The sequence below is a fragment of the Pagrus pagrus genome (genome assembly GCF_965226575.1).
Source record: "Pagrus pagrus genome assembly, chromosome: 9".
NCBI lineage: Eukaryota > Metazoa > Chordata > Actinopteri > Spariformes > Sparidae > Pagrus > Pagrus pagrus.
In genome coordinates this window covers 4390621-4442111 of record NC_140193.1, presented here as the reverse complement: position 1 = coordinate 4442111, position 51491 = coordinate 4390621, and the positions used below count along the sequence as shown (strand labels likewise).

The 51491-nt window shown below is 47.6% G+C and overlaps 1 protein-coding gene across 1 annotated transcript; it reads right to left on the bottom strand.

Annotated features, from left to right (window-relative positions):
* Nucleotides 1–10306: 10306 nt before the first annotated feature.
* Nucleotides 10307–28875, bottom strand: pgap1 (post-GPI attachment to proteins inositol deacylase 1). The gene is made up of 26 exons (XM_084361165.1): nucleotides 28617–28875; nucleotides 26763–26916; nucleotides 24674–24849; nucleotides 23924–24095; nucleotides 23632–23792; nucleotides 23300–23352; nucleotides 23149–23215; nucleotides 22880–22985; nucleotides 22600–22658; nucleotides 22373–22456; nucleotides 22125–22174; nucleotides 21974–22025; nucleotides 21818–21895; nucleotides 21028–21103; nucleotides 20868–20941; nucleotides 20731–20782; nucleotides 20586–20652; nucleotides 20405–20510; nucleotides 20256–20294; nucleotides 19835–20019; nucleotides 19348–19578; nucleotides 19122–19257; nucleotides 18698–18748; nucleotides 18376–18587; nucleotides 17005–17109; nucleotides 10307–16911 (listed from the first exon to the last, which is right to left on the bottom strand). The coding sequence occupies exons 1-26, from the start codon at nucleotides 28776–28778 to the stop codon at nucleotides 16773–16775; spliced, it is 2847 nt and encodes a 948-aa protein (XP_084217291.1). The 5' UTR covers nucleotides 28779–28875; the 3' UTR covers nucleotides 10307–16772.
* Nucleotides 28876–51491: the final 22616 nt, after the last annotated feature.

Here is a 51491-nt window from a genome sequence, read left to right as displayed (position 1 = left end):
GTTGCTGTAACAAAGCGTTTCTTCTTCCTGGAAGAGGAGGGCAGAGAGGACTTCCAGGTATTTGGGACAATAACAAACGATGCCTTTCTGTGTGACAGGTGTGTTTTATGAAAGCAGAGGCTGAAGAAGTCATGACTGACAGGCTCCATCGCAGCATTACGGCTCCACACGTCCTGTCACACCTCATACCAAGATCTGCCAACACATCAAAATATTGATTCATGTCACTTTCAGGGACGTTACAAAGGCTTACATTCATTTCCTGGAGACTTATCCTAACCTAACCCTCACCTTAAAGGTCCTACTTGTAAGAAAAGTTGATTTTTGAGTCTTTTTTCACACACAGATTCTGTGATATCGCCTCTACACCGCCTCTGTTTGTTCACACTGAAGTAAGCAGCCAAAAGAGGCGGCGCTGTTCACATCATAACGCTGAGTTCCACCTGTAAATCTCTGTAAACGTCTCCGCCGGCTGTTTATTATCATATGGAGCTCGTTATAAAGGGTCGTGATTGAGATCCTGACCCATCACGCGTCCTGGAAAGTGACAAAGAAGTTTTCTGCTCTAAATTTCATCACATAATCACCATCAGTGAATAGCGGACGCTGTCTGGCTCTCACTCACGGAGTGGGATGCTGTTTTCCAGGGGAGGTCTGATCATTAAGGTGATTTTTCCTCATTGATTTTGGTGATTTTTGTTCTATATAAGCTGCCAAAGACGGTAACTGCAACAACACAATAGTAGAAGGTGACGAAGACATTGTGAGTTAAAGATTTTTGCTCAAAATCAGCGCAAGATCCCCGCCTTGAAAGGCAGTTTGGGCTGGCGACCGACACGACTATCTGTACTCACGCGTGCACGACGTTTCCTCTGGTTCTCAATCAGATCCAATCAGGATTTCCTCCCCTCCTCTAACCTCTCGTCCAAATGTGGTCCCTTCTCTCTGGCTGGAAACAAAACAAAGATGGCGATTGACTGTGATGCCAAACTGGACCACAAACGGGTCAAGATGTTGATGGGAGTCACAGGTCGCAGCTGCTGTGATCCCACTGATAAATGTGTTTCCTGTATGCGTTGAGAAAATTCTCGTCCTTCTTCAGGTGAGTTAACGCTTTAAAAATCCTCCGGGATCAGCTGGAAACTGCTTCGTCACAGAGCTGAAAGTGTGCCGCTCGTTTTTAGTCTCAACCCTTTTTGTTTGTACTGTGAGATGCTGTGACGTCAGTACAGGGATTCCTCCTCCTCCTCCTCCTCCTCCTCCTCCTCACCTTCCCTTTCTCTCTTCCCCTTTCTGGCTGTGTGTGTGTGTGTGTGTGTGTGTGCGTGTGTGTGTGTGTGTGTGTGTGTGTGTGTGTGTGTGTGTGTGTGTGTGTCAGTGTCAGCACAGGCACCCCTTTGTGCCCCCGTGGAGGTGACTGCTGCACTTTACAGCCTGACAGAACGGGCACCTTGGGGAGCTGGCACTCACACAAACACTAACACACACACACACAAAGAAACACACACACACACACACACACACACACACTGGCACTGAGGTCTTACTGAGCCTCACTGACACATAAAGTTAACAACAAAAACACACAACCAGCACAAAGAAGCATTAAAAACACACTCTGACTCAGAAGATGAAAACACTTTCTTCTTCTTCTTCTTCTTCTTCTTCTTCTTCACCAGCTACGTCCTCCCTGAACACCAGCAGCGTTACGAAGGTGGGGGAAGGCTGAAGATCTCCACCTGACGACGGCTCACTGCAGCGTCGTGAGTCATTCGGAGAGGACAGAGGCCACAGGGCTGCAGCCACGGCGTTCCCACTTCACCAGAAAGAGTGCAGCCACGTCTCGCTCGGGGTATTTCTCCTAACACATCGCCCTGGGTGTACATGTCTGGGATGAGTCACTGCTCGGGAGGTATCCCCCAATGACGGGCCTCGCCGAGTCCAAAATGGCATTTACGCTGGAAGACTGATTGATATCGGCCTCTCTGAGTTTAGAGCGCTGACCTTTCTATAAACGGGAGTGTGGGCTGTGTATGGATTCATAAAAGGCATAAAAACTGTACACTGACACGAGCTAAAGCGTACGGACGGACTCCTCTTTCTCCTCAGTCGTATCTGGAGCAGTGACTGAGCGGTCAGTCATTATAAATTTAGATTGTGCAGCGAGCACACGTCGTACAAACCCACACTCTGGTATATTAAGCTCAAACGGAGACGGCAAAGTTTCCAAAAATAGCAAATGAAGATGAATTTGGGGGGAAATGTAAATCAAATGATGGATTAAAACATCGACAGCTGCGCCTGAACTTTCTCCAGAGACTGAAACTTTAACAGCAGGGGTCTGGGACTCTGCCCAGGGAAAATAAAAAACTAATTAGGGATCCTACATGTTTTACACAAAGATCTATATCATATTTATTTAAAGGTGCATTATGTGAGAATTGGCCACCAGTGGAATTATTAATTAGAACAAATAGCGGGCAGCATATCAACAGAGTTAGCACTAAACGCTGCTAACAGTAGCTAGTTAGCTCAGGTAGCAATGGAGCTGGTGGTCCGGACTGTGAGCTCAGAGCATGATTGAAGTGTAGATGCCACTAGCATGGATTTGGACAAACCAGGGTTAGCTGGTTAGCATGCTAGCTCCAGTGGATATCTCTTCAACGTGATGCTTCACGTTCTGTTGATAATTTTAGTTAATGTTTTTATGTTTCCAACTAAAATCTTGCATATTGCACTTTTAAATATATATTTTTTTCTCTAGAAACATCTGATGGGCCGATTTGAACTTTACTGTCGGCTACGTTTTCCCACTTGATGGGATCGTGCAGCCATAAAAACAAAATATTTCACTCATTATTAAAGGAACAGTTCACCCAATATTGAAAATTCAGTCACTGTCTCCTCACCCTCATGCTGATGCAAAGTCAGGTGAAGTTTCGTAGTCCACAAAGCATTTCTGGAGCTTCACAGCAAAACAGAGTCGCAGCGTTCTCCTAAACAACTGAAGTAGATGGAGACTTGTTTTAAAGCGTTAAAAATCCAGGCAGAGGGCTGCAGGGTCTCTGCAGATACGAGACACTAACACGCCTTTTCGTGGCTACGTCTGCTAAGCGTGATGTGCACAGATGACACAAAATAAAAATAATCCGTTATTTCCCTCAAATGCATCAAACTAAAGTAACAAGCCCGTTTTGAAAATGTGAGGAGGAGAAAGTTCAGATATTTGTGTTCAGATGTTGAGAGGAGAAGTCAAAAGTTGTCAGAACCGTACAGATACCTGAAACATCTACTTGAGTACAGTAACAGAGTATTTATACTTTTATTTATCTGCTCCATCTCTGCTTCCCATAATGAGGATGAGTGGATAATGACTGAATTTTCATTTTTGGGGTGAACTGTTCCTGAAAGACTCATCGGTCACATCTGGAGCAACGACTGAGCGGTCAGTCATTATAAATTTAGATTGTGCAGCGAGCACACATCGAACAAACCCACACTGAAGAGGAGACCGCGAAGTCTCTAAAAATAGGCTGAAATTGGGGGAATGTAAATCAAATAAAGCAGAAAATATCTAGAATGTGTTCATTTTGCTACAACACCCAGCTACACAGCAGACAGTCAGTCAGTCAGACAGTCAGTCAGACAGTCAGTAAGTCAGTCAGTGTGGAATAAAACGATTCTACCAACCTTAAAACGACCTGAGGGGACGCCGGGGTGATAAGGGGTTAATGATGGATTAATAATAATGACCTCTGCACGGAGCAGACGGTGACATCACTGCTCCCTCTGTCCCGTTTTAACTCCTGACTCATTGGCTGATTCAGTTTCTAATAAACGCTTCGCAGCCTGTAAAGTCGGAGGGACCTCTCAAAGTCACCTGAGTCAATCAGGCCTCTGAGCTGATAATTAGACTCTTTCTCACATCATTACAGTAAAATTACAGTCTAGTAACACACTCCACAACTCCCTTTAAAGCAGAGTGAATGAATGAAGGGTGAATTAACTGATGTTTTATTATACTACAATGTGGATATAATTTCTTAATTTCAGTTTTGATAGCAAATAATTTTGATAAGTTACTTTAAGGAATATGAATGTTTTTTTAGAAAGGTTTTTAAAGGTCTTTTTCGGTTTCATCGTTTATATCTGGGTTATAATAAAACAGGTTTACATGATTTAATGCTCAAAAAATCTTTTTTTTCTCGCTCTGTTTTAGCTCCTGTCTCTTTAAGATCCCCCCCCCCCCCCCTCCCCCTGAATACCCAGTCTTCTCTGATTGGTCAGCTCACACACACCTGAGCCAGCACCGCTAACAACAACAACCGAGCAGCTGCGCTAAATCAACTCTTACATGCCAAACTAGCTGTAGGCATAAATTACACAAATGTGTGACATGGTGACACAGTGTGATGTCACAAAGTCACAGAATTAAAGCCCCGCCTCCAGTCAGTTTGTCATCCAGTCTAACAGTCTGCTTTGTTTCTCTAACAGAACGGAGGTGTGGTTAACAGTCATATGTAGTTATTACCATCGCAACCAGACTATCAACAACACGAGCATGGATTAGCGATAGCATCGATATTAGCATGGAGCAGCAGCATGAACATTGACAGCTGTCGTCAAACAGAAGCTCTTCTTGTGTCCTGAGGAGCTGCAGAGTTTGTTCAGGGTCAAACTGCAACATGTGCCGTACATTTACAGCCAGCAGATGACTTCTCTGACGAACTTTCCTCTCTGCTCAGCTCAGTTGGTGAACAGTGGTTCAGGAAAGGACTCAGAAAAATATGAAATATCATAAAAATACCAGAAGACACTGGAGGGGGGCTTTAAAGGCAGGACTACTGACGAGGTGTTCAGGAGCAGGGTTTTCTGTGGGAGAGGGGAGCTGCTGTTGACCTTTTCAAGATCTCTTACATGCACAAGAACATATATATATATATATGTAACACACTGAAGGAAAGGAAACAGATAAAAAGCATAATGTGTCTCCTTTAAAGGTGCGAATAGAGAAAATATATGATATTTTTTTGTCAGATCTTTCTGGGACTTGACTGTTCGTGTTATTAAACACACCTGCACTTATTATGACGAGTCAAACTGTCTGCTGTGGTCCAGGCTGTCACTCCTCACACGTGTTTCAAGTGAGTAAGTTAAGATCAGCTGCTGGACTCTAAGAGGTGTTACTTCTGTAGAGAGGAGGTCTCATCAGGTAAACTACATGAGAACACCTGTGTGAGACGCAGGAGCTTCAAACAGTCACAATTATTACTGAGATCTGTTAATTGCTCAGCAGTCGAACACATCAAGTCACCGTCAGGTCGACTGGAGGACGTCTGCTCTTCATGTCAGGAGACACTGATGGATTCTTACTGTGACACTTCACTCTGATCACTGCAGGCTGAGACCAGGTGAAGGCAGCGGTGCATATGATGGTGGAGTCATTTCATCTTCTAACAGATTTCCTTTAAAGCTGCAATATGTACGAGTTTATTGCTGCAGAGATAGCTCTTGAAGTTAGCACGCTAACCAGGTAGCCCAGGCTCTGATCCACTAGCTCCTGTGCTAGCAGTGTAAACACACACTCCCAAGCACCCGGTCCAGACCGCTAGCTGCTTTTAAAACAAGTTCTGAGCTCCTCCAGAAATGTTTTGGAGACGACGAACCTCACCCGACTTTTCATCGGCATGAGGGTGAAGATAAAGTGTTCATTTTTTTTATTTTTGAGCAGACTGTGCCTTTAATTCAGGAGGCTAGCCAGTAGAGTCTTTAAACTGACGAGTTGATCGAACTTTCTTTATAATCGATTAATCGTCAAACTTTTCGCAGGTTCCAGCTTCTTAAATGTGAAGATTTGTTGATTTCTTTGTCGTGTTTGACATTAAATGAAGAGTTTTTGTGTTTTTGACTGTTGGCTGGACACAAGCAGCAGCTTACTTCAGACTCTGGGAGGATTTTTCCCAATTTTCTTGCATTTTGTATCGTGAAGATCAATCGTATAAAGACGGCTGAGCACAGGAGGAGAATATTTTGGATTCCCTGATTTCTCTCTCACCCTCCAATCCTACAAAAGCTCCTACACCTGTACTCATTCATGTTTGGGTGAACTTCTCCTTTAGTTGAGGGGTCTCGCAAGTAGAGCTGCAGCTACTAGTCTTTAAACTGATGAGCTGATCAAACAATCTTTATAATCGATTAATCCTTTCAGTCATTTTTCGAGCAAAATATCAATCTTTCTGCAGGTCCCAGCTTCTTAAATGTGAAGATCTGTGACAGTCAATAAAGATTATTTGGGTTTCTGACTGCTGGTTGGACAAAAGGAGCCACTTGAAGACGTCGCTTTGGGCTCTGGGAGCATTTTTCACAATTTTCTTGCATTTCATATCCTGAAAACCCCTCACTGAGCCCAGGAGGAGGATACTTTGGATTCCCTGATGTCTCTCTCACCCTCCAAACCTTTAAAAGCTCCTCCACCTGCACTCATCATCAGATATCCGGTCACAGCTGCAGAACCGGGCTGTCAGAACCAAACAGTCTCAGGTTGTGTCGAATTCTGTCAAGTGAGGAAATCTGTTTTATTTGTGATGATCTGCACGAACAAGAATCCAACTAAACCCTCTCTCTGCTGCTCCCAGTCGGGCTCAGGTGACACGTTTTCTGTTCATGGCTCATATTTTTTGAGAAAGCTCTGCACGCTTGCACAAAAAAAGAAAAGAAGTAGCAGATCTCAGAGACACTGCGGGATCTTCTGATTGCATTAGAGCAGCAGCCGATATGACTGATGAGCGCAGGGTGCTGCTGAGTGTAAACACAGAGGCCGTGCACGCTCCGAGCGGCGGGGACGTGAAGGTAACCCCCCGCTCGTGGCTCAAATCACGTCAGCAAAATCACGTTACATAACAGTTTGTCTCCAACTTTAATCATTCCGAGTCGACCTGCCGAGGCCGCGCACGTGAGCGAGCAGGCCACAGGGACCCGCACAGGCGGATTGTGCAGGTGTCATCGCGCGCTATTGGATTACTGTGGGAATTCCCTACGTCATTTTATTTCTATGCGTCCCTTTTCTCTCTCTCTCTCTCTCTCTCTCTCCACAAGACGCGCGCATGAAAATCGATCAATCACAACACAGCGCAGAAAACAGCACCAGAGGCTCAACACGACCCGCAGGACCCGCAGGACACGCTCCTGCTGCTGCTGCTGCCGCTGCTGCTGCTGCTGCGGTGCTTTAATGACAGATTCTTCCAGCAGCATCATCATCATCTTCATCATCATCATGAGCGCACCTACGCTGCGCTCCCCCGGCAGGTCCAGGCGGTGCGCTCGGCTTACCTTTGGCGCAGAGGTGGAGACGGTGACAGCGCTGCCTCCTGCTCCCGCTCCCGCTCCCGCTCCTGATCCCGGTCCGGGGGTATATCACCGCTTTAGGTCGTTATCCCTGCAGTCCAAATGAGGAGAGACGGGCGGGGTGCCTCGCTGCTTCTCTCCCCCCTCCCCTCCCCTCTCAGATCCACAGCCGGGGCAGATTTGGGCTCGGAGTCACGTATCGAGACGGTATCCCTCTGCAGAGAGGCACCTCGGCCCTCTTTCGGCAGCAGCGTCCAGAGGTGTGTGCGCAGAGACTCCTCCACCAGCACCAGCAGCACCTCCTTCCTCTCTTCTTTCCTCTCTTCTTCCCTCCTTCCTTCCTTCCCTGCACTGCTGCTGCTGCTGCTGCTGCTTCAGGCGTGCAGCTCACACACAGACATCCTTATTTCTGCCTCTCCTGCATCGCAATGCGCTGCAGTCAGAGCCGACGTCCTCCCACCAGCAGCAGATGCACAAAATGTGAGTGAGTGTGCAGAGCGCTGCAAAAAAAAGGAAAAGAAACAGAAGAGGAGGAGAGGAAGAAGAAGAAGAAGAAGAAGAAGAAGAAGAAGAAGAGGAAGAAGAAGAAGAAGAAGAAGAAGAAGCCCCGCCGGAGGATGGCGTAATGTTTGGTGATGTGCAGCGGAGAGACTCTCCTGTGCTGCTGGAGGGGTTTAATCAGCGGACTGAGGAGGCTGAGATGATCACATATAACACACACACACACACACACACACACACTGCTGCATATTAATGTGGGAAACAGAGTGGGCGGTGACACAAGAGACAGAGAGAGAGAGAGAGAGAGTCAACCTGTAGAACCACTGCACAGATACTCTATAAAGTAATCTATTACATTTCAGGTGTAGATTCTGCACTCTGTACTCGATAAGTCGATTAATCGATCAGTCGATTGGAAGAAAATGAATCATTCAGGTGTTTCTCAAGCAAAAAGGTGAATTCTTAAAGGGACAGTTCACACAAAAATATAAACTCATTATTCAGTCAGAAGTTGCAGCGTTCTGATAAACAGCTGATTTGTTTTATAAACAACATAAAACTGTTTTGATTATTGACCAAATGAATTGATAATGAAAGTAATTGTTAGTCGCAGCTCACCTTCATCCAAAGACTCTTCATTTACTGTCATGAATGACAAAGAAAAGCAGAATATCCTCACATTTAAGGAAGATGTTTAATAATCCTTTTATCATCTCCTCCCTGTTGATGGAAAGTCAGGTGAAGTTTCCACAAAACATTTCTGGAGCTTCACAGTAAAACAGCATCGCAGCGTTCTCCTCAACAACTGAAGTATCTGGAGACAAACACTGACCAAACACACTGTGTACAAAGGGTCGATCGATTATCAGAACCAATATTCAGCATTTGTCCTCATAATTATTAATGTATAAAATTTGATTGCCAATGAAATAAATCTAAATATGCTCCATACTGCTCTAGATATGTAATCTACAAATACTCAAGTAAAGTACCTCAAAACTGTACTTCAGTACAGTAACTGAGTAAATCTACTCAGTTACATTCCATCATTGATTACGGCCCATTAGTAAATATGTTTCTGGGGATTCCCACTCAGCTCCTGAACGATGAATCTGCATTAAAGCAAAACATGAGGAAAGTGTAGAAACACGTTCATTCAGCTGTGTTGACTCTTCACTGTGTCACTGTGTGTGTCTGTGTGTGTCACTGTGTGTCAGTGTGTGTGCTGCTGCAGCCTGAACACAGGTAGCTGTCAGCAGGGAAACACTGACCTCTGCTGGACACTCAGAGAAGGTGCAGCTGCAGCCTGAGTTAAGTTAGTTAATGAGAAAAATAGTTGGTATATTGTATAATTTAAGTATGTGTGTACGTATTGTGCTTAATTTAAAGTATATTTAAAATGCACTTTGAAAAAATCTACTTCAAAATAGAAGTCAGTAAGTTCAACTTCAGTGTACGCCACTAAAAGTAAATATACTAATTCTGGAAGTCTTAAAGTGAACTTCTTCACAAAATTACAAATACTTTTACTCGTAATCACGTGTACTTTAAGAAAGCAAACTAACAGTGTATTACAAAGTACTTCTCTTCATTATACGTGTGTTTAAGTAGACTTAAAAACTGCGGGTTAAAGTTGCCTCTGCTGACTTTTTCCTTATTAACTTGTCAAACACCTGAGCTCATTAGTTTTATTTCTACAGCCTCGACTAACACCGGCCGTCTAAACATCTAAACTGGCCTTTAGTGACGTCTTAAAGCTGCAGGGAGCATTTTATGACCAGCAGGAGGCAGAAAGACGACAAACAAGTTAACAGCACTGATGTCTTCATGTGGAGGTTTCTGTCTGCTCACCTGTCGAACATACGACCAGTAACCACTGAACCTCTCAGCCGAGGTTTGGTTTGATGAAAAGCTCTCTGCAAACTAAATATCACACTTTCCCACCAGTTATTGGTCACTTTTAGCTCTCGGAGTAGCTGTATTCCTTTAAATCGTTTTAGTTTAGAGGGTTCGCCTGTTCTCTAGTCCTCCTTTATATTATTTCAAGACGCTGTTTCAGCTGTGATAGAGGCAACAAGAACAAATACTCGTGATTAGACATCAGGATAATTTCCAGCCATGTCTTTGGCAACAAAACTGGACACTTTTGACGAGATGTCGGGACATTTTCAAGTTGTTTGTGGCAACAAAACTGGACACTTGGACGTCAGGATGTTATCCAGACGTGATTATAGCAACAAAATCGAATGTTCCTGCTGAGATGTCAGGACATTATGAATCTGATATTTTTAATCAGACATCAGGACATTTCCAGCTGTATTTGGGGCAAAAAAACGATATATTGAGACATTTTCCAGACGTGTTTGTGCAAATAAAACTGCATATTTTTGACAACACGACGGGACATTTTCCAGCAGCACATTCATCACAACTTTAAAATAATAAAAGAAAAACCAACAACGTTTATTTTTCTTGGTTTTATTGCAACAACAATGGTGCCAAAAAATTGCACAGTTTGCCCATTTACAATGACATCAGATAATAAAAACGTGAGAAATATAAAAACATCAAAGCAATCCATTTTGACACGGGAACGCTGAAAACCTGAGGAGAAAACACTCGTCCACACTCGAGCCTCACCACACAATAGAAATGAAAGAAACTAGCGTCAGACGTGGTTCTTGTTTTCTTTCACCTGCCCGGTTCTGTTCATTGACAAAAGCTCTAACTAGTTCTGCACGACACGGACCAGCTAGCAGGAGGTTACAGGTTTTAAAGTCACTCTAGGCAGAAGCAGAATAAAGAAACTGATACGGTTACCAGACTTTGAAGCACTTATAGACAGTTGAGACATTTAATGTGATTTTTACTTCCCTACCACCGATCAACACTGGAACAGATCCGGTTTCATCACTAAACGAACCGATAAGAAGATTTTCACAGCCATCTTTCAATCAAAACCACCGACATTAAAAAACACTCAGGTTGTGATAACTTTTCAACGATGACCGGCTTTGTTTATGAATTTTATAATTTCATTGAGGTCAATGTTGGTTTTCATTTCTGTTCCCTCTGCTGTGTTTTGTAGGACAGTTAATGCCAGACGTCTGCGCTCCGGACATCAGAACCAGCGGTCGATCAATCAGAAAAGCAGCTGAAGCGTTTTTGCAGCTGCACCTCGTTTTAAAAAAACGTTTTTCATTTAAAGTGATCAATTCAAGCAGACGCAGCAGACGATCAGTTTCTCTGAGTGTGCTTTGATTTGAATGTTAAACAGCTCGTAAAACAGGGAGAGTGATAAAAAGGAGAGAAATCTGTGATGAGCTGTGGATTTGATCATCGTATCTGCTGCACGTGCACATTTGATTGACAAGATAATTAAAAAACATGATGCCAGAAACAGTCAGAGATGTAATCAACAGAGAGAAAATCCCTCTGATGACATGCAGGATGTTACAAAACTGTCATTTAAAGGGAAACTCCACCAATTTTACACATTGAAGTGTGTTTACAGATCAGACAGAGTAGCATCAGGTCTTCTGTGGCTCGCATGTAATCTGATAAATTCCCTCCAGTGATGTCACTCAGTGGTTAAATTGCATTGTGGGTAATGTAGGCACCAGGTTTTTAAAAGGAAGAAGAACGTGTGGAATAAAAAAGATGATATCTCTTATTCTGCTGTATCCATCTTTTGTTTTTGAACTCTACATAACGAATGAAGTGCAATGCGCCTACATTACCCACAATGCAACTTAGCTGCTAAGTGACATCACGGGACGGATTTTTGATCAGATTACAAAAGACGAACAAAAGACTTCATACGACTTTTACTACGCAGTCAAACTCCCCAAGACCTGTAAACACTTTACTGAGTTACCTTCAACTGTCTGAATCATTTCTGACACATGATGTGAAGATCCCCTCGTCTGAACTCAAACTTTGTAGTCAGTTATAAAATAAATGAATACTGTCGATGGTGGAGACATTTTTCACTGCTGCACATCAACAGGCGAGCAGCAGGACCACAGTCTGTTACACCGGTTTTAAAATGGCAGTGTTCAAAGATCAAGAATTTATTAAATACAGAACTTAAACTGGACGTTTCCAAGGAACGTCTCAGACAAAGAAATATGTTTAAGCTGATTTATGTCTTCCTGTAAAATATCCCAATTCAGACAAAACACACAAAACGTCGCCTCGTTCCAAAAAACATCACCTCGTCTGAGAAAACGTCACATTTTCCCCTCAAAGTGTGAAAGAAAAACCATCGTGTGTAACTCTGCAACTACGACACGATCACAGTGAACACCGATATAAACCACGCTTACATTTATATAAAAAACAAAACTCTCCTTCGTCTAATTTGTTCTACAAAGTCGAGTGAACGCCACCACTTCACGACGAGGCGGACGATGTGCATCTCAAAGCGCTAGAAAACTGCACCAGACAGAAAGCTGATCACTTACACCACACACACACACGCACACACACACACACACACACACACACACACACACACACACACACACACACGCACACAAGGAATAACAGCGGGCGTCTCTGCAGAAGATGTTAACGTGTGTTTGTGGAGTGATTTGGTCCCTAATGATCTTTAGTATCTCGTTATAATAAAGTCACGCAAACTAAAAAACAAACGACGGTGTTGAATAAATATTCTTGTGAGTACAGGAACAGTGAAGGACGCTCACATTCACCGCGGGCCCTTCGTCATTTAGCCGACACTCTGCTGCCGAGGACCGAATGGTTTTCAAACTGACAGGCGGAGGAAGCAGAAAGGCACAGCAGCTGCTTCTCTGACGTGAGGATGTGACAGAGCGATAAGACACATTTAAACACAAAGAGGCAGAAAATATACAAAAAAATTAGAAATTTTAAATGTAAATCTGGTTCAGCTGGAAGATTTTAGCAACAGAAAATATAGATCTCTTGTCTCTAGTTGATTGTTTCATTATTAGTGATTCATAAAACACATTTGTGAAACTAACCAGCTTAAAAAAATGATAATAATAATTGGCAACAAAATCTGAGGTGAAAACAACTCAGCACACTCGAACACACACACACACACACACACACACACACACACAGGAAACAGGTTTCATCACAATAATCATCATCATGACGGTTTGAAGCGATCGTGGCAGAGTTTTCCATCCGGTTTCCTCCATTTATATCCAAAAGCTTCATGATATCAAATATTACATTGTGTTTTATAAACAGGATAAAGTCTGGTCGTATTCTGTATTTCTCTTTCTGCCAACAGTGTTTAAGTTACGGGTTTGGTGAGCGTTCAACGAGACGACGTCACTAACGAGACTGTTGGCTGCGAAGTGTTTATAATGACGTATTTTCACGGTCTGATATTTTAGTTTGATGACAAACTGAGACTTTATTGACTTTAAATTATATTTTAAATAGATAAACATCACATGTGATTCATGACACAATTCAAACAGGACCAATAAATTGTTTGTCTCTCCACATATTTTTTCTGAAGGTCCCATGAGGTCCACCAGGAGGGATGTGACTTCACCTCTCTACAGAGCTGTGAAGGCATTTTCCTTCACACATTGTAGTTTCTTTTGACTCAGCCCCACAAACACCATTGTTCTACCAACAATAGTCACAAGAGCACTAAATTCTGATTCATCTGCATCTGAAAATATTCCCTAACAAATGTTGGTCAAGTTTGAGTAACATCTGTTAAAACTACAGTGCCCAGATGTTTCAGGAAATTGTTTCACCTTTTAAAAAAAATAAAGTTAGTATTTGGGAGCAGATTTGAAAGTCTTCAGCAGGAACCACTGAGCTCAGGGCTGAATACAATCGACGGGGAGAGGAAGTCAAAATAACACATCGTTGGCTTTTGTTGACAGAAAGAAAAATATAGAAGACGAACTCCAGTCTCGTCCTCAAGTCGTTTTAAAAAGGTTCAAATCTGGAAAACACGAGACGTGTTCTTATATATTAAGAAAAAATAAACATTCAAAAGGTCACAATATGTTTTTGTTGTTCTAACTTCAGTACTTGCTGCTCTGCTCCATGTAGGGCTGACTTTAATTTGATTAAGGACACGTGATCAGTTTTAAATTAAAATATACTTAAAACAAACTAAATTAAGACAAAAGGTGACGAGCTGCTCGGTCGTAAATATTTACCTGTACACCCGCCGTCAGCGTAGCTAACCGTGCTTCCCCCCCGAAACAGCAGCAGTGCAAAGAAAGAAAATTATAATCACAATACGGGGTTTAAAATATCCGTTAAGAGCTTAAAGCTTGAATCTTTAATCGTACTGTAAATGTGTATCAGCTGTAATACTGAACAGACGTCCCGTAATCCTTCACTGAACATAAATCCGAGGCTTACAGAAAGTAAATAATCTGCTTTTAAACATCACCGAGAACAACGTACAGCGTCTGTGTCAAAGTACCAACAACAACAAGTGATTATAGTCGTTATGAGTCCAGAACATAAAGAACTGAGTGATTATTTATGATTCAGCTCATCGTCAGATGTTAATTTTGTCAGTTTAGCATATTTATCCCAATCACCTCATTAACTTCTGCTGTAATCCTCTTTAACCAGTTTACACCTGAACGTGAGCCTCATGGTAAATTCTGCATAATGTTCACTTCAACAGCATCAGTTCTGTTTGTATGAACAAGTTTCTTCTGCTTTCCTTTTATAAATCATAAATCCGGTTTAAGTCACTATAAATTTGCTTCTACTTTGCTGTTCTCGCAGTCAAAATCAAGCTACAGTCACTGAAACCAAATTTCAAATTAAAAGCCGAGAAGGAAAAGGAAGGATTACGCTCTCTAACCCACCGGGAGGCTTTTAATTTGAAACATCTGTGCAGGAAGTTTCATGAACAGTTTCACACAGAACAGCAAAGTAGGAAAAAAATCAGAAATGATGAGCGAGCGTAGTATTTCTGTAAAAAAGAGAAACTCGGCAGACCGTTGATGATAACATGACTGTGTTAGTACTGATGGGAGCGGTAACGTGTGTTGAGTCAGACGAGTTGTGATCAGAGGAAAGTGTCGACATGTTTCCTTTGCTGCTTTTCTCTTTGACTTCTTGGCTCGTTTAATTCAAGTACGAGAATATTTAAACTGTTATTTCCGACCACGCGACTATTAGATGCTTATTTGAGACCAGCCCCTCGGCCTGCTGCTCATTTAACAGTCACTGTCGCCTTAGTGAGCGGATGAGAGGGTGAGTATATGTCACAAGGCGATGCAGGAAAGAGAAAGACGAAAAGAGATTTATGTGTCACCTTTAAATGAACGCTGCTCTCAGCCTGAACACACTATAGAAATTGTTTGGCTACAAGACTATGATGGATCAGAGTTTTCTCATTCCTTCATTTGCCGTCTGTCATCGTTCTGTATCGAACACAACATTTACACCTGGTGTTAAAATGTTACCTGTATCTGGAGACGTTATCCGGATAATAGAGGATCCAGTCTGGCTTGTGAATGAACCCCTGGTGTTTTTAGTGTGTTCTCATTATTCTCAATGAGATCTGATTTCTGTCCTCCAGAGCAAAAACCTGTGTGAGTTATTTGAGCTGGTGGTTAATCAGCTCCAGACTCCCTTAAAAAAAATCACAGTTTTAAGAGTTGTTGAGTTTTGGGAAAAATGTATAAACTTTTTGAAATGTTCTCCAAACAAATTCTTATTTATTCGTCCCATTTTGTAAATTCAGCAAATGTAATGCATCAAGTTTTTCCTTTCTTTGTATAAAAATAGTGTCAGTTTGTGAAAGTGAACTAAATAACATGTAAGAAATGCTTTTATCTTGATTTAATAGTGTTTTCTTTCTGTGATTGACGATACAAAGGGTATTATCTGCCTACTGGGGCTATAGTTTGATAAAAATCTGTTTAACAGAACTGTTCAAGTGTGAATTATATTATAATTTTAAACAAAACAATGAGGAATCTAAACAGGCAGAATATAACATTGACGGGTGTAAAATGTGCAAGAGAAAATCGGGTTAAAAGTTATTCTACGTCTATTTTAGTTGGAAAATATATTTCAGTATTTAACAGTTGTTCCAGACTTTGTGCGTCTCCTCTTCTGTCTGCCATTTTGAATTTATGATGCCATGTCATACAAGATACAAGGATGATAATCAACTGGAGTTGTGGATAAGGCTTCGGTGGTGGGGACATAAAAATGGCTTCCAAGTATCTGACAACTGTAGAGGACACCATGAATAAAAGGGCAAATCATGAATATGTGTTTTTCCTTAATTCCTTATCTGGATAACGTGTCCGATCGCATTTTAACACCAGGTGTAAACAGGTGTTTGAGTGATTAAGGGGAGGATGTAAACATGATTCCTTTGGGTTTCTCCGATGGGATGAAAGCCACTGGTCGTGTGGCTGCGACAGTCAACAGTAAAGACGACACACAGCTTTACGTCATCGCTAAGCAGTAGGCAGTGTAGGAGTTTACAGCGCAGTGACCACAGTGAACAATGCCACTGAAGACACTGGAAAACAACAGAAATAAGAACAGTAACACCCTGTTGTGAACCTCTAGTATCAGTAGCTTCACTGGTTGTGGAGTTGTCGCTCCTTGAAGGCAGAGCTATAGATATACAGAGTAAGGCAAACTTGGTTTCAGGTCGATCCTTCGGAGCCATATTTGCACCAAATGTTCCAAGGCCGTTACATCCTCTCTCTTTTAAAACGTAGTGTAACCACCATGGAGCTTTTAGTGCTAACATCGAGCAGACAGTTCCCCAAAGCTATGTATGTCTATGGCTCTGCTCCATGGCAGCTGGACCCGAGGACGTCTCCTCGAGACGGATCAACCAGCTTCAGAGAGTAAAGCTTCATCTAGAGAAAAGGCTTGTTATGGTGGAGATGTGGACTGAGACCAGTCAGGTACCGTCAGAGCAGACAACACAAGGCCAGGGGGACGAGCGCCGCCAACAGGAAGTAGGTGACTCTGTAGAGGTGGAGTGGAGAGAAGGTCACCATGGCGACGGCCAAGGGGAGAGGGAGGCAGGTAGTCAGATGCAGGAGTTTACTGGAGGAGATGAAGAGGAGGTTAAAGCAGAGTTCCCAGAAAATATAGTTATGAAATGAGTCAGTCTCTGTGTCGGTGATGACGTGTTCTCACCTGTGGCTGAGTGTTAAAGTGTTGCAGTTTATAAGCAGCGTGTACACGACAATTACAGGCACAATGTGTGGCCAACAAGGGTCTGGATCCAACTGGGTGGAGTACCTGCAGACGACCAAACACAAGTTAAACAGGCGTGCTCAAAACGTTTACCACTGCACTAACTAATGTATTTTAATAGGGGTGGGCAAAGCTTCGATCACGGTACATGTATATATAATTTCATATCATGGTAACATTATATATTTGACCTCATAATGTCAAAACTACAATTTTTTTCACATTCTGTTTATAATTTTAGTCCATTTTTTTACGTTTTCAACTAATTTCTTACATTTTGCCCCTTTAATCTTCCACACAAACAAAATCAACTGCCTCACATGACATAAAACCTGAAGTGAAAACAAAAGACTCAAACGTAAAACCAACATCTTTCAAAATGTAAACTTCAGTCAGTGTAAAATACAAAATCACACAATGTTGGTGCTTTACAGCCACAAACTGTCATCACCTGAGGATGTGCTGAGCAGTCCTGCTGCCTGTATCACGTTGCCTGGCACCGAGGCAGCTGGACTATCGAGATCACGTGAGAATCCAGCTCAGATTTGCCACATTATAAATAGCAGAGACACATTTCTACTGTCATGTCACCCAACCCTGTGTTTCAGCATTTGTCATTCTGGGATCAAACCATCCTGGAAACATAATCTTCTTGATATGATATCGATTTCAGACAGATATATTATGCAGATGACCATGAATTAAACTTAAAATTAAGGAATTAGTCTGTTTTCAGTTCTGTTTCATAAACAGATCAGAGGTCATGATCAGACAGAGCAACACTGGAGCTGTATTCATGAACAGTTTAAGGATCCATTAATGGAGCTGTCTGTGTTAAATGTGCCAACTTGTATCTGGAGGACTTTGAGAAGACTTTGGTACGTTATACTTGATATTTGACAACATACATACACTTTAAAATTGAGGCTGTTGTAAGGAGAAGAAGAAGAGTGCTGCTCTGTTTTTGTCATAGATGACATAAAAATAAATTATAGATTAAAAAGTCAGTCGTTGTTCCTTCATCTCCACAGCCTCTGCGCTGCACCGTGGGGATCACAGCGTGCTCTCTTAGCTGATTAGAGCTGCAGCCTGTCGGGATGAAAACATCTCAGGTCTAACTGGAAAATTGACCCAGACTCCATTTGCATAATTGGTCTGAACAAATCAGGTACTTAACTGCTGCTGCGGCCGCTCTGTTTATGTACATGTAGACATATTTCTTAACAGACGCATGGCACTGATTAGCATTCTTAATAAACACAGCCGTGCAGGTGCTTTCACTCTCACACGCTCTTTGCTTAAATACTGTACCTCAGGTTGCGCATCCAGTGGATGAGTGACGGTGCGATGAGCATGAGAGGAAGCGTGAGGAGCGCTGACAGGCAGAGGTGCAGCTGTAAGTCGTCCCTCACCTCTTGCAGAGCGCACTCAGACAGCAGGGGGGCGCCGTTACATTCTTTAGGCTTGCTTAAGGACTCAGCGTCGACTTTGCCGTTCTCAGTGTCTTTGTGCTTCCCCGGTGCCTGAAAGGATGACGGAAAACTTGAAGTGATTTCAGCTTGAATTTGAGAAGAATCAAACTGTAATGTTGTGAAAGATGCTGATTGGAGAAGACTAAAACTGAAAATCTTACCAGATTCAGCATGTGACTCAAAGATCGTTCTGTCATTTGTAGCCTTAGTACCTGAACATGCAAACAAACACAGTGTGAAGGGATCGAACAGACTCAGTTACTTAATTAGTGATGCTACTCTGTAAAATGACTGGAAAGGGCTTCATTCATTCATTCAAAAAAGTCAGTTTTTTATGATACCAGCTCTTTAAACACAAATATTTTCTGGTTTCTTTCTTCCACTATGACAGAAAACTGAATATCTTTGGTCTCTTCTTCAAAACAAGACATTTGAAGACGTCATCTTGGGCTTTTCGCAACGCTGATTGCCCTTTTCTAGACCAAACATCTAATCGAATAATCGAGAAAATAATCTACAGATAAATCTACACTGAAAATAATCATTAAGCTCTATTTATGTGTATTAGTACGTCCTTAAACTCACCCTGTAAAGGTGAAGCAGGAAGGCTACAAACATTGACAGCGCTCCACACGACGTCCCGCCGATAACAGTCAGACACAGAGTGATGAGGAGCTGCGTCCGCGGTCGCAGAGTGCCACAGTCTCTAGAGACGGACGGTCTGAAGACAAAACAGAAAATAAGAGTCAGAACATTATATTTAAAGGAAGCTTCACATCACATACCTCGATGTTTAACTGTTCAGCCTTACCTGTGCAGTGGAGCTAAAATGAGTGAGACCAGTCGCATCATGAGACGTAGGAGAGCGCTGCCCCAGTATGCAACAGCTGCCCCGAAGATGTAAAGCAGAGGGGACAGGAAGTGGGGCCACTCTTCAGCTGGGACCAAGTCCTCGTTAAATGTTGCATCAGGGGTGGTCGGAGGGAGGGAATCCATGAGGGGGAGGCAAAGAACCGACCAGACCTCCTGAAACCAGCTACAGCTGAGGGAGGGAGGAGGAAGAGGAGGATTAGAAAATTGTATGGTTTTTCAGGATATTCGGATATTTTTATCAACTGTTATAAAAAAAACGGCTGTTTTTTCTTCTTACACAGATTCAGGTGTAATAACTTGATGAAGGCTTTGAGATGCAACTAAAAGCTCTTAATAGTCAAAAAGAGTTGACATAGTTACAATTATTTCTCATCAAACTGCTGTTTCCAAGATCAAGAATGAATTTCCAGGTTTTCGAAGCGTACCTTAGTAAGATGTGCAGAATATAAACGGGCAGATTGACTTTATGCGGCTGCAGGCCTTTGCCCACCACCTGGCTCATGTCTGCAGCTCGCCTCGTCTTCAAGATGGTGGACAGCTGCCCCCCGCAGGCCAGGAGGAGGGTTACAGCTGTGTACACCGGCACCATGGGACCGCAGAACCTCAGGATCTGTCAGAGAAGATAACATAAGATAAGACGGATCTTTATTTATCCTAAAGGAAAATCTTGCGCCAGACTTTGCTCAAAATAAAGGTAACATAGGAATACATTTTAAAAATAAATACGACACAGTATTAGATAGATTAATAGATACATTCAGTATCAAGTAAACTGGAACAAAACTTTTCTTTTAAGTTTCCTTTTGAGGGAATGTTGGAGGAAAAAACAGGATAAGAAAGTCGTACCTGTCCGAGCACTCTGGGTAATGAAGTCCTTACTGACACCTGAAGTTAAAAATCAGAAGACATCAGAACATTTTATCTATTTAACGTCACATTTTAACCTCCTTATTGATGATTAAAAAAAAAACACATTTGTCATAATGAATTCATACCTTATACTGGCAGTTGGGGGCAGTGTGGAGCTGAAGGAGGACACCTGAGCTGTTGTCTGGACGACTTGTGTGGAGCATCCCTGAGATCTCAGTCACTGACGGCACACTGTGGACGGAGGACAGAAACAGTGAGCGTGACACGTGAAAGTGCCAGAATAAGAAACAACGGACCAGAACTCACCTGACTGTGGTTAAAGAATCCTCTCGAAACCACGGCACATTTATTCTGTACACGTTGGGAAGTCTGTCTGCAGAAAGAAAGAGATTATTATTATACTTTAAACATGCGCACACGAGCCTGACTGTGTATCACAAGACAAACTTACCTTTGTGAACTTTACACTGGCTTGCAACAGTAATCCTGAAAGCCTGATAGACCTGAAGACACAGAGCAGCTCAGATGTTAGAGACGGAACAGGATCAGAGGTACTGAGTGAAACCTGGTGAAGTCATGAGAGCTAACCTGGTGAAAGTGCTGCAGCTTGATGGTGTGAAGAAGCCCAGACGAGTTGACAGTAACATCGCTGACAGTCAAACCTGAAAAACAACAGTCGCTGTGAAGGAATCTGTTTTTACTTCTTCTAGATTTTAAAGATAAAAGTGTCAACAGGAAGACAACTCACCGAAGGACAAGACATGCGGCACCGGGACAGACAGAGTCTGAGATTCTTGTCTCTGCCACTCGCACTCCACCGTGAACTGTTGACCAGATTAACATTTTAATGCCAACTCTATAATTAACATGATTGATAAAGTGAGATTAATCTTTTCCTCGGCTTCTTTGTCCGTCTGCTCTTTGCTGGGTTGTCTCAAAGACTTTTTTAAGCAGTTTCATTTCTGATAACACGAGCACTGGTTGGGCTTTAATCGCCATCAAATCTGGATGATGTTCCTCTTAGAATGAAGTGTAATAACTTTTCAAGATTTGAATTTGTTATTACATTAGTTTATAACCAAATACACACAAAACTACAGACATTCCCGTCATCCTCAGCTGTACTTTGCACATTAAAAGATACATAGTGAAGTTATAAAGTACATTTTTTACATAACCTCCTTCACATCAGCATGTCAGCCAGAAAAATCAATATAACAGCGTACACCAGGATGCTGGGATAGACACTACTTCGTTAAAAAAATACAATAAACAACAATGCATGTAGCTGCATCTGATTCACTCACTGAAGCAACATGTGAAATGTGTGGTTTGCTCCTTGTTGTTGTTAATGTAATTTGTAAATCAAGTTATGTCAATCCAAGGATCCTGCTGTATGTTGGAATATTGATTGTTTCTGGTCGACTGTGCACCCAGGAGAGCAGCACTGCTGTGCAGAGGCAAGACCAGCAAAACAGACAGACAGAAAACAGAAAGAGGAGGAGAGAAGAGTCTCATCATCAGAGAGTCTCAGCTACCTGTTTGCCGTTGAGGTTGGAGGCCGAAACCACCAGATGAGTCACTGAAGACAAATCACTGAGACTGAGAATCAGGACCTGAGGAGAACAGACAGCTGTGATCAGCCTACAGCAGCTCGGACTGGACTGGACCGCGTCTCTTTAGAGGATAATTACCTTGTACGGAGGCAGAAGCTCGGTTCCCATGGACAGATCCACCGCATGCACACTGGGAAATTCAAGGAGCATGAATGAAGAGTAAAAAACTGTTTTATCATCTAAAATGATCACGGAAAAACCAGGAAAACTAAACAGGAGGTGGTCTTACCATGAAGAACCGTTCCTGTGCGTGCAGCCGTAGACCCAGCTGGTCATCTCCTGTTGGACATAACAATAAATCAGTATCACCTTTTTCTTCAAGTCAAGAATACTCTGGTTTCTGCTTTACTGAATATGTGGCTTTTCATACTTACGTGTGAGCTGCCATTTCATTCTACTACATTCACAAATATAAATCTATATGAATCATTCATGAATTACAGATATGCGTGGTGATTCAGAAGTCTGGAAACTCACCAGGTTGTTGCTCCGGCAGTAGAAATGGCTGTAAGCTTTCCTGCGACTTGACAGGGCAAACAGGAAGTATTTGACCTGTCCTTCCTGTGGATGGAGAGCAACACTGAGGATAACTGGTACATTTATATTTCTGTCTGTATCAGGGTTGTTTTTCTTCATAAATCACTGATGCGTTTATTGACTGTATGTACGGAGCTCCTTTATTATATTGGGACAAAGTCTGGTACCTTTGGTGTGCTGTAGGCCAGACGCAGCGTGTTCACTTCACTCCAAGCTTCAGGAAAATCTGGAGAACAAAAGGAACAAGAGAAAACACAAGAAGCATGTGAGTGATTTGAGAATATCAATTTGGGCTTCAGGTGGACAGTTTTCACCATTTTCTGACATTTTATAGACCAAAAAGCTAATGAATTAATTAAGAGAACAATCGAGAATATCATTAACTGTTGCAGCCCTAAATCTCTGTGTATATTTCAGCCTCTCTGTGGTGAGCTGTTTCTCTCTCACCTAAGATGGAGATGGAGGTGTCTTGCGTGTCTCCCACCATCCTGACAGGGTGTCTGATGAAGTGATGGTTCAGTACTGACAGTTTCTTCTCTGGGTTTTCTGTGAACTAATAAAAACACACTGCTTAGCTTGAAAACAGATGACATGTGTTTGCAGATGTAATATTTCACGAGGTCGTCCCCCGAGGCTCTAGTGCAATAACATCTTTCTTCTACCTTCATATTTCTTCACAGAAAAGATTAATTTTAAAACACGTTTGTTGTTCTGACCTGTCTGGTTTCAGGATTAATGAGGTCGAAGAACGCCCTGACAGTCGCAAGAACAAGCTCTTTGCACCTGGAACACAAACACACTTCATCTTAGTAACCTGCATGATATTTAAATACAATATTCGACTGAAACATAAAGCCGTGTTCTCACCAAACGATGGACAGATGGTCAGTCGACACCCAGGTCCTGGGAACTGCAGTTGCCTTGAACATAGAAACATAATGTGAAGAGCAGTGCAGGATCAAACACACTTTACAGAATCCTTCAGCACCAAATATCTAAGAACTTAAAGTACCGTCTACCGAGAAACCAACAGAGCAAAAAAATACAACTTTAAGAAACTTTAGACCGAGTCCTGTGAGTAGAAATGAAGGTGAAGTTCCTCAGTTCTTAAAAAACCTTCCTGGAGAAGTTCCTGCAGTGGTGGAGGGGCTCAATAACTCGGTCAAGTGCCTCTTAACCAGTTCACAAACAACACTTACCACCAGTGACAACTTATTGGGGTCTCCTGGAGGACAAGACAGGGACGTCAGGCCGGAGCGGACCTGGTAGTCACGGTAACCACCCCCAACAGACAGCACTGTGACGTTCCTGAACTTGTTGGCCTGGTTCTGCCACTTCTGTCTCACTGCAGCGTAGAAATCTACACAGAGCAAAGATTTCACATTTACCCGAATCTATATTTTACATTACAGATATGACACTGGAAAGTTATTTCTATATTTCTGTATACAAACAAGTACCAATAAAATCGAGTGTGGGAGTTCCCCTTACCCAGCAGGTACGGGTCCAGGGCCAGCACTGGAGCCAGGTGAGGGGAGGCCTGGGTGATGATGAGGCTGACCAGGTTGGTGTTGAAGCGGGGCAGAGTGTAGAGCGCCCGGGCCACCACTCCACCCATCGAGTGACCGACAACCACCACACTCTGAGGAGGCGTCTTCAGGTGCTGGAGGGAGGAGAAACAGAAGAAAAGAGAGTGTTAAACCTCTCAAAGCATTATACGTATATCCATGTCTCTGTTTTTGAGTCTGTTGTGTTTGATCCTTCAATGAATTAAGTCTGCAGGGTTTTTGTGACTGATGCAACAGCTCCTGCAAATTATTTGACAAAATTGGAGCTTTGTTAGTCGTCTCATGCTGCTTTTACTGCTAAAAAAAGCTGGCATTCATCCTAAACCACCTCTGTAGCTGTGTTTGCAACTGCATATTTAACAGGTTTAATCCATGTTGTGTATTGACAATTATCCCTGCAGGTTGACAGACATAAATATTTAATAGACACTACAGTATTTACTGTTAACTGTGTATTATCTGAGCATTTTAGGAATTTTAGTTTACTCTGCTGTTGCTGTGTCAACTTCTTTTACGACAGCATAGTGTACAAGCCAGAGGGATTACTTAAATGTAGAGGTGTTGAAATGTGTTTGATGTGTATCCCCCGCACTGTAACACAACTCCACCAGCAACATCCGTCATCTGGTATAAGTAACCCTGTCTGAGGAGCGGATGATATTTGAGGCCTGACCTTGTAGAGCCTCAGGATGGCCTTAATGCTCTCGTGCAGGAAGTGCGTCTGCCGGAACAAACTGCCGCCGTACAGGGCCACCAGCTCCTCGTTGAAGTCCACGGTGAACACGTTGAAGTGGAGACCTCCCTCCATGTTTTCGGCCTTCCTCAAGGCCACGGAGCCCAGAGAGCGAGCTGCGAGAAGAGGGTGAAATCATAGAGATGTGGAGTCAATGCGGGTCCTAATCTAATCACCAACATATGCTCAGTTTTAATATCTATTAATGCACAGCTCATGTGTGAAAATCATGTTTTTATAATTTGAATTATTGATCAGAGTCATCTAATGAATCTCACTTTGCTGCTAAAAAAATCATTTCATTTACATCGACTGTAACATTTTCCTGTATGAGAGAAACACGGCAGCAACAGTCTGATCTAATCTGACGCCAGTGCTTCATCAAGCTGATAAAAATACATCAGCTCCAAGAGTCTAAATGTAGGACAAGAAATGTTGAGGAATAGTGAACACGGACCATCATCGCAAACATCACAGCGTTACTGTAAATGTGTTTGTATTCAGAAGAGTAAAAGTGTGGGTGTTTTCCTCCTACACACCACTGATAACAAGAACAGACAGCTAGAAGGATCTGATGAAGGATCTGTGTCATTCAGAGCATCACTGAGTTATTAGTGAGAGAGAATATCAGGTCAGCAGAAGGTTCCAGGTGTTAGGATGTCTTCTTCTTAGTGTCAACAACATGTAGCTTACATTTTTTTAAAGAGGCGATGCCATTTCCTGAAACATTTGGGTATGAGGAATGTACGATATTCTCCTTTTTTGACTGCTGTCACTTGTGTCACTGGCTCGTGACATCCCTGCCATCACTTTGCAATGTAGGAAAAGATGCTTTAATCCATTATTAGTCCCAATATGGGGAAATTTACAGCAAAGGTGATGAAAGTACTCAGAATGGGACGATATAAATATTTCATTTTCTGGCCCAAATAATCGTGATTTATGATATTATCATTATAATCATCAAAATATGCTTAAGACACTTAAATTTTTTAATTTTAAATCTTAGGATTGTTCATTATCGAGCTGCACAGCTTTTTCAAGTCACTCGTGAGGATATTCACGATTTTCCCGATAATGAAAATTCACCCTGATACACTTACACTAAGTGATTTTGTTGTAATTTGTCTTACATTGTCCGATCCTTAGTAAGTACTGAAACATTGTTAGCCTTTCCTGAGCACAAAAGTGGAAATAAATAACAACAAAAAGAAAATAAACAACACCAAAAAGAAAAACCAACAGTATCGGATATCAGCAAAATTGCTGTTTTAAACATCAGTACTAGTTTTGGCCCAGTATTTCACAATCAGGACATCCCTACTGGACAATGCAGCTCTTAGCTAATGTTACTTAATCAGGTGGAAATACTGATTTGTTGGGGACTATTTTCAGCTGAGGATTAACACAAATGTGGTGCTTTAGTGAGTATTTATAGCAGCAGGACGGTGTACGTGGGATTGAGTCAAGATAAACAAGAGAGTGTGTTCACGATAATGAAGGAACATGAAGAAGATGATATATCAAGCTGTGGATACACACACAGTTCTGGTTGTGGTTTTGGTCTTTTAATGGGATTTGTTAACAATAAGAGATAAAGAATGTCAACAGCCTTTTCTCATAAGTAGATAGTGGATAACTCTGGGTATACGTGTGAAGAACCTTTTCACAACAAGCAAAAATACACAACAAAAAACAAACAAACTGTGGAAACTTGATTCTCCTCCAACATATTCTGTCTTAAAATAACCAAAGCTTGTCTGCAATACTGTGAAGGACGATCCAGTCTGCCTGCAGCTCAGGTAGAGACTAATCAACAAAAAGCATGAAGCCACACATTAACGTCCTCAAACAACCTCAGTACATCCACTTAATGGAAAAAGCCAGTTCCTCCTGCTCGTGCAGCTGAGTGACTTTAACGCTCACTTGCCTCGTTTTCTCTCGTTTGCTGGTTGCTGAGTTAAATGCTAACACTGAAACCCATCTCTTAACAATCTTTATCAACCCTCCGTTAATGATGCGCTCTTACCTTGTTTATAACTGCCTGCATTCCCAGGCAGGAAGAGCACAGGGGCACCGGTGAGTTTGAGCGCTCTGGTCTCCTGAGCGTACAGACCTTCTCCGTACAGGTAGAGGCCGTACGCTGGGTAGAGTCTGGCCACGCGACGAGGAAGAGCCACGCGCTGTCAACACAACACAAACAACACAACACATTAATCCATGTCAGAGGAGGTCAAGTCCCAAAATCGTTTAAACAGTCTCACTAGAAAGCAAAATAAAGAAACTGCAGCAGTGAGAAAGTTACTGTACAGCCGGCAGACAACACCTCCACCTCACCTGTACTATTATTTATATGCATGAAGTAATAAGAAGTTAAATGTCTGGTACAGCTGACGGTTAATGTATCTCCTAAAGTGTATAAAAGGCAGCTGAACATGTTCTGTAAGTGTAAGATTACATAGTATTGGGTAGTATTGATTAATGCTGAAAAATTGGTTGAGTGGGAGAAATGTATCAGAAACAATTTTCTTAAATCGATGAATAATTTCTAGTAAAGAAAGCCGCTGTTTTTTTTTTTTACTGTTGATTTGTTTGTTTGTTTGTCAGCAGAATTTAAAATTAAAAACTGACTACATTTCCGTGAAACAGGAGGATGGAGGATGGGTCTCTGTCCCTTTGGCTTGGATTGGAATAAAGAAACGGATCCAGGATGTTTTTTTCCTCACTTCCACAGCTGTGATACGACTTTTCCCCTCGTGTCCCGTTCTGCTTGTAAAAAAACGTCCACACCAGAGACAACGTGTGTGGCTCATGTCTACATTGCGTGGCTCTACACAGGTGCAGCAGTTCGGCGTTATGAGCGAGACAACAGCGTGTTTGTTGTTGTTTTTCTCTGTTTTTACTGGCTGCTCATAAAACAACTATAAAAGGTGCATACCACCACCTACTGTGTGTAGCTGCTGCACGTGCTAAGTCAACAAAAGCGATTTGGCTTTTGTATTATCAGCTGTAATTTTTTTATCTGCCGATGACCTATAATGTAAATGTGTCATTATCGGGCCATTCCAGTCCACTTTGCTAAAACCTTTTATATTAAAGGAGAGACGATTGAGCTGCATCACGGTATAATAACTATTGATTACCATGATTTCACATTATGATTTGTCACACTAATCTATCAAATCTGACTTTTTCCTCCCCTTGCTTTAACTATTTAACCCTTTGAAGACCATATTTTCTCTCTCATCTGCCCTCCAGCTGTGGCTCAATAGATCCTGTCCATTAACAACACAAACAAAGCAGATGTTTTCTTCAGATCCACGGGGCTCTTTCTATCCTTCCTCTTATATATCACAACAGAAAGGGCTGTCTGCTGTATGGTCGATGCCCATACAATTATGTTGCCTCCAGCTGTGCTCCACTTCTGGACAGATGAGCACATTAAAGCAGGAGGAGGACGACCTACATTACATTACAATACCAACATTTTTATGTTTTCACCTGACCTGTAGCCTCTGAACAACACATGAAGCTGATCTGCTGAGAGGATTCAAGGATTCATAAGCTGATTTATGGTTTTACAACCTGGCTAATTTTGGCTAATCTGATCCCTCAGCGTGTAGGCACACCTCCCCGACACACAGGTGAGTCTGTGTGTTAGCATGAATCTGACGTTAGCTGTTAGGTGTCAGGAAACAGCTTCAAGAAAAGGGGGATAATTAATGTTTCCTGGTCAGGTTTAGACAAAATGTGCTTCGCGGTGTTGAAAACGATTTAGCAGGATACAGTAACGTTAGCATGTGCTAACCAACACGGTACGCTACCAGCTAGTTTGTGGTAATAGTACGAGGTGTTGGGTGAAATAATTAGCCGTGCTACTCACTCGGTACTCCGGGTATTCAAACATGTAGGTCATACTGCATCTGTTCTCCTCGAAGCCAGTCAGCAACTCCCGCAGGCCGACCGCCAGCAGCCCCACGGCGAACACGTAAAAGGCCACAGCGGCGAGTTTCATGGTTCGGTTCGGACTCTGTGTTTCGGACATCACGGCAGTTTCATGTCCATGTTGCGGTGCTCATCCCGTGCGTCCCGCAGACTCCACACAGGTTGTCTCTCACTCTCACCGGCTGCTGGAGCCTCCTCACAACAGGAACCACTCACTCCACAAACACCGCTGATTGGCAGAGCTCTCGGCCAATGGGAGGAGGGACCGTTAGGAAACGGACCAATGGGAGAGCAGGAATAGAGTGACATAGCAATATATTAGGAAATGCTAATTTTAGCTGCTTTTGCTAACTTTGATTTGTTTTTTATTGTATTTTCTCCTCTTTTTACTTTTATTATTATTATTATCAGTATTAAATCTTGATGACTTTCATTAATTTTATTTTGTGTATTATATTATTATCATATATAAACAAGTCAGTGACAAAAAAAGCAATAGGAATAGCAAGAGAAAACATATAGAAGATGTAATGTATATATATTTTATAATATATATATGGGTCAGTGACGAATAAGGGTTTGCATTATGAGCAATTCAAAAATGTTTTAAGAAATTGTTGTAAAAGCTTGCATCAGGTTTGCTAAAATGTATATTTTGTGTTTATGTGGGTTTCATGTAATTTGAAAAAGCATTTGAACTTTTTTTTTTTTACGAAAGGTAAGACTGAAAATGTCAAAAGTATTAAATAAATATTTCTTTCCACCTAGAGTGTATGCAAGTGTAATTATGAAAACAGTAACTTAATTTTAAAATATCACATGAAAATAGATTTTATTAGGATTACTTTAAATTAAAAATGGGGGCGTTTTTGTAACATAGAGCAGGACAAATGCTATAAACACTTCTAAATTATATTTGACAAATTATGTATAAACTGTTAAAAAATATGTTAATACATTGCAATAGATGATTACATCTTATTCCACATGAATTTTCCTGTATATTATAATATTTTTATATTTTTGAAAAATACTGGTTACACCAATTGACACAAACCAGTTACACCACCTGACTATATTGATTCTACAGTCAAAGGCCATTTTTTGTTTGTTGAAGAAACTGGCACTAAAAATCAAGCATGACAGTGAACAAGGTCAATTGAACTTTTTTTATTTCATTTTTTTTTTCTTATTTTCAATGAAGAAGAAACTGACCTCAGGGCAGAATTCATGTTTTTCTGTTTTAAGGCAACGAAGTTGGACAAAAGGGAGTCAACTGTCTCCTCTGGTCTCAGGGCAGAATTTGTTTGGTAGGATTTTCCTCATGGCTTTTCAGTCTCATCTGATCCCAGGGCAGAAACCATTGTTTCCCACAATTTTGTCTGAGGGCAGGTGAATCCCTCCTGGTCTCAGGGCAGAAGTTGTCTGAGGGCAGGTGAATCTCTCCTGGTCTCAGGGCAGAAGTTGTCTGAGGGCAGGTGAATCTCTGGTCTCAGGGCAGGTGAATCCCTCCTGGTCTCAGGGCAGAAGTTGTCTGAGGGCAGGTGAATCCCTCCTGGTCTCAGGGCAGAAGTTGTCTGAGGGCAGGTGAATATCTGGTCTCAGGGCAGGTGAATCCCTCCTGGTCTCAGGGCAGAAGTTGTCTGAGGGCAGGTGAATCCCTCCTGGTCTCAGGGCAGAAGTTGTCTGAGGGCAGGTGAATCTCTCCTGGTCTCAGGGCAGAAGTTGTCTGAGGGCAGGTGAATCCCTCCTGGTCTCAGGGCAGAAGTTGTTTGAGGGCAGGTGAGTCCCTCCTGGTCTCAGGGCAGAAGTTGTCTGAGGGCAGGTGAATCTGGTCTCAGAGCAGAAGTTGTCTGAGGGCAGGTGAATCCCTCCTGGTCTCAGGGCAGAAGTTGTCTGAGGGCAGGTGAATCTCTCCTGGTCTCAGGGCAGAAGTTGTCTGAGGGCAGGTGAATCTCTGGTCTCAGGGCAGGTGAATCCCTCCTGGTCTCAGGGCAGAAGTTGTCTGAGGGCAGGTGAATCCCTCCTGGTCTCAGGGCAGAAGTTGTCTGAGGGCAGGTGAATCCCTTCTGGTCTCAGGGCAGAAGTTGTCTGAGGGCAGGTGAATCCCTCCTGGTCTCAGGGCAGAAGTTGTCTGAGGGCAGAAGTTGTCTGAGGGCAGGTGAATCTCTCCTGGTCTCAGGGCAGAAGTTGTCTGAGGGCAGGTGAATCTCTGGTCTCAGGGCAGGTGAATCCCTCCTGGTCTCAGGGCAGAAGTTGTCAAAGGGCAGGTGAATCCCTCCTGGTCTCAGGGCAGAAGTTGTCTGAGGGCAGGTGAATATCTGGTCTCAGGGCAGGTGAATCCCTCCTGGTCTCAGGGCAGAAGTTGTCTGAGAGCAGGTGAATCCCTCCTGGTCTCAGGGCAGAAGTTGTCTGAAGGCAGGTGAATCTCTCCTGGTCTCAGGGCAGAAGTTGTCTGAGGGCAGGTGAATCTGGTCTCAGGGCAGAAGTTGTCTGAGGGCAGGTGAATCTCTTGTCCCAGGGCAGAAGTTGTCTGAGGGCAGGTGAATCCCTCCTGGTCTCAGGGCAGAAGTTGTCTGAGGGCAGGTGAATCCCTCCTGGTCTCAGGGCAGAAGTTGTCTGAGGGCAGGTGAATCTCTTGTCCCAGGGCAGAAGTTGTCTGAGGGCAGGTGAATCTCTCCTGGTCTCAGAGCAGGTGAATCTCTCCTGGTCTCAGGGCAGAAGTTGTCTGAGGGCAGGTGAATCCCTCCTGGTCTCAGGGCAGAAGTTGTCTGAGGGCAGGTGAATCCCCCCTGGTCTCAGAGTGGGTGAATCCTTCCTGGTCTCAGGGCAGAAGTTGTCTGAGGGCAGGTGAATCTCTCCTGGTCTCAGGGCAGAAGTTGTCTGAGGGCAGGTGAATCTCTCCTGGTCTCAGGGCAGAAGTTGTCTGAGGGCAGGTGAATCTCTGGTCTCAGGGCAGGTGAATCCCTCCTGGTCTCAGGGCAGAAGTTGTCAAAGGGCAGGTGAATCCCTCCTGGTCTCAGGGCAGAAGTTGTCTGAGGGCAGGTGAATATCTGGTCTCAGGGCAGGTGAATCCCTCCTGGTCTCAGGGCAGAAGTTGTCTGAGGGCAGGTGAATCCCTCCTGGTCTCAGGGCAGAAGTTGTCTGAGGGCAGGTGAATCTCTCCTGGTCTCAGGGCAGAAGTTGTCTGAGGGCAGGTGAATCTGGTCTCAGGGCAGAAGTTGTCTGAGGGCAAGTGAATCTCTTGTCCCAGGGCAGAAGTTGTCTGAGTGCAGGTGAATCCCTCCTGGTCTCAGGGCAGAAGTTGTTTGAGGGCAGGTGAATCCCTCCTGGTCTCAGGGCAGAAGTTGTCTGAGGGCAGGTGAATCTGGTCTCAGAGCAGAAGTTGTCTGAGGTCAGGTGAATCCCTCCTGGTCTCAGGGCAGAAGTTGTCTGAGGGCAGGTGAATCTGGTATCAGAGCAGAAGTTGTCTGAGGTCAGGTGAATCTCTCCTGGTCTCAGGGCAGAAGTTGTCTGAGGGCAGGTGAATCTGGTCTCAGGGCAGAAGTTGTCTGAGGGCAGGTGAATCTCTTGTCCCAGGGCAGAAGTTGTCTGAGGGCAGGTGAATCCCTCCTGGTCTCAGGGCAGAAGTTGTCTGAGGGCAGGTGAATCCCTCCTGGTCTCAGGGCAGAAGTTGTCTGAGGGCAGGTGAATCCCTCCTGGTCTCAGGGCAGAAGTTGTCTGAGGGCAGGTGAATCTCTTGTCCCAGGGCAGAAGTTGTCTGAGGGCAGGTGAATCTCTCCTGGTCTCAGAGCAGGTGAATCTCTCCTGGTCTCAGGGCAGAAGTTGTCTGAGGGCAGGTGAATCCCTCCTGGTCTCAGGGCAGAAGTTGTCTGAGGGCAGGTGAATCCCCCCTGGTCTCAGAGTGGGTGAATCCTTCCTGGTCTCAGGGCAGAAGTTGTCTGAGGGCAGGTGAATCTCTCCTGGTCTCAGGGCAGAAGTTGTCTGAGGGCAGGTGAATCTCTCCTGGTCTCAGGGCAGAAGTTGTCTGAGGGCAGGTGAATCTCTGGTCTCAGGGCAGGTGAATCCCTCCTGGTCTCAGGGCAGAAGTTGTCAAAGGGCAGGTGAATCCCTCCTGGTCTCAGGGCAGAAGTTGTCTGAGGGCAGGTGAATATCTGGTCTCAGGGCAGGTGAATCCCTCCTGGTCTCAGGGCAGAAGTTGTCTGAGGGCAGGTGAATCCCTCCTGGTCTCAGGGCAGAAGTTGTCTGAGGGCAGGTGAATCTCTCCTGGTCTCAGGGCAGAAGTTGTCTGAGGGCAGGTGAATCTGGTCTCAGGGCAGAAGTTGTCTGAGGGCAAGTGAATCTCTTGTCCCAGGGCAGAAGTTGTCTGAGGGCAGGTGAATCCCTCCTGGTCTCAGGGCAGAAGTTGTTTGAGGGCAGGTGAATCCCTCCTGGTCTCAGGGCAGAAGTTGTCTGAGGGCAGGTGAATCTGGTCTCAGAGCAGAAGTTGTCTGAGGTCAGGTGAATCCCTCCTGGTCTCAGGGCAGAAGTTGTCTGAGGGCAGGTGAATCCCTCCTGGTCTCAGGGCAGAAGTTGTCTGAAGGCAGGTGAATCTCTCCTGGTCTCAGGGCAGAAGTTGTCTGAGGGCAGGTGAATCTGGTCTCAGGGCAGAAGTTGTCTGAGGGCAGGTGAATCTCTTGTCCCAGGGCAGAAGTTGTCTGAGGGCAGGTGAATCCCTCCTGGTCTCAGGGCAGAAGTTGTCTGAGGGCAGGTGAATCCCTCCTGGTCTCAGGGCAGAAGTTGTCTGAGGGCAGGTGAATCTCTTGTCCCAGGGCAGAAATTGTCTGAGGGCAGGTGAATCTCTCCTGGTCTCAGAGCAGGTGAATCTCTCCTGGTCTCAGGGCAGAAGTTGTCTGAGGGCAGGTGAATCCCTCCTGGTCTCAGGGCAGAAGTTGTCTGAGGGCAGGTGAATCCCCCCTGGTCTCAGAGTGGGTGAATCCTTCCTGGTCTCAGGGCAGAAGTTGTCTGAGGGCAGGTGAATCTCTCCTGGTCTCAGGGCAGAAGTTGTCTGAGGGCAGGTGAATCTCTCCTGGTCTCAGGGCAGAAGTTGTCTGAGGGCAGGTGAATCTCTGGTCTCAGGGCAGGTGAATCCCTCCTGGTCTCAGGGCAGAAGTTGTCAAAGGGCAGGTGAATCCCTCCTGGTCTCAGGGCAGAAGTTGTCTGAGGGCAGGTGAATCCCTCCTGGTCTCAGGGCAGAAGTTGTCTGAGGGCAGGTGAATCTCTCCTGGTCTCAGGGCAGAAGTTGTCTGAGGGCAGGTGAATCTGGTCTCAGGGCAGAAGTTGTCTGAGGGCAAGTGAATCTCTTGTCCCAGGGCAGAAGTTGTCTGAGGGCAGGTGAATCCCTCCTGGTCTCAGGGCAGAAGTTGTTTGAGGGCAGGTGAATCCCTCCTGGTCTCAGGGCAGAAGTTGTCTGAGGGCAGGTGAATCTGGTCTCAGAGCAGAAGTTGTCTGAGGGCAGGTGAATCCCTCCTGGTCTCAGGGCAGAAGTTGTCTGAGGGCAGGTGAATCTCTCCTGGTCTCAGGGCAGAAGTTGTCTGAGGGCAGGTGAATCTCTGGTCTCAGGGCAGGTGAATCCCTCCTGGTCTCAGGGCAGAAGTTGTCTGAGGGCAGGTGAATCCCTCCTGGTCTCAGGGCAGAAGTTGTCTGAGGGCAGGTGAATATCTGGTCTCAGGGCAGGTGAATCCCTCCTGGTCTCAGGGCAGAAGTTGTCTGAGGGCAGGTGAATCCCTCCTGGTCTCAGGGCAGAAGTCATATTTTCCTGTTTTAAGGCAACGTAGTTGGACAAAAGGGAGTCAACTGTCTCCTCTGGTCTCAGGGCAGAAGTTGTCTGAGGGCAGGTGAATCCCTCCTGGTCTCAGGGCAGAAGTTGTCTGAGGGCAGGTGAATCCCCCCTGGTCTCAGAGTGGGTGAATCCTTCCTGGTCTCAGGGCAGAAGTTGTCTGAGGGCAGGTGAATCTCTCCTGGTCTCAGGGCAGAAGTTGTCTGAGGGCAGGTGAATCTCTCCTGGTCTCAGGGGAGAAGTTGTCTGAGGGCAGGTGAATCTCTGGTCTCAGGGCAGGTGAATCCCTCCTGGTCTCAGGGCAGAAGTTGTCAAAGGGCAGGTGAATCCCTCCTGGTCTCAGGGCAGAAGTTGTCTGAGGGCAGGTGAATATCTGGTCTCAGGGCAGGTGAATCCCTCCTGGTCTCAGGGCAGAAGTTGTCTGAGGGCAGGTGAATCCCTCCTGGTCTCAGGGCAGAAGTTGTCTGAGGGCAGGTGAATCTCTCCTGGTCTCAGGGCAGAAGTTGTCTGAGGGCAGGTGAATCTGGTCTCAGGGCAGAAGTTGTCTGAGGGCAAGTGAATCTCTTGTCCCAGGGCAGAAGTTGTCTGAGGGCAGGTGAATCCCTCCTGGTCTCAGGGCAGAAGTTGTTTGAGGGCAGGTGAATCCCTCCTGGTCTCAGGGCAGAAGTTGTCTGAGGGCAGGTGAATCTGGTCTCAGAGCAGAAGTTGTCTGAGGGCAGGTGAATCCCTCCTGGTCTCAGGGCAGAAGTTGTCTGAGGGCAGGTGAATCTCTCCTGGTCTCAGGGCAGAAGTTGTCTGAGGGCAGGTGAATCTCTGGTCTCAGGGCAGGTGAATCCCTCCTGGTCTCAGGGCAGAAGTTGTCTGAGGGCAGGTGAATCCCTCCTGGTCTCAGGGCAGAAGTTGTCTGAGGGCAGGTGAATATCTGGTCTCAGGGCAGGTGAATCCCTCCTGGTCTCAGGGCAGAAGTTGTCTGAGGGCAGGTGAATCCCTCCTGGTCTCAGGGCAGAAGTCATATTTTCCTGTTTTAAGGCAACGTAGTTGGACAAAAGGGAGTCAACTGTCTCCTCTGGTCTCAGGGCAGAAGTTGTCTGAGGGCAGGTGAATCCCTCCTGGTCTCAGGGCAGAAGTCATATTTTCCTGGTTTAAGGCAACGTAGTTGGACAAAAGGGAGTCAACTGTCTCTCCTGGTCTCAGGGCAGAAGTTGTCTGAGGGCAGGTGAATCCCTCCTGGTCTCAGGGCAGAAGTTGTTTGAGGGCAGGTGAATCCCTCCTGGTCTCAGGGCAGAAGTTGTCTGAGGGCAGGTGAATCTGGTCTCAGAGCAGAAGTTGTCTGAGGGCAGGTGAATCCCTCCTGGTCTCAGGGCAGAAGTTGTCTGAGGGCAGGTGAATCTCTCCTGGTCTCAGGGCAGAAGTTGTCTGAGGGCAGGTGAATCTCTGGTCTCAGGGCAGGTGAATCCCTCCTGGTCTCAGGGCAGAAGTTGTCTGAGGGCAGGTGAATCTCTCCTGGTCTCAGGGCAGAAGTTGTCTGAGGGCAGGTGAATCCCTTCTGGTATCAGGGCAGAAGTTGTCTGAGGGCAGGTGAATCCCTCCTGGTCTCAGGGCAGAAGTTGTCTGAGGGCAGAAGTTGTCTGAGGGCAGGTGAATCCCTCCTGGTCTCAGGGCAGAAGTTGTCTGAGGGCAGGTGAATCCCTTCTGGTCTCAGGGCAGAAGTTGTCTGAGGGCAGGTGAATCTCTCCTGGTCTCAGAGCAGAAGTTGTCTGAGGGCAGGTGAATCTCTCCTGGTCTCAGGGCAGAAGTTGTCTGAGGGCAGGTGAATCTCTGGTCTCAGGGCAGGTGAATCCCTCCTGGTCTCAGGGCAGAAGTTGTGTGAAGGCAGGTGAATCTCTCCTGGTCTCAGGGCAGAAGTTGTCTGAGGGCAGGTGAATCCCTCCTGGTCTCAGGGCAGAAGTTGTCTGAGAGCAGGTGAGTCTTTCCTGGTCTCAGGGCAGAAGTTGTCTGAGGGCAGGTGAATCTCTCCTGGTCTCAGGGCAGAAGTTGTCTGAGGGCAGGTTAATCTCTGGTCTCAGGGCAGGTGAATCCCTCCTGGTCTCAGGGCAGAAGTTGTCTGAAGGCAGGTGAATCTCTCCTGGTCTCAGGGCAGAAGTTGTCTGAGGGCAGGTGAATCCCTTCTGGTCTCAGGGCAGAAGTTGTCTGAGGGCAGGTGAATCCCTCCTGGTCTCAGGGCAGAAGTTGTCTGAGGGCAGGTGAATCCCTCCTGGTCTCAGAGCAGGTGAATCCTTCCTGGTCTCAGGGCAGAAGTTGTCTGAGGGCAGGTGAATCTCTCCTGGTCTCAGGGCAGAAGTTGTCTGAGGGCAGGTGAATCTCTCCTGGTCTCAGGGCAGAAGTTGTCTGAGGGCAGAAGTTGTCTGAGGGCAGGTGAATCCCTCCTGGTCTCAGGGCAGAAGTTGTCTGAGGGCAAGTGAATCCCTTCTGGTCTCAGGGCAGAAGTTGTCTGAGGGCAGGTGAATCCCTCCTGGTCTCAGGGCAGAAGTTGTCTGAGGGCAGAAATTGTCTGAGGGCAGGTGAATCCGTCCTGGTCTCAGGGCAGAAGTTGTCTGAGAGCAGGTGAATCTTTCCTGGTCTCAGGGCAGAAGTTGTCTGAGGGCAGGTGAATCTCTCCTGGTCTCAGAGCAGAAGTTGTCTGAGGGCAGGTGAATCTCTCCTGGTCTCAGGGCAGAAGTTGTCTGAGGGCAGGTGAATCTCTGGTCTCAGGGCAGGTGAATCCCTCCTGGTCTCAGGGCAGAAGTTGTCTGAAGGCAGGTGAATCTCTCCTGGTCTCAGGGCAGAAGTTGTCTGAGGGCAGGTGAATCCCTTCTGGTCTCAGGGCAGAAGTTGTCTGAGGGCAGGTGAATCCCTCCTGGTCTCAGGGCAGAAGTTGTCTGAGAGCAGGTGAGTCTTTCCTGGTCTCAGGGCAGAAGTTGTCTGAGGGCAGGTGAATCTCTCCTGGTCTCAGGGCAGAAGTTGTTTGAGGGCAGGTGAATCTCTGGTCTCAGGGCAGGTGAATCCCTCCTGGTCTCAGGGCAGAAGTTGTCTGAAGGCAGGTGAATCTCTCCTGGTCTCAGGGCAGAAGTTGTCTGAGGGCAGGTGAATATCTGGTCTCAGGGCAGGTGAATCCCTCCTGGTCTCAGGGCAGAAGTTGTCTGAGGGCAGGTGAATCTCTCCTGGTCTCAGGGCAGAAGTTGTCTGAGGGCAGGTGAATCCCTCCTGGTCTCAGGGCAGAAGTTGTCTGAGGGCAGGTGAATCCCCCCTGGTCTCAGAGTGGGTGAATCCTTCCTGGTCTCAGGGCAGAAGTTGTCTGAGGGCAGGTGAATCTCTCCTGGTCTCAGGGCAGAAGTTGTCTGAGGGCAGGTGAATCTCTCCTGGTCTCAGGGCAGAAGTTGTCTGAGGGCAGGTGAATCCCTCCTGGTCTCAGGGCAGAAGTTGTCGAAGGGCAGGTGAATCCCTCCTGGTCTCAGGGCAGAAGTTGTCTGAGGGCAGGTGAATCCCTCCTGGTCTCAGGGCAGAAGTTGTCTGAGGGCAGGTGAATCTCTCCTGGTCTCAGGGCAGAAGTTGTCTGAGGGCAGGTGAATCTGGTCTCAGGGCAGAAGTTGTCTGAGGGCAGGTGAATCTCTTGTCCCAGGGCAGAAGTTGTCTGAGGGTAGGTGAATCTCTCCTGGTCTCAGAGCAGAAGTTGTCTGAGGGCAGGTGAATCCCTTCTGGTCTCAGGGCAGAAGTTGTCTGAGGGCAGGTGAATCTCTCCTGGTCTCAGGGCAGAAGTTGTCTGAGGGCAGGTGAATCTCTGGTCTCAGGGCAGGTGAATCCCTCCTGGTCTCAGGGCAGAAGTTGTCTGAAGGCAGGTGAATCTCTCCTGGTCTCAGGGCAGAAGTTGTCTGAGGGCAGGTGAATCCCTCCTGGTCTCAGGGCAGAAGTTGTCTGAGGGCAGGTGAATCCCTCCTGGTCTCAGGGCAGAAGTTGTCTGAGGGCAGGTGAATCTCTCCTGGTCTCAGGGCAGAAGTTGTCTGAGGGCAGAAGTTGTCTGAGGGCAGGTGAATCCCTCCTGGTCTCAGGGCAGAAGTTGTCTGAGGGCAGAAATTGTCTGAGGGCAGGTGAATCCGTCCTGGTCTCAGGGCAGAAGTTGTCTGAGAGCAGGTGAATCTTTCCTGGTCTCAGGGCAGAAGTTGTCTGAGGGCAGGTGAATCTCTCCTGGTCTCAGGGCAGAAGTTGTCTGAGGGCAGGTGAATCTCTGGTCTCAGGGCAGGTGAATCCCTCCTGGTCTCAGGGCAGAAGTTGTCGAAGGGCAGGTGAATCCCTCCTGGTCTCAGGGCAGAAGTTGTCTGAGGGCAGGTGAATCCCTCCTGGTCTCAGGGCAGAAGTTGTCTGAGGGCAGGTGAATCTCTCCTGGTCTCAGGGCAGAAGTTGTCTGAGGGCAGGTGAATCTGGTCTCAGGGCAGAAGTTGTCTGAGGGCAGGTGAATCTCTTGTCCCAGGGCAGAAGTTGTCTGAGGGTAGGTGAATCTCTCCTGGTCTCAGAGCAGAAGTTGTCTGAGGGCAGGTGAATCCCTTCGGGTCTCAGGGCAGAAGTTGTCTGAGGGCAGGTGAATCCCTCCTGGTCTCAGGGCAGAAGTTGTCTGAGAGCAGGTGATCTTTCCTGGTCTCAGGGCAGAAGTTGTCTGAGGGCAGGTGAATCTCTCCTGGTCTCAGGGCAGAAGTTGTCTGAGGGCAGGTGAATCTCTGGTCTCAGGGCAGGTGAATCCCTCCTGGTCTCAGGGCAGAAGTTGTCTGAAGGCAGGTGAATCTCTCCTGGTCTCAGGGCAGAAGTTGTCTGAGGGCAGGTGAATCCCTCCTGGTCTCAGGGCAGAAGTTGTCTGAGGGCAGGTGAATCTGGTCTCAGGGCAGAAGTTGTCTGAGGGCAAGTGAATCTCTTGTCCCAGGGCAGAAGTTGTCTGAGGGCAGGTGAATCCCTCCTGGTCTCAGGGCAGAAGTTGTTTGAGGGCAGGTGAATCCCTCCTGGTCTCAGGGCAGAAGTTGTCTGAGGGCAGGTGAATCTGGTCTCAGAGCAGAAGTTGTCTGAGGGCAGGTGAATCCCTCCTGGTCTCAGGGCAGAAGTTGTCTGAGGGCAGGTGAATCTCTCCTGGTCTCAGGGCAGAAGTTGTCTGAGGGCAGGTGAATCTCTGGTCTCAGGGCAGGTGAATCCCTCCTGGTCTCAGGGCAGAAGTTGTCTGAGGGCAGGTGAATCCCTCCTGGTCTCAGGGCAGAAGTTGTCTGAGGGCAGGTGAATATCTGGTCTCAGGGCAGGTGAATCCCTCCTGGTCTCAGGGCAGAAGTTGTCTGAGGGCAGGTGAATCCCTCCTGGTCTCAGGGCAGAAGTCATATTTTCCTGTTTTAAGGCAACGTAGTTGGACAAAAGGGAGTCAACTGTCTCCTCTGGTCTCAGGGCAGAAGTTGTCTGAGGGCAGGTGAATCCCTCCTGGTCTCAGGGCAGAAGTCATATTTTCCTGGTTTAAGGCAACGTAGTTGGACAAAAGGGAGTCAACTGTCTCTCCTGGTCTCAGGGCAGAAGTTGTCTGAGGGCAGGTGAATCCCTCCTGGTCTCAGGGCAGAAGTTGTTTGAGGGCAGGTGAATCCCTCCTGGTCTCAGGGCAGAAGTTGTCTGAGGGCAGGTGAATCTGGTCTCAGAGCAGAAGTTGTCTGAGGGCAGGTGAATCCCTCCTGGTCTCAGGGCAGAAGTTGTCTGAGGGCAGGTGAATCTCTCCTGGTCTCAGGGCAGAAGTTGTCTGAGGGCAGGTGAATCTCTGGTCTCAGGGCAGGTGAATCCCTCCTGGTCTCAGGGCAGAAGTTGTCTGAGGGCAGGTGAATCTCTCCTGGTCTCAGGGCAGAAGTTGTCTGAGGGCAGGTGAATCCCTTCTGGTATCAGGGCAGAAGTTGTCTGAGGGCAGGTGAATCCCTCCTGGTCTCAGGGCAGAAGTTGTCTGAGGGCAGAAGTTGTCTGAGGGCAGGTGAATCCCTCCTGGTCTCAGGGCAGAAGTTGTCTGAGGGCAGGTGAATCCCTTCTGGTCTCAGGGCAGAAGTTGTCTGAGGGCAGGTGAATCCCTCCTGGTCTCAGGGCAGAAGTTGTCTGAGGGCAGAAATTGTCTGAGGGCAGGTGAATCCGTCCTGGTCTCAGGGCAGAAGTTGTCTGAGAGCAGGTGAATCTTTCCTGGTCTCAGGGCAGAAGTTGTCTGAGGGCAGGTGAATCTCTCCTGGTCTCAGGGCAGAAGTTGTCTGAGGGCAGGTGAATCCCTCCTGGTCTCAGGGCAGAAGTTGTCTGAGGGCAGGTGAATCTCTCCTGGTCTCAGGGCAGAAGTTGTCTGAGGGCAGGTGAATCTCTGGTCTCAGGGCAGGTGAATCCCTCCTGGTCTCAGGGCAGAAGTTGTCTGAGGGCAGGTGAATCCCTCCTGGTCTCAGGGCAGAAGTTGTCTGAGGGCAGGTGAATATCTGGTCTCAGGGCAGGTGAATCCCTCCTGGTCTCAGGGCAGAAGTTGTCTGAGGGCAGGTGAATCTGGTCTCAGAGCAGAAGTTGTCTGAGGGCAGGTGAATCCCTCCTGGTCTCAGGGCAGAAGTTGTCTGAGGGCAGGTGAATCTCTCCTGGTCTCAGGGCAGAAGTTGTCTGAGGGCAGGTGAATCTCTGGTCTCAGGGCAGGTGAATCCCTCCTGGTCTCAGGGCAGAAGTTGTCTGAGGGCAGGTGAATCCCTCCTGGTCTCAGGGCAGAAGTTGTCTGAGGGCAGGTGAATATCTGGTCTCAGGGCAGGTGAATCCCTCCTGGTCTCAGGGCAGAAGTTGTCTGAGGGCAGGTGAATCCCTCCTGGTCTCAGGGCAGAAGTCATATTTTCCTGTTTTAAGGCAACGTAGTTGGACAAAAGGGAGTCAACTGTCTCCTCTGGTCTCAGGGCAGAAGTTGTCTGAGGGCAGGTGAATCCCTCCTGGTCTCAGGGCAGAAGTCATATTTTCCTGGTTTAAGGCAACGTAGTTGGACAAAAGGGAGTCAACTGTCTCTCCTGGTCTCAGGGCAGAAGTTGTCTGAGGGCAGGTGAATCCCTCCTGGTCTCAGGGCAGAAGTTGTTTGAGGGCAGGTGAATCCCTCCTGGTCTCAGGGCAGAAGTTGTCTGAGGGCAGGTGAATCTGGTCTCAGAGCAGAAGTTGTCTGAGGGCAGGTGAATCCCTCCTGGTCTCAGGGCAGAAGTTGTCTGAGGGCAGGTGAATCTCTCCTGGTCTCAGGGCAGAAGTTGTCTGAGGGCAGGTGAATCTCTGGTCTCAGGGCAGGTGAATCCCTCCTGGTCTCAGGGCAGAAGTTGTCTGAGGGCAGGTGAATCTCTCCTGGTCTCAGGGCAGAAGTTGTCTGAGGGCAGGTGAATCCCTTCTGGTATCAGGGCAGAAGTTGTCTGAGGGCAGGTGAATCCCTCCTGGTCTCAGGGCAGAAGTTGTCTGAGGGCAGAAGTTGTCTGAGGGCAGGTGAATCCCTCCTGGTCTCAGGGCAGAAGTTGTCTGAGGGCAGGTGAATCCCTTCTGGTCTCAGGGCAGAAGTTGTCTGAGGGCAGGTGAATCCCTCCTGGTCTCAGGGCAGAAGTTGTCTGAGGGCAGAAATTGTCTGAGAGCAGGTGAATCCGTCCTGGTCTCAGGGCAGAAGTTGTCTGAGAGCAGGTGAATCTTTCCTGGTCTCAGGGCAGAAGTTGTCTGAGGGCAGGTGAATCTCTCCTGGTCTCAGAGCAGAAGTTGTCTGAGGGCAGGTGAATCTCTCCTGGTCTCAGGGCAGAAGTTGTCTGAGGGCAGGTGAATCTCTGGTCTCAGGGCAGGTGAATCCCTCCTGGTCTCAGGGCAGAAGTTGTGTGAAGGCAGGTGAATCTCTCCTGGTCTCAGGGCAGAAGTTGTCTGAGGGCAGGTGAATCCCTCCTGGTCTCAGGGCAGAAGTTGTCTGAGAGCAGGTGAGTCTTTCCTGGTCTCAGGGCAGAAGTTGTCTGAGGGCAGGTGAATCTCTCCTGGTCTCAGGGCAGAAGTTGTCTGAGGGCAGGTTAATCTCTGGTCTCAGGGCAGGTGAATCCCTCCTGGTCTCAGGGCAGAAGTTGTCTGAAGGCAGGTGAATCTCTCCTGGTCTCAGGGCAGAAGTTGTCTGAGGGCAGGTGAATCCCTTCTGGTCTCAGGGCAGAAGTTGTCTGAGGGCAGGTGAATCCCTCCTGGTCTCAGGGCAGAAGTTGTCTGAGGGCAGGTGAATCCCTCCTGGTCTCAGAGCAGGTGAATCCTTCCTGGTCTCAGGGCAGAAGTTGTCTGAGGGCAGGTGAATCTCTCCTGGTCTCAGGGCAGAAGTTGTCTGAGGGCAGGTGAATCTCTCCTGGTCTCAGGGCAGAAGTTGTCTGAGGGCAGAAGTTGTCTGAGGGCAGGTGAATCCCTCCTGGTCTCAGGGCAGAAGTTGTCTGAGGGCAAGTGAATCCCTTCTGGTCTCAGGGCAGAAGTTGTCTGAGGGCAGGTGAATCCCTCCTGGTCTCAGGGCAGAAGTTGTCTGAGGGCAGAAATTGTCTGAGGGCAGGTGAATCCGTCCTGGTCTCAGGGCAGAAGTTGTCTGAGAGCAGGTGAATCTTTCCTGGTCTCAGGGCAGAAGTTGTCTGAGGGCAGGTGAATCTCTCCTGGTCTCAGAGCAGAAGTTGTCTGAGGGCAGGTGAATCTCTCCTGGTCTCAGGGCAGAAGTTGTCTGAGGGCAGGTGAATCTCTGGTCTCAGGGCAGGTGAATCCCTCCTGGTCTCAGGGCAGAAGTTGTCTGAAGGCAGGTGAATCTCTCCTGGTCTCAGGGCAGAAGTTGTCTGAGGGCAGGTGAATCCCTTCTGGTCTCAGGGCAGAAGTTGTCTGAGGGCAGGTGAATCCCTCCTGGTCTCAGGGCAGAAGTTGTCTGAGAGCAGGTGAGTCTTTCCTGGTCTCAGGGCAGAAGTTGTCTGAGGGCAGGTGAATCTCTCCTGGTCTCAGGGCAGAAGTTGTTTGAGGGCAGGTGAATCTCTGGTCTCAGGGCAGGTGAATCCCTCCTGGTCTCAGGGCAGAAGTTGTCTGAAGGCAGGTGAATCTCTCCTGGTCTCAGGGCAGAAGTTGTCTGAGGGCAGGTGAATCCCTTCTGGTCTCAGGGCAGAAGTTGTCTGAGGGCAGGTGAATATCTGGTCTCAGGGCAGGTGAATCCCTCCTGGTCTCAGGGCAGAAGTTGTCTGAGGGCAGGTGAATCTCTCCTGGTCTCAGGGCAGAAGTTGTCTGAGGGCAGGTGAATCCCTCCTGGTCTCAGGGCAGAAGTTGTCTGAGGGCAGGTGAATCTCTCCTGGTCTCAGGGCAGAAGTTGTCTGAGGGCAGGTGAATCTGGTCTCAGGGCAGAAGTTGTCTGAGGGCAGGTGAATCTCTTGTCCCAGGGCAGAAGTTGTCTGAGGGTAGGTGAATCTCTCCTGGTCTCAGAGCAGAAGTTGTCTGAGGGCAGGTGAATCCCTTCTGGTCTCAGGGCAGAAGTTGTCTGAGGGCAGGTGAATCTCTCCTGGTCTCAGGGCAGAAGTTGTCTGAGGGCAGGTGAATCTCTGGTCTCAGGGCAGGTGAATCCCTCCTGGTCTCAGGGCAGAAGTTGTCTGAAGGCAGGTGAATCTCTCCTGGTCTCAGGGCAGAAGTTGTCTGAGGGCAGGTGAATCCCTCCTGGTCTCAGGGCAGAAGTTGTCTGAGGGCAGGTGAATCCCTCCTGGTCTCAGGGCAGAAGTTGTCTGAGGGCAGGTGAATCTCTCCTGGTCTCAGGGCAGAAGTTGTCTGAGGGCAGGTGAATCTCTCCTGGTCTCAGGGCAGAAGTTGTCTGAGGGCAGGTGAATCTGGTCTCAGGGCAGAAGTTGTCTGAGGGCAGGTGAATCTCTTGTCCCAGGGCAGAAGTTGTCTGAGGGTAGGTGAATCTCTCCTGGTCTCAGAGCAGAAGTTGTCTGAGGGCAGGTGAATCCCTTCGGGTCTCAGGGCAGAAGTTGTCTGAGGGCAGGTGAATCCCTCCTGGTCTCAGGGCAGAAGTTGTCTGAGAGCAGGTGATCTTTCCTGGTCTCAGGGCAGAAGTTGTCTGAGGGCAGGTGAATCTCTCCTGGTCTCAGGGCAGAAGTTGTCTGAGGGCAGGTGAATCTCTGGTCTCAGGGCAGGTGAATCCCTCCTGGTCTCAGGGCAGAAGTTGTCTGAAGGCAGGTGAATCTCTCCTGGTCTCAGGGCAGAAGTTGTCTGAGGGCAGGTGAATCCCTCCTGGTCTCAGGGCAGAAGTTGTCTGAGGGCAGGTGAATCTGGTCTCAGGGCAGAAGTTGTCTGAGGGCAAGTGAATCTCTTGTCCCAGGGCAGAAGTTGTCTGAGGGCAGGTGAATCCCTCCTGGTCTCAGGGCAGAAGTTGTTTGAGGGCAGGTGAATCCCTCCTGGTCTCAGGGCAGAAGTTGTCTGAGGGCAGGTGAATCTGGTCTCAGAGCAGAAGTTGTCTGAGGGCAGGTGAATCCCTCCTGGTCTCAGGGCAGAAGTTGTCTGAGGGCAGGTGAATCTCTCCTGGTCTCAGGGCAGAAGTTGTCTGAGGGCAGGTGAATCTCTGGTCTCAGGGCAGGTGAATCCCTCCTGGTCTCAGGGCAGAAGTTGTCTGAGGGCAGGTGAATCCCTCCTGGTCTCAGGGCAGAAGTTGTCTGAGGGCAGGTGAATATCTGGTCTCAGGGCAGGTGAATCCCTCCTGGTCTCAGGGCAGAAGTTGTCTGAGGGCAGGTGAATCCCTCCTGGTCTCAGGGCAGAAGTCATATTTTCCTGTTTTAAGGCAACGTAGTTGGACAAAAGGGAGTCAACTGTCTCCTCTGGTCTCAGGGCAGAAGTTGTCTGAGGGCAGGTGAATCCCTCCTGGTCTCAGGGCAGAAGTCATATTTTCCTGGTTTAAGGCAACGTAGTTGGACAAAAGGGAGTCAACTGTCTCTCCTGGTCTCAGGGCAGAAGTTGTCTGAGGGCAGGTGAATCCCTCCTGGTCTCAGGGCAGAAGTTGTTTGAGGGCAGGTGAATCCCTCCTGGTCTCAGGGCAGAAGTTGTCTGAGGGCAGGTGAATCTGGTCTCAGAGCAGAAGTTGTCTGAGGGCAGGTGAATCCCTCCTGGTCTCAGGGCAGAAGTTGTCTGAGGGCAGGTGAATCTCTCCTGGTCTCAGGGCAGAAGTTGTCTGAGGGCAGGTGAATCTCTGGTCTCAGGGCAGGTGAATCCCTCCTGGTCTCAGGGCAGAAGTTGTCTGAGGGCAGGTGAATCTCTCCTGGTCTCAGGGCAGAAGTTGTCTGAGGGCAGGTGAATCCCTTCTGGTATCAGGGCAGAAGTTGTCTGAGGGCAGGTGAATCCCTCCTGGTCTCAGGGCAGAAGTTGTCTGAGGGCAGAAGTTGTCTGAGGGCAGGTGAATCCCTCCTGGTCTCAGGGCAGAAGTTGTCTGAGGGCAGGTGAATCCCTTCTGGTCTCAGGGCAGAAGTTGTCTGAGGGCAGGTGAATCCCTCCTGGTCTCAGGGCAGAAGTTGTCTGAGGGCAGAAATTGTCTGAGGGCAGGTGAATCCGTCCTGGTCTCAGGGCAGAAGTTGTCTGAGAGCAGGTGAATCTTTCCTGGTCTCAGGGCAGAAGTTGTCTGAGGGCAGGTGAATCTCTCCTGGTCTCAGGGCAGAAGTTGTCTGAGGGCAGGTGAATCCCTCCTGGTCTCAGGGCAGAAGTTGTCTGAGGGCAGGTGAATCTCTCCTGGTCTCAGGGCAGAAGTTGTCTGAGGGCAGGTGAATCTCTGGTCTCAGGGCAGGTGAATCCCTCCTGGTCTCAGGGCAGAAGTTGTCTGAGGGCAGGTGAATCCCTCCTGGTCTCAGGGCAGAAGTTGTCTGAGGGCAGGTGAATATCTGGTCTCAGGGCAGGTGAATCCCTCCTGGTCTCAGGGCAGAAGTTGTCTGAGGGCAGGTGAATCTGGTCTCAGAGCAGAAGTTGTCTGAGGGCAGGTGAATCCCTCCTGGTCTCAGGGCAGAAGTTGTCTGAGGGCAGGTGAATCTCTCCTGGTCTCAGGGCAGAAGTTGTCTGAGGGCAGGTGAATCTCTGGTCTCAGGGCAGGTGAATCCCTCCTGGTCTCAGGGCAGAAGTTGTCTGAGGGCAGGTGAATCCCTCCTGGTCTCAGGGCAGAAGTTGTCTGAGGGCAGGTGAATATCTGGTCTCAGGGCAGGTGAATCCCTCCTGGTCTCAGGGCAGAAGTTGTCTGAGGGCAGGTGAATCCCTCCTGGTCTCAGGGCAGAAGTCATATTTTCCTGTTTTAAGGCAACGTAGTTGGACAAAAGGGAGTCAACTGTCTCCTCTGGTCTCAGGGCAGAAGTTGTCTGAGGGCAGGTGAATCCCTCCTGGTCTCAGGGCAGAAGTCATATTTTCCTGGTTTAAGGCAACGTAGTTGGACAAAAGGGAGTCAACTGTCTCTCCTGGTCTCAGGGCAGAAGTTGTCTGAGGGCAGGTGAATCCCTCCTGGTCTCAGGGCAGAAGTTGTTTGAGGGCAGGTGAATCCCTCCTGGTCTCAGGGCAGAAGTTGTCTGAGGGCAGGTGAATCTGGTCTCAGAGCAGAAGTTGTCTGAGGGCAGGTGAATCCCTCCTGGTCTCAGGGCAGAAGTTGTCTGAGGGCAGGTGAATCTCTCCTGGTCTCAGGGCAGAAGTTGTCTGAGGGCAGGTGAATCTCTGGTCTCAGGGCAGGTGAATCCCTCCTGGTCTCAGGGCAGAAGTTGTCTGAGGGCAGGTGAATCTCTCCTGGTCTCAGGGCAGAAGTTGTCTGAGGGCAGGTGAATCCCTTCTGGTATCAGGGCAGAAGTTGTCTGAGGGCAGGTGAATCCCTCCTGGTCTCAGGGCAGAAGTTGTCTGAGGGCAGAAGTTGTCTGAGGGCAGGTGAATCCCTCCTGGTCTCAGGGCAGAAGTTGTCTGAGGGCAGGTGAATCCCTTCTGGTCTCAGGGCAGAAGTTGTCTGAGGGCAGGTGAATCCCTCCTGGTCTCAGGGCAGAAGTTGTCTGAGGGCAGAAATTGTCTGAGAGCAGGTGAATCCGTCCTGGTCTCAGGGCAGAAGTTGTCTGAGAGCAGGTGAATCTTTCCTGGTCTCAGGGCAGAAGTTGTCTGAGGGCAGGTGAATCTCTCCTGGTCTCAGAGCAGAAGTTGTCTGAGGGCAGGTGAATCTCTCCTGGTCTCAGGGCAGAAGTTGTCTGAGGGCAGGTGAATCTCTGGTCTCAGGGCAGGTGAATCCCTCCTGGTCTCAGGGCAGAAGTTGTGTGAAGGCAGGTGAATCTCTCCTGGTCTCAGGGCAGAAGTTGTCTGAGGGCAGGTGAATCCCTCCTGGTCTCAGGGCAGAAGTTGTCTGAGAGCAGGTGAGTCTTTCCTGGTCTCAGGGCAGAAGTTGTCTGAGGGCAGGTGAATCTCTCCTGGTCTCAGGGCAGAAGTTGTCTGAGGGCAGGTTAATCTCTGGTCTCAGGGCAGGTGAATCCCTCCTGGTCTCAGGGCAGAAGTTGTCTGAAGGCAGGTGAATCTCTCCTGGTCTCAGGGCAGAAGTTGTCTGAGGGCAGGTGAATCCCTTCTGGTCTCAGGGCAGAAGTTGTCTGAGGGCAGGTGAATCCCTCCTGGTCTCAGGGCAGAAGTTGTCTGAGGGCAGGTGAATCCCTCCTGGTCTCAGAGCAGGTGAATCCTTCCTGGTCTCAGGGCAGAAGTTGTCTGAGGGCAGGTGAATCTCTCCTGGTCTCAGGGCAGAAGTTGTCTGAGGGCAGGTGAATCTCTCCTGGTCTCAGGGCAGAAGTTGTCTGAGGGCAGAAGTTGTCTGAGGGCAGGTGAATCCCTCCTGGTCTCAGGGCAGAAGTTGTCTGAGGGCAAGTGAATCCCTTCTGGTCTCAGGGCAGAAGTTGTCTGAGGGCAGGTGAATCCCTCCTGGTCTCAGGGCAGAAGTTGTCTGAGGGCAGAAATTGTCTGAGGGCAGGTGAATCCGTCCTGGTCTCAGGGCAGAAGTTGTCTGAGAGCAGGTGAATCTTTCCTGGTCTCAGGGCAGAAGTTGTCTGAGGGCAGGTGAATCTCTCCTGGTCTCAGAGCAGAAGTTGTCTGAGGGCAGGTGAATCTCTCCTGGTCTCAGGGCAGAAGTTGTCTGAGGGCAGGTGAATCTCTGGTCTCAGGGCAGGTGAATCCCTCCTGGTCTCAGGGCAGAAGTTGTCTGAAGGCAGGTGAATCTCTCCTGGTCTCAGGGCAGAAGTTGTCTGAGGGCAGGTGAATCCCTTCTGGTCTCAGGGCAGAAGTTGTCTGAGGGCAGGTGAATCCCTCCTGGTCTCAGGGCAGAAGTTGTCTGAGAGCAGGTGAGTCTTTCCTGGTCTCAGGGCAGAAGTTGTCTGAGGGCAGGTGAATCTCTCCTGGTCTCAGGGCAGAAGTTGTTTGAGGGCAGGTGAATCTCTGGTCTCAGGGCAGGTGAATCCCTCCTGGTCTCAGGGCAGAAGTTGTCTGAAGGCAGGTGAATCTCTCCTGGTCTCAGGGCAGAAGTTGTCTGAGGGCAGGTGAATCCCTTCTGGTCTCAGGGCAGAAGTTGTCTGAGGGCAGGTGAATATCTGGTCTCAGGGCAGGTGAATCCCTCCTGGTCTCAGGGCAGAAGTTGTCTGAGGGCAGGTGAATCTCTCCTGGTCTCAGGGCAGAAGTTGTCTGAGGGCAGGTGAATCCCTCCTGGTCTCAGGGCAGAAGTTGTCTGAGGGCAGGTGAATCTCTCCTGGTCTCAGGGCAGAAGTTGTCTGAGGGCAGGTGAATCTGGTCTCAGGGCAGAAGTTGTCTGAGGGCAGGTGAATCTCTTGTCCCAGGGCAGAAGTTGTCTGAGGGTAGGTGAATCTCTCCTGGTCTCAGAGCAGAAGTTGTCTGAGGGCAGGTGAATCCCTTCTGGTCTCAGGGCAGAAGTTGTCTGAGGGCAGGTGAATCTCTCCTGGTCTCAGGGCAGAAGTTGTCTGAGGGCAGGTGAATCTCTGGTCTCAGGGCAGGTGAATCCCTCCTGGTCTCAGGGCAGAAGTTGTCTGAAGGCAGGTGAATCTCTCCTGGTCTCAGGGCAGAAGTTGTCTGAGGGCAGGTGAATCCCTCCTGGTCTCAGGGCAGAAGTTGTCTGAGGGCAGGTGAATCCCTCCTGGTCTCAGGGCAGAAGTTGTCTGAGGGCAGGTGAATCTCTCCTGGTCTCAGGGCAGAAGTTGTCTGAGGGCAGAAGTTGTCTGAGGGCAGGTGAATCCCTCCTGGTCTCAGGGCAGAAGTTGTCTGAGGGCAGAAATTGTCTGAGGGCAGGTGAATCCGTCCTGGTCTCAGGGCAGAAGTTGTCTGAGAGCAGGTGAATCTTTCCTGGTCTCAGGGCAGAAGTTGTCTGAGGGCAGGTGAATCTCTCCTGGTCTCAGGGCAGAAGTTGTCTGAGGGCAGGTGAATCTCTGGTCTCAGGGCAGGTGAATCCCTCCTGGTCTCAGGGCAGAAGTTGTCGAAGGGCAGGTGAATCCCTCCTGGTCTCAGGGCAGAAGTTGTCTGAGGGCAGGTGAATCCCTCCTGGTCTCAGGGCAGAAGTTGTCTGAGGGCAGGTGAATCTCTCCTGGTCTCAGGGCAGAAGTTGTCTGAGGGCAGGTGAATCTGGTCTCAGGGCAGAAGTTGTCTGAGGGCAGGTGAATCTCTTGTCCCAGGGCAGAAGTTGTCTGAGGGTAGGTGAATCTCTCCTGGTCTCAGAGCAGAAGTTGTCTGAGGGCAGGTGAATCCCTTCTGGTCTCAGGGCAGAAGTTGTCTGAGGGCAGGTGAATCCCTCCTGGTCTCAGGGCAGAAGTTGTCTGAGAGCAGGTGAGTCTTTCCTGGTCTCAGGGCAGAAGTTGTCTGAGGGCAGGTGAATCTCTCCTGGTCTCAGGGCAGAAGTTGTCTGAGGGCAGGTGAATCTCTGGTCTCAGGGCAGGTGAATCCCTCCTGGTCTCAGGGCAGAAGTTGTCTGAAGGCAGGTGAATCTCTCCTGGTCTCAGGGCAGAAGTTGTCTGAGGGCAGGTGAATCCCTCCTGGTCTCAGGGCAGAAGTTGTCTGAGGGCAGGTGAATCCCTCCTGGTCTCAGGGCAGAAGTTGTCTGAGGGCAGGTGAATCTCTCCTGGTCTCAGGGCAGAAGTTGTCTGAGGGCAGAAGTTGTCTGAGGGCAGGTGAATCCCTCCTGGTCTCAGGGCAGAAGTTGTCTGAGGGCAGAAATTGTCTGAGGGCAGGTGAATCCGTCCTGGTCTCAGGGCAGAAGTTGTCTGAGAGCAGGTGAATCTTTCCTGGTCTCAGGGCAGAAGTTGTCTGAGGGCAGATGAATCTCTCCTGGTCTCAGAGCAGAAGTTGTCTGAGGGCAGGTGAATCTCTCCTGGTCTCAGGGCAGAAGTTGTCTGAGGGCAGGTGAATCTCTGGTCTCAGGGCAGGTGAATCCCTCCTGGTCTCAGGGCAGAAGTTGTCTGAAGGCAGGTGAATCTCTCCTGGTCTCAGGGCAGAAGTTGTCTGAGGGCAGGTGAATCCCTTCTGGTCTCAGGGCAGAAGTTGTCTGAGGGCAGGTGAGTCTTTCCTGGTCTCAGGGCAGAAGTTGTCTGAGGGCAGGTGAATCTCTCCTGGTCTCAGGGCAGAAGTTGTCTGAGGGCAGGTGAATCTCTGGTCTCAGGGCAGGTGAATCCCTCCTGGTCTCAGGGCAGAAGTTCTCTGAAGGCAGGTGAATCTCTCCTGGTCTCAGGGCAGAAGTTGTCTGAGGGCAGGTGAATATCTGGTCTCAGGGCAGGTGAATCCCTCCTGGTCTCAGGGCAGAAGTTGTCTGAGGGCAGGTGAATCCCTCCTGGTCTCAGGGCAGAAGTTGTCTGAAGGCAGGTGAATCTCTCCTGGTCTCAGGGCAGAAGTTGTCTGAGGGCAGGTGAATCTGGTCTCAGGGCAGAAGTTGTCTGAGGGCAGGTGAATCTCTTGTCCCAGGGCAGAAGTTGTCTGAGGGCAGGT

What these genes read in the sequence shown, in the direction of transcription:
- pgap1 (XM_084361165.1), bottom strand. Translation starts at nt 28,778, where the DNA reads ATGTCCGAAACACAGAGTCCGAACCGAACCATGAAACTCGCCGCTGTG. An exon ending in TGGCCTACAGCACACCAAAG is followed by an intron (nt 22,457 to 22,599) that starts GTACCAGACTTT and finishes CTCCATCCACAG; the next exon opens with GAAGGACAGGTCAAATACTT. An exon ending in TACCCAGAGTGCTCGGACAG is followed by an intron (nt 20,020 to 20,255) that starts GTACGACTTTCT and finishes CTTCTCTGACAG; the next exon opens with ATCCTGAGGTTCTGCGGTCC.